Below are 72089 nucleotides of genomic sequence, written 5' to 3' on the forward strand. Positions count from 1 at the left end.
TTCTCCGAGAGCGGAAGCCTTCCCTGAGACCCTCCCCTTAAGTGCTGCTTTTGAATTTTCCCCACGGCACTTCTCCCGTGCCCCGCCGCCTCCATTTGCGCCTGCCCCACTTGCGTTTTTGCTGGCGGGAGGCAGCCAGCACACTTCCTGCCACTGCCTCACAGTGGGCTGAATGCCGGCCTCCCAGCTGCCACAGCTTTCCTCTGCGGCAGCTGGGAGGCTGGCATTCTCAAGCCCGCCTTCCTACCCAAATGGCCACCCCCCTCCTTCCAAAGCACCACTTCTCAACTGGTCTCCCGCTTCTCATCCGGTCTCCTGCTGCTCTTCCCCCCTTTTCCCTCACCAAGCGAGAGGGACAATCTTCCACTGTTGCCGTTGCTGCCCAGGCTATCAGCATGTTCAAGCCTGGATGGGAACAGCAGGAGTATTAGTGGAGGATGGCAACTGCGGCTGGGCCTTTTCTTCTTCCCGCACCTGCCCCCCTGGCCCGGAACAGGAAGTGATGTGCAGTGGGGTGCGCTAGAAGAAGAACGAGCCATGCTGCATGGAAAATAGTGGCAGCAGCGGCAGCCCCGAGCAGTAGCGTGGACCCAAAGCGAAATCAGAAACAGCCAGAAATCGGCACAGGAGACAGCAGAATTAGCCTTCCGTGGCCGATGGGATTCTTCTTTCTTGGCATGCGGGGACTAGAGGAAGAGGCTGCTGCAGCTACCATTTGTGCTCGGGGGGGGGGGGGGGGGCGGCAGGAAATGAGAGAAAGACATCCAGCCAGTAAGTGAGAGAATGTATGTGTATGTATGTATGATTGAGAGTGTGCATGTGTAACTGTGAGTGAGAGCCTGTGTGTAAGTGAGAGCATTTGATTGAGATCATCTATGTAAGTGTGTGAGAGAGAGCATGCGTGTGATTGAGAGAAACTGGTCAGAGAGGTGATGTGTGTGTGTGTGTGTGTGTGTGTGTGTGGAAGTGACTGGTCAGGGAGATGACTGGAGTGTGTGTGTGCGTGACAAAGTGATTGTGGGAATGAGAAGCCTGTGGCATGTGGCAAGCTAGCATAGGAGTAAGAAACCTGGGTGTATGTGAGACAGCATGGGAGTGAGAAGCCTGTATATGTAAGATAGAACATGGAAGTGGGAAGCCTGTGTGTGTGTGTGCATGAGAGAGAGAGAGACTGTTTGGGAAGGTGACTGGGTGTGTATGTAAGAGAAAGACTGGTCGGGAGATGATTGGGTGTGAAAGACAGAAACTGGTCATGGGGGTGTAACTGGTATGTGTGTGTGTGTGAGAGAGACAGAAAGACTGGTCATGGGCCCTAAGGAAGAGGACCGCGAGTACAGAGCTTCAGCCACTACTGTTTCTGGTGTGTGCTACTGGTCTGCATGGAAGAGGAGTAGGAGAGCTGCTGGAGGGGGTAAGTAAAGGTGGCTTTTTAAGTTTATTTTTCTTGATTGACTGCCATTTTAATTACTGAATATTATGTGATGTGTCTGCTGTTTTGAAATATTTTATTGGTGTTTGGAGAATTTTAAATAATTTTTATGAGTTTTTAATTGTTGGATGTTATTCTGGTCATAGTTGTTGTGAAACATTTATTCTGCTTATTAGTATAGTTATACAATTATTTCTGTGTTGGGATCTATAGCTGCTTGGCTAGTTCTGTTTTCCTAATAGGAGTTGTATTGGTGTTTAGGGCCTGATTTAATATTTGTAGTGTTGCATTTTCATAGGTAGGGTTGTTACTGTTTGAGTGCATTCCATAATACAAATGTAACTGTGTGCGGATTAGTTTATGTGCATTACTGCAGATCCTGGGAGTATGTTAGGTCGGTTCTGTGTATGTGACCGAGGTGAGGTATTTTACTGTATCAGTCTTATTTTTTGTATTTTCCCAAGAGGACATGCAATAGTGATAAACTGCTGTCTTTTCATAAGCAGGGCTATTGAGCCTGGTAGTTGGAGTTTGTGTTGCTATTACTGAGATGACACTAGAACCAGAATATATTTTTTGTAAAGTGAATGTCATACGGGGAATGTCATAATTCTGCTTTTACATCCATAATTGTGGGTCAGGAGGGTTTCTGTGGATGCAAACTGTTCTTTTACATTTAGCCCTATGATAGTCATGTGTTCAGTGTGTCACGCATGTAAGCCATCTGTCAGGTGTGTCCTGACAGAAAAAAGGTTGAGAACCACTGTGCTAGAGAACAACTAATTCAAGACCATCTCAAGGTGACTGGAATTAAAAGTTCCCAGGTATGGAGAACTGGGGATTTTTTCCTATCCTTATTAGTTTTAATTATTGATTATTATTTGATGTCTGCTGTTTTTGAAATATTATTTTATTGGTGGTAGGGAAATTTTCAAAAATGTGTATATAAGTTAAATTACTGGAGGTTCTATTCATCAGCAGTTTTAAAATATATATTTTTAGTATGATTTTCCTATTGTGATTGATGTTTTATAGTTCTTGATTTTATTGTTTGATGTTTTATGAGGAATGATGGTATTTTCTGTTTTCCATTGCTGCATTACATACAGTCTAACTTGTTGTGATTTCCAGTTTAGTTTGTCTGTGCGTTTCTGTGTATATTTTATAGAGATGTGAATCGTGTCCTCGATCGTCTTAACGATCGATTTCGGCTGGGAGGGGGAGGGAATCGTATTGTTGCCGTTTGGGGGGTAAAATATCATGAAAAATCGTGAAAAATCGTGAAAAATCGAAAAAACGTAAAATCGCAAAACCGGCACATTAAAACCCCCTAAAACCCACCCCCGACCCTTTAAATTAAATCCCCCCCCCCCAAATGACTTAAATAACCTTCGGGTCCAGTGGCGGTCCGGAACGGCAGCGGTCCGGAACGGGCTCCTGCTACTGAATCTTGTTGTCTTCAGCCGGCGCCATTTTCCAAAATGGCGCCGAAAAATGGCGGCGGCCATAGACGAACACGATTGGACGGCAGGAGGTCCTTCCGGACCCCCGCTGGACTTTTGGCAAGTCTTGTGGGGGTCAGGAGGCCCCCCCCAAGCTGGCCAAAAGTTCCTGGAGGTCCAGCGGGGGTCAGGGAGCGATTTCCCGCCGCGAATCGTTTTCGTACGGAAAATGGCGCCGGCAGGAGATCGACTGCAGGAGGTCGTTCAGCGAGGGTTCCGGCGCCTCACTGAACGACCTCCTGCAGTCGATCTCCTGCCGGCGCCATTTTCCATACGGAAAATGGCGCCGGCCATACGCGTATGGCCGGCGCCATTTTCCGTACGAAAACGATTCGCGGCGGGAAATCGCTCCCTGACCCCCGCTGGACCTCCAGGAACTTTTGGTCAGCTTGGGGGGGGCCTCCTGACCCCCACAAGACTTGCCAAAAGTCCAGCGGGGGTCCGGAAGGACCTCCTGCCGTCCAATCGTGTTCGTCTATGGCCGCCGCCATTTGTCGGCGACATTTTGGAAAATGGCGCCGGCTGAAGACAACAAGATTCAGTAGCAGGAGCCCGTTCCGGACCGCTGCCGTTCCGGACCGCCGCTGGACCCGCAGGTTATTTAAGTCATTTGGGGGGGGGTTCGGGAGGGTGGGGGATTTAATTTAAAGGGTCGGGGGTGGGTTTTAGGGGGTTTTAGTGTGCCGGCTCACGATTCTAACGATTTATAACGATTTATAACGATTTATAACGATAAATCGTTAGAATCTCTATTGTATTGTGTTCCATAACGGTTTAAGACGATATTAAAATTATCGGACGATAATTTTAATCGTCCTAAAACGATTCACATCCCTAATATTTTATGGTCCCTTTAATCTATATTTGGTGACTCACCAAATTGTATGTGTAATTGGGTACCCATGGGCCAGTATGGAGAAAAATCCCCCGGGCCACTATTTTCCCACAACTCACCCCTGAGCAGAGCAGATGTCCCACCCACCATGCCCAAAAAAATGTGATTGACAGGAAAAAATGCACAATTAGAAGCAACCGCACGCACAAGCGGATACACATGGCCTTGGCCAGCATTCAGGTTGTAACTCAAGACTTTGGTTATAACTCACAACTAAAATTTTGGTTGTAACCAAGTTGTTTGTAAATCAAGCCGGTTGAAACTCGAGGATCCACTGTATTTTATCCATTAAATTAAAATGAATGAGCATCCCTATTAGCAATTATCAAACCAGAAAGGAACCTAGGAATAATCATCTCAGGTGACCTGAGTATTGCCAGTCATTGTGATAAAGGAGAAGGTAAAGGTAACTGCATATACAAATGCATCAGAATAAACAAAAGGAGAAGAAATAAAATATTGCCTTTGGGTAAATCAATGATGAGAGTCCTTTCTATAGTACTATATTCAGTTCTAGAGTTTATCCCTTTGGAAGGACATTGAGAAGGTAAGCTACCAAAATTCTGCCAGGCCTGTAATACAAACTTTATACAAAGAAACATAAGGAACAAAAGTGTAATCTCTAATAAATGAAGAGAAAGGAAGAATGTGATACAAATATTCAAGGTATAGAAAAGTGGCATCCTCTACAGAAAAATAATCTGAAATTGAAAGGAAAGTGCCTCATTTGAGATGTGAGGAAGTATTTTTTCAGTTGAGAAAGTAATGGTTGCCTGGAGTGATCTACCAACCACGGTGCTAGCAATCAAGCTAGTGACAGAGTTCTAGCATGCTTAAGGACATAAGAACATAAGAACATGCCATACTGGGTCAGACCAAGGGTCCATCAAGCCCAACATCCTGTTTCCAACAGTGGAAGTGAGAGAAATGAATGGAGATTTGAGTAGGGCCTGCAGTGATAAAGTAGGAAGAGGGCAATTGGGCAGACTGGGCGGGTCAAGATACACCTATCTGCTAACAACACCTTTGCTACTATTTAGGAATTATTGCGTGTGCATTTATGCAGAAAATTAAGAGACTAATTATTTATTTTTAGCATTTTCAGGCGAACTGGTGAGCTCTGACTGCAGCTCTGTGGTGGAATATTTCTACCATAATCCACAAAGAGCTAAAATTATGTGGTGAGTTCTGATAATTGCTTTCAGGAGGACTTTTTGGCATGTGCACAAAGTTCTTCAATTCAACCATGTTAGTAATACAAGCTGTCACTGCATATAGATTAGCCTAGCCGCTGAAAAGCCACAGAACAGCATATTCGCACTCAAAAGGCTAGAAAGTCACTTTCAGTCAAAATTCTGCCTCAGTTTATCCTGCATCAATTAGCATTTTCCCTGACCCACCTCATTCCTTTCCTATGAAGCAGTGTAAATACTCGGCAAGGGCCCTCCTTGTTGGCAATGACCGAGGAAAAAATAGCTACCACCATTAACTGTGAGTTCTCTAGACTCCAGTTTTACTGTGTTAAAGCATAAAAATATTTTTTATGAAAAATTAAGTGATGAATATAAAAATAAAACCATGCAAGAATAAATATAGAATTGGCCAAAGAAATAGGGTAGGCTGTAATGTCTTCTAGATGATTGGGTGCCCTGCTTCTAGCTGGTGGGGTGCGTCACTTTTCTGTGGAATGTGGAAGACAGTGCTAAAGCAGTTGGACTGGAACAGTAATGCTGATAGTGATGCTTCCAGAGCTGCTGCCAGAGCAATGCTGGAAGAGCACAGAATTGCAGCATACTGAGGGTCCAGCACTGGAAACAGGATCCCCGGGGTTCTGGCAAATACTGGGTGGATGGGAAGATTAGCATTGAGATGGAGGGATGGAGGGTAGGATGCTTTATTTTTAATTCAATTTACTGGGGATCAGAAAGGGCCGGTGCCAAGAGTGTCACTTTAATGTTTGCATTTTTCATCGGAGAGGTTGGGGGACAGGCTCTGAGGCAGATCTAAAGTTATCTGTCTAACTTAGCCAGTTATTGTTGAAAATTAGCAAGATAATTTTGCGCTGCCCCAGAACTGTTCCTTTTTATCCAACTAAATTTAGTCCGATAATGACTTAACCATCTAAAATTTAGCCAGATAAGTCACTCAATATTCAAAAAATCGCCTTTGAATATTGACTCTACTGAGACTTGTTCCTGAGATTTTCTTTGCTCTTCAACCCCTGCTCAATTCTTAACTATACTCTTTAACTTTTTTTTTTTATAATTTTGTATTTATTCAATTTCCAAAAATTTCAAGAAAAACATCTTGAATGAGAAAAGAGAGAGAAGAAAAAAGAAATACATCTTTGTATATCACAAAAAAAAAAAAAGGAAATAAAATTTAAATTCTTCAATCCCACCAGTCCACAATATGGGATCCAAGGGCTTCAGAAAAGCATAAACCACAATCATTAAGGAATTAAACTGCATATTATAAAGCAGATCTATCAACAGGCTATACATCTATATAGGGCACTCAACTATTCGGAGGAGGAACAGATTGAACATGCACCGCCATTCTCTGAATGTAATAACGGTTTACTGCATAAGAATGTTGTTAGTTGTGATGGAACAAGAAAAACATAGGAAGAACCTTTATATTTTACACAATATTTGCACGGAAATTTTAAGGAAGCCCCAATTTGCAGGACCCTGTGTCCTAATAACAAGAATTTCTGTCTTCTTTTTTGTGTAGGTCTCTACACATCTGGGTGTACTCAGAACCCAGTCTCGGTCTATGTCAAATGCAAAAGAGACTAATAAAGTAGCTGGTTGTGCTAAGTCACTGTCTGGTGACTCCAATATTTGAGAAACATTTATTGGGGAGATAATAACCATCCCCTCAAATTGGACCTGATTTTCATTCCTCCTATAAGGGTCATATAATACACTTTAGCGACAGGTGGTATAGCTGTCTCAGATTTTCATGAAGTATTTCTTTAACATTTCTTTCGCAGACATATGTTGTATTTTAAGAAAATTTATAAGACATAAGTTCTTCGCTCGAAGAATATTTTCCAGATTTTCCATTTTACTGTGTAACAAATGATTTTCTTTGATTAATAAATCCTGCATCGGTTTATGGACTGAGATCGCTTGTTTCATTAATTTAAATTCTTGACGTGTTTCTTTAGATTCGTACAAGACTAGGACTCTGGACTCAATATTATTAGCCTTCTTAATTATAGGGTTTAGATGAGTAGAAAAAGAAGACCTCAAGTTAGATATAGTGTCCTATAAAGAATCTAGTATAATTAATTTTGGCCTCACCGGTATTGATACAGAGATCTTACAGAGAGGATAAGCTGGTACTCTGAAAGCAGTTACAGGCTATTCCAAGTCCTCCTTAGATGAGTCTGGTTCTCCCCGGATGGGGCCTGATTCAGCCAATTCTTCAGTGTCCACTGCTAGGCCTGTCCCTTCATGGAGTAAAAGTCCTCAGCATTTCTGGTAGACGACTCCTCCGATGGAACCTCCCGATCCCTGGAGGTGGCTAGATTCTCTGGTGGAGCCCTACTGATCAGGGACAAAGTGACCGACAAATCTAGTGGGGAGACCGAGAGTTCCATTCCAGCCCCCTCTGTCACTAGCTCTGCCGATATAGGCCCGCGAGAAACATGAGCATGCATAGGTCCTGTAGCAGCTGAATCAAGGGGAACCGCGGGAGGGATTTTCTTCCTTGCTCTCCGCTTCCGAGCAGTGTGTGGCATTTTGAAGAAAAATATTCCCACAAAAGCAGTGAGGAAAACCGGTCGCCGATGCTACCTCTGCCTTCTTGCTGTGGCCATCTTGGATATACTCTTTATCTTTTACACATCAATTTATTTCTACTATTTTCAGGTTTGTACTACAGCTCTCTTTAGTTATAATGTGGGTCTATGTCTTTCTTCCTTTCATGGCCCATTTCTCCTCAATAACTCTTCTGCTTATATCTGAGCATGAATAAAATCCAGCCTCCTGTATCATCTTCACGACTCGGTCTCTTCTGACTGATACAGGTGCATCTTTGAGTTCCTAATAAGGAGGCTATCTGCTGGCTCTTCGTTCTCAGCCTGCAAAATACTGTTCCCAGTACTATGAACTGGCACCCTCCCAAACTAGGGCCTACATTTCTGTAATGAGGACCCACTGGTGTTACGTGTGCCATCCATGGCAGACCCATGGCACGGCCCTCTCACCTTTCCACAAGGATTCCAGCCTCTGTTTCCTCCTCGCTGGTGGCAGTGGGCTGCCAGCTCTGACATCGGGCCTCCCCCGGTGCCTCCAGCCCTGCTACGGTCTCCAGCCTTCTCGGTCCTGATGCCACTACTCATCGGGCCTCTCTGCGTGGCCTGCGGAGAGAAGCCACCATTCGCGCCACACACCTCCCTAGGCACGTGCGCATCGCTGATTCTTATGTAGGGACCGCGGCGGGAACCTAGCCACGGCCCCGGATAATGATGTCAAACTATTCATAGTATTTAAGCTCAGGCTCCGCTCCATAGCTTTGCCTTTGCAATAGGTCTCCTCGCTGGTCGAGTACTTATTGCTGCTAAGAGATTTGTCTCTTCCTTACGTTCCTGTTCCTTGTTGTTCCTGGTTCCTGTTTCCTTGTTTCTGTTCTGCTTATGCTTCGGATTGACTACACGGACTTTAACTTTGCTTCACCTGACCATGCTACAGCCTATCTCCAGACCCAAACCTCTGCTTCGCCTGACTACGATACAGCCTACCTCCAGCCCAGACCTTTGCTTCGTCCAACTATGCTATTGACTATCTCCATGATCACACCTCAGCTTTGCTTGACTATGCTATTGATTATCTCCGTGATCAGAACTCAGCCTTGCTTGCCATTGCCTCTGGATTGCAGCCAGTCCTGACTCAAGACTCCCATTGGATGCCACTTCTGCCTACTTCCTGGACGTGGATTCATCAGGTTTTGGCCTACCTTTCCTTGAGCGCCCTCTGTCTGCCTTCGTTCCATTGGCGCCCGAGTTTCCAGAACATTATCCAGTCCAAAGTAGAACTGTACCATCCTTCGCCTGCTGTCTCTGGGCTGAACCCACTTCTCCTGCAACTATGCACAGAGGCCCACCTAACTCCTGCCGGCCCTGGCACCCAAAGGCTCAAGTTGCGGGGAATGAGGGCTGGTATAAGTGAAGCTCAAGTGGCCTCTGCCTTTCAGCTCACTCCATCTGCCGATGGTGGGGACCAGTAGGTGCTCACCTACGGGTTGCGTCAACCCCACCTCGGCCCAAGGGTCCACCTCCGATGCAACAGGTTGCAAAGGCCATGGACTCAGTGGAGCCGCGTGCACTGCAGGCCATCCCAGGCCTGGCATCCAAGGTACAAGAACAGCAGCAGCAGTTTCTTGAGGCACTGGCCTCTTCCATGGATCATCTTCACGCCCGGCTTGACCGGAAGTGAAGGCAGGAAGGAGGCCCTTGCCTTCTCCCAAGGATGCATCGGGAGCCCTTTGGACACTAGCCGAAGAGCCCATGGAATTGGGCCGTGGGAGAATTTCTCCACAAAAGCGCCGGCGGTGAATTAAGGAAGGACTTTGTTTCTATTGTGGCGCAGCGGGCCATCGAATAGCTGCATGCCCGGCGCAGCCAGAAAACTCCTGGACCTAGGACCTGAAGGAGGTCTCTTCCTGGGCCTAACCTCAGCTGCACCTCCACTAACACTACCAATGGCGCTAACGTCTGCGAACAGTGAGTTCTACACGTTAGTTCTGGTAGACTCCGGCGCCGGCGGCAATTTCATTATGAAGAGCCTGGTGGAACATCTGAAGATTCCACAGACCCGTGTTCCAGCTCCTTTGGTCATCTCATCAATCCAAGGTAAACCCCTTCCAGAACGTGTGACACACATCACGGTTCCCGTCCAGTTGAGGGTTGGACTCCTTCACCAAGAGCAGATGCCATTCCATATCTTGGAGTATTCCATACATCCTGTTGTCCTGGGCCTCCCCTGGCTCCAGGAACACGATCCCCAGTTTGACTGGAAATCCTTGCAACTATCTCGCTGGGGGCTGAATTGTCACGACAATTGCCTCCAATCGGTGACTCCAGTCTCATGCTCCACTGCCCTCACCAGTCTTCAAGGCCTGCCGGCCTCCTATGCCTCGTACGCGGATGTCTTCTCCAAACAAAAGGCTGAGATCCTTCCGCCTCATCGGTCATTCGATTGTGCCATCAACCTCCTTCCTGGCACTGAGCCTCCTCGAGGGCACACCTATCCCCTTTCGCCTGCGGAGACGCAATCCATGAAGCAGTACATCCAAGAAAATCTGGAGAGGGGCTTCATTTGTAAGCCAATGTCCCCAGTGGGGGCTGGGTTCTACTTCTTTGGGAAGAAGGACGGAACCCTTTGTCCTTGCATCGACTACCGGGGCCTGAATGCGATAACGGTCAAGGATCGGTACCCCTTGCTCCTCATCTCCGAGCTCTTCGACCGCCTGCAAGGTGCGAAGGTCTTCACCAAGTTGGATCTCAGAGGGGCCTATAATCTGATTCGCATCAAGGAGGGTGACGAATGGAAAACGGCCTTCAACACCCGAGATGGCCACTATGAGTATTTGGTGATGCCGTTTGGGCTCTGTAATGCTCCAGCGGTGTTCCAGAACACCATGAATGAGATTCTCTGCGATCTCCTGTATCAGAGTGTGGTCATGTATCTGGATGATATTCTGATATTCTTGAACTCTCTGACCACTTACCGCCAGCACGTCGTCCAAGTATTGCAATGCCTGAGGGAAAGCAGACTATATGTGAAACTTGAAAAGTGCCTTTTTGAGCATGAGTCCCTTCCCTTCCTGGGGTATATCGTCTCCAGTGAGGGATTCTGTATGGACCCCCAGAAGCTAGAAGCCATTCGGGAATGGCCGCAACCGTCCAGATTGAAGGCACTCCAACAGTTTCTAGGTTTCGCCAATTATTACCGGACCTTTATTACCCACTATGGATCCATCATTGCCCCAATGACAGCCTTGACTCGGAAGGGTGTGGACCCCAAGAACTGGCCTCCGGGAGCAGAGGCCGCCTTCCTTCGACTCAAAGAGGCTTTTTGCAGCAGCCGTGCCTACGCCATCCGGACCCCCAACAGCCGTTCATCATCGAAGTGGACGCATCCTCAGAAGGCTTAGGCGCCGTTCTGAGCCAGACTTCAAAGAACCACAAGCTACGCCCATGTGCCTTCCTCTCTCATCAGTTCTTTCTGGCAGAATGGAACTACACCATTGGTGACAAGGAGCTCCTAGCCATCAAAGTGGCTCTAGAAGAATGGCATCCTTGGCTAAAGGGGGCACAGCACCAGTTTACGGTCTACACGGACCATAAAAACATTGAGTACCTGCATCGGGCACAGCGACTCAACCCTCGACAGGCACGTTGGGCGTTATTCTTCACCCGCTTCAACTTTGTCCTACGTTATAGACCAGCTGGGAAGAATTTCAAGACCGACACCTTGTCACGTATCTTCGAGACTACAGAGAATTCAGATGACCCTCAGTTCATCATTGAGCCATCACGTGTTCTACTGTCCGCCACCACGACCATCCCTCCCGGGAAAACTCTGGTTCCACAGCACCTGCAGAAACAAGTCCTGGCGTGGGCTCATGACTCCCATTGCTCCGGTCATCCGGGACAATATCGGACCTTACAGACCCTTCGCCGATACTATTGGTGGCCTAAGGTCAATAAAGATGTCCGGGCATATGTAGAGTCCTGTCAGTCATGTGCTCGTCATAAGAGGATCCCAGGTGCGACCCCAGGCTTGCTTGAAAAGTTGGATGAAAGATGAAATTACTGAATTTTAAGCATCCCTCTTCTGGAAAATAAAATTTAACAAAGTGGAGTGGGTAGAGACAAATACTAAAGAAAAAAAATTAAAGTATTTAAAATGTTCATCTCAGCAAAATCACAAATTTAAGATACTGATGCCAGGTGGGGTTTGGGTTTTTGGTTTTTTTTTAAGCATAATTTAAGCATGAAGACTAGAATAGAATCTGAAATGGTTTTGTTTTTTAAGCCTTTAGAAAATGTATATTTTTAAATGACTAAGACTGGAATCTTCCCATTTAAAAGGGAAGCCGACTAAGGATGCCTTTCTGTTCCATATCTCCCATATGAATAATCATACGACTGATAGTTTGAAGAAAGACACTTGCTTTATTGCCCGAGAGCATAAAACAAGAGAAGCTGTACGATGTGGGTGGCTGTCCCTTGGGAGGACAGAACCTGAAGGAAGGGTGTCATTTTGCCTTTTGATAGGTTGGGAGTAAAAGTGAAAAATGCTGCAAGTCTGAAAGCAAGGTGCTTCTGTGAGAGTATAATGTGTATGTGAGACAGGGAGGGTGCTTCGTGTATGTGAGACAGGGAGGGTGCTTCATCTATGTGAGACAGGGAGGGTGCTTCTGTATGTGTGTGGTGTATATGTGAGTCAGGGAGGGTGCTTCTGTGCGTCAATGTGTGTGTGCGAGAGAGATGGAGTATGTTTTTGGCTGGCTTGTGGCTGTGAGAGAGGGCATGTGTGTGATTGAGCCTGTTTGTAAGTGAGATAGAACATGTGTGTGATTGAGAGCTTGTGTGTAAGTGAAGTAGAGCATGTGTGTGATTGAAAGCCTGTGTGTAAGTAAGAGAGAGCGAGAGCATTGTGTGATTGAGAGTGACTGGCCAGAGAGGTGAAGTGTGTATGTGTGAGAAAGACTGATCAGGAAGATGACTGGTGTGTGTATGTGACTGGTGTGTGTGTGTGTGTGTGTGAGAGAGAGAGAGAAGAGACTGGTTGTGGTCCCTAAGGAAGAGGACAATGAGGACAGCTTCAGCAGCTACTGCTGCTTCTGGTATGGCCTGCAAGGGAAAGGAGTAGGAGAACTGCTGGAGAAGGTAAGTAAAGATGGCTTTTTAAGTTCATTTTTCTTGATTGACTACCATTTTAATTATTGGGTAGTATGTGATGTGTCTGCTGTTTGAAATATTTTATTGGTGTTTGGTAAAGCTTTCAAAATTTGCATGAGTCTTTAGATATTCTGTTCATCAGCTGTTGAAATTATTTTATTTGTATGATTTTATAATTATGATTAATGATTTATATATCTTTATTTTATTGATTTGTTTCACAAGTAATAGTGGAATTTTTGTTTTTCCATTGTTACACTGTATAAAGTCTGGCATGATGCGTTTTACAGTTCAGTTTTTGTCTGCACATTTCTATTTATACTTTATGTGGCTTTATTCTGTATTTGGTGAGGGTTTGTATTCTGCATGCAAAGACTGAGATGAAGCATTCTTTTAGCATGTGGTTTCTCTGTAGGGATCTGTAGTAGCTTGGTCTGTTTTGTTTTCCTGATAGGAGGTGTATTGATATTTTAGATTCTGGTGTAATATTTTTGGTATTCTTTTTCATAGGTAGGGTTGTTATTCTTTGAGTGTTGGCAGAAAGTACTGTGTTGATACGGGAGGACCATGCCAAAATATATCATAGGTATGATGCCATATGAATTCCAAGATGCAGAGTTTTCTTGTTGGCATCACAACAGTGCATGAAATTATCACAACAACTTGTTTATTAATTTTACCGCAGAATGTCATTTTTCATGTAAAATATGTTATAAATGCATAATTTAAAATTGTGTATGGGGAGGGGGCACCAGACTGTAAGGTTTGCCTAGGGTGCCTAATACCCTTGCACCGGCCCTGGGTAACTTGGAGTTCTTTCCCCCCCTCTGATAACTTCTTCCCATAAGCTCATGAGAAGTGATGTGAAAACCAAAATTCTGGTGCCCAAAATATACTGCAATGCTTCCTCCATTGACTTTAATGGCAAATAAATGAATTAATAACACAAATAATGTATTTTTGTTTTGAAACTTAAAGAAACAAACTGAGGTACCCATGAAACAAATGGGGGAACCATAATAAATTGTTTTCTTCTCCAATTCCTACAGGGTTTTATGCTGCATTACAAAGCACCGGGTACTAGAAGGGGTTTGTGTTCCTGTTACTGAAGTTATGCCAAAATATGAATATTCTTTGTATGGTGAGTTGAAGGGAATCCTTCTAGTTCTGGCTGTGCACCCATTCTTGGAAAAGGGTATGTTTACTTAACTCAAGATGCAATGTTTATACTGAAATTCTGTCTCATATTGTATAGACCCCAGATTTCCATACTATTGTCTGACCTGTCAGTGGGGGAAGGGGGAAAGGTTCAAGGCACAGCAGTGTCTAGGGGTGGCAAAAGCTTAAACTTGTCACCAGGAGGAGGAAGGATTAAGGGGAAAGTCAGGTAATGATGTGGGACAGATGAGTAGGAAAGATCCCTGAAGAGGCACAATTTAGCTCTGGAATTTGATGCCAGAGGATGTGGTTAGTGCAGTTAGTCTAGCTGGGTTTAAAAAAGGGTTGGATAAGTTCTTGGAGGTGAAGTCCATTAACTGCTATTAATCAAGTTGACTTAGGGAATAGCCACTGCTATTACAGGCATTAGAGGAATGGAATCTAATTAATGTTTTGGGTACTTGCCAGGTACTTGTAACCTGGATTGGTCACTGTTGGAAACAGGATGCTGGGCTTCATGGACCCTTGGTCTGACCGACTATGGCAACTTCTCATGTTCTTAGGAGGCTATTGGGGGGAGGGGATGAGTGAAGTTGGTATTTTTCATGAAGGGACACCAATTTCCATTTGCACAAGTCTGGTTAATCTAGAGTTGGCTCTGCATGGATTCGTCTGCAAAGAAATGTGTTTTATGTTAAATCATTATCATTGAAGATGTTGAACTGTATTTTGTTTGAACATTAATCTCTGGAGCAGACTGTGTCTTATTGGAGTCCAGGTGTGATTGATTATCATATTCTTAAGTGTTCTGAAGCTTTGCTTACCCCCTGTTTGGAACAGATTCTGGGACTGAGGTAAGTTGGTTTGGTCTTAGTCATAAGCATAGCTTCCTCTCTGTGGTAAGGACACAGGAGTGGGGCTGCACTTCTGGAGAACCTGGCTACTGCTCCTGTACTACTCCCCACTCCAGACTGACAGAGCTTACCTCCACCACAATTGACACAACTAGTTTCTCAGCATTTCTGGCCCTTTTTCTTCCAGACTCTGCACATGGACTTGCCCATATAACCTAAGTCTGGCTCCACTAGCAGGAGCCAACAACAACACTGCTGTTTTGGTACTCCTGAAGCTGGAACTCAGATATCTAGCAGAAATCCCCAATTTTTCTTCCATGTCTCAGACTGGATCCCATATAGCTGCACCTCCAGGCCAGGACTCTCCTTTTCCCAGACCACCCCAAATAAAGAGAGAGGGTTTAGCATGACAGCATCTCCTTTTATAGAGATGAGGGAGCAAGTGCCTGCACAGCCTACCTTCTGTGGCCATTGATTGGCAGGATCCACAGGAGCTCATCTGCCTTTTGCTTATCATTCCAAGCCAGCCTTCTATCTCTGCTTCTAACAGGGGCAAATAATAAATCTTGTAAGGCTCATTATAATATATCTAACTACATTTACAATCTTTGTACAGTTATTTTTCTTCATTACTGGCAAATCTTAAATATATGGAAAAATGATTTCAATGCAATGTACAAAGGGTATAACTGCATGGCGCTTTATAGGGCCACACACATACATTCAACACACATACTAATGGGAGAAATTTAATCTATTTTATTTATATATTAATGATTCTCAAGTCTGTACTAATAACTTCACAGCTAGTCAGGTTTTCAGGATACCCAGAATTAATATTTTATTTATTTATTTATAGCTTTTTTTATACTGACGTTTGTTAGCACATCACATTGGTTTACAATGCCACAGATAGATAATCGTAGTGTTATAGGAATAAGAAGTTACATTTCAAACATTCAAGGAAGAAATCACAAAGCTTTAGGGCAGTTAAGTTACAGGGAGTCAGAAGAGGTTTAGGGTGAGCAGAGAGAGAGCAAACAGTTAAACAGGATAATATTGGTGCAACAAAAGGAAAAACGATACAAGGACTTTTATATGGGGATACTTGAGTTTAGGGGCTTGACTGTTGAAGTGGGATGGAGTTATGAAAAGGCCTGCTTGAACAGTCAAGTTTTCAATTTTTTTTTTTAATTTTGTATTTGGGGTCTAGTCTTAATTCAAGTGGCATTGAGTTCCAGATGGAAGGGCCGGCAAGTGATAGTGCTCGTTCGCTGGTGAAGATGAGGTGTATTAGTTTGGGTGAGTTTATGGGCATAGTTCTGTTGTTGTTGGATCTGGTGGCTCTTTTTGGGGTTTGAAAGCATAGGGAGTCATATAGCCAGTGTACGTTTTGATTATGTAGGGTCTTGTGTATTATTGTTAGACTCTTAAAGAGAATTCTGAAATGGATCGGGAGCCAGTGGAGGTCTTTTAGAATGGGTGTGATGTGTTCATTTCTTTGTGTGTTTGTGAGGACTCTGGCAGTGGCATTTTGTAACCTTTGGAGGGGTTTGAGAGTTGTAGTTGGGAGTCCTAATAGTAGGGAATTGCAGTAATCAATCTTAGAGAAAATTATTGCCTGAAGGATGGTTCTGAAATCATTTTGATGTAGGAGGGGTCTTACTTTTTTTAGTACGTGAAGTTTGTAGTAGCAGTCTTTCATTGTTGTGTTTATGAATTTTTTTTAATTTAATTGGCTGTCTAAGATTACGCCTAGATCTCTAACATCTTGTGCGTTAGGGTATTTAGGATGATAGGGGGTGATGTCAGTAAGGATCTTTTCTTTTAGATTGTGACATATTATTAGCAGTTTGGTTTTGAAGGTATTCAGGGTGAGGCTCAATTGGGTGAGTAGTTGGTTGATCGAAGTGAGATAAGATTCCCACAGTTGGAGAGATTTGGGAATCGTTTCTGTGATGGGAATTAGAATTTGGACGTCATCTGCATAGATGAAGTATGTAAGTCCTAGTTCGGATAAAAGTTTGCATATGAGCAGCATATAGATATTGAAGAGCGTGGAAGATAGTGAGGAGCCTTGGGGGATGATTCATGTTAGTTTGATTGGTTCAAACTCGCTATTGCCTATTTTGATTTTATAATGTCAGTTTTCTAGATAGGATTCGAACCAACGCAGGGCAGTGCCTGTTATGCCAATTTCAATTAGTCTGTCTATGAGAATTTTGTGATTGATGATGTCAAATGCTGCTGAGATATCTAGCATTGCTAGGATATAGGATTGGCCATTATCTATTCCTTTGAGGACTGTGTTGGTGAGGGAGAGTAATAGTGTTTCTGTGCTAAAGAACTTGCGAAAACCGAATTGCGAAGGATATAGAATGTTGTGTTTCTCTAAGTGTTCAGTAAATTGGAGGTTTACTACTTTTTCCAGGAGTTTAACTAAGAAGGGGAGAATGGATATTGGTCTGAAGTTAGCTGGTTCTGTGGGGTTTAGGTGGGGTTTCTTTAAAATAGGTTTGACCATGGCTTGTTTAATTGCTACTGGGACATTTCCGTGTGTTAGTGATATATTGATGATTTCAGATAGGGGTTTGGCCAGTATGTTTGGAATGGATTTTAGGGATTTTATTGGTATTGTATTGGCTGGGTTTGTTGCAGGGTTTATTTTTCTTATGATTGTTTCAATTTCTGTGGAGGAAGTGGTCTTGAATGCATCCAGGATAGCATCTGGGTTAGTTGGAGGGATGATTTTAATTGAGTTGGTCGATGGAAAATTGGCCATTAGATTTGTGATTTTATCATTGAAGAAGAGGGGAAGTTTGTTAATTTGGTTTTGGAATCCGAATCAGATATTGTTGGGGGAGATGTCTTTGTTAGGTCGGTTACATATGAGAAGAGGGCTTTGGCTTTGAATTGGAATATGCATGAGGTAAAGCAAGTTTGCTTACCATAAACAGTGTTTTCCACAGATAGCAGGGTAAATTTGCTTTTACATGTGGGTGACTTCATCCGGTGGCACTGAACATTGCTCTTGCTCTTAGCTAGTGGAGCTTTTGTACTACTGAGCATGAATAGGAATTCCCACTAGCACATTACCTCATGAGCCTCCTTGGTCAATTCTAGAGCTAATTCTAGCTAAGTAGTCAACTCTCCAGGGAGGTGAATGGATATTTAGTACAGCTATTTCATCCTGCTATCTACAGAAAACACCATTTATGGTAAGCAAACTTGCTTTTTCCATCAATAAGCAAGGCTGAATTAGTCATTACATGTGGGGAGTCCCAAGCTGAGGTTTGAAGCGAAACATTTACTGAAAAAATGACAATCCAGACCCCACAATGGGGAGGAGACTACTTGGTGAACAAGGTACACAAAACTTCTTGTCCAAATTACTGTCAAGACTGTCAAGATAGTATAGTAATGGGACACAAATGTGTGTACTGATAACCAAGTTGCAACTTTGCCAAAGTCCTATGAAGCACGGCTCACAAATGAGCCACTGATGCTTCCAGTAATTTGATGGTATCTGTAATTTGTAAACCTTCTAGAGTATAGTAGTGCACAATGCAGTCACCTAGTCAAATGGGCAATCTGCATTTGCCCACTACTATGCTCAGTCTGTTATCATCATAAGAGAAAAATAGTCAAGAAGCCTAATGATAAGGTTGAGTTCTCTTGTAGTAAGCCAAGGCCCTTTTACAGTCTAAGGTATGAAGGGCCTTTTTGCCTTAATATACACGTGACCTCAAGAAAAACGTAAGCAACATGATAGCTTGATTAATATGAAAAGCAGATATTATTCTTGGTAGAAACTTTGGGTGGCAGTGTATACTGCCAGTGTTTGCTGTTCAGCTGTAGGTGCCTGTCCCATTATGGCAAGGCATGGCACATAAAACTGAAGTGTAAGGTCTCTTGGGTGGGCACCTATACCTGAATAGCATGCACTTTCATTGTGGTACAATGGCCTTGCTTGAAAGATTGCATCCTGATTTGGGCACATTCTTGCAAGGCCATTTGGGCAAGGCATGCCAAGTAAAATAAAAGGGTAAATTATCTAGAGCAGGCAACTACAGCTATATAGTTTGCACTCTTTTGTGCTCTAGTTGGATGCACAGCACCATAAATTCATACTGTTCAGCTGTGGGTGCCCTCTCCAGAGAGCTTACCCTTTCATTGCACTTGGCATGCCTTGCCCAAATGACCTCGCACACGAGATTGTACTCAAGTTGGGATGCCCAGCACCAATCTTGCATGAAAGACCATTTGGTCAAACGCCTTCCAGTTTTAGGTACCTTCCCTCTTACTCCTGTTTTTAAAGCACTTTTCTGCATTAGTGTGAATTTTCAAATCAACTCACATTTTTAGGGTGGGTTTTTTATTGTTAATTGTGTTACGATCCTGCCCGTGCTCCTCGCGGGCAGGCTCTTACCCCCACGCGGCCAGCTGGGCCGCTGACGCCGCCGCCGCCGCGGCGGTCCCTCAATGGTATCCGGGCTCCTCCCCGGCTGCCTTCTGCTTCATGAGTGGGGCCGACCCCCCCCGCGAGCTCTCCCTCGCGGTCAGGACCCCCGCTGCTGCTCCTGTGTTCCCCAGCGTGTTGCCGACGATCCCGGGGTCCTCAGCCGGCAGGGAGGGCGTCCTGCAGCTCCTTGCAGCCAGCCTTACCTTTCCTGCTCCCCTACTTCAGTCGTCATGGCCGGGAGCCGTTCCAGCAGCCTGCCATCTCTCCAGCTTCAGGGCAGGGCTGCCCCGATGTTTGTCTGCTTCTCCTTGGGCTTCCACGTGGCTGGGAACGCCACCTACGACCCAGCTCTCTCTTCTCTCCAGTCTCCTAGGGCGCGAGCGCGCGCCTCTCTGCTCCTCTTCAAGGGTCAGCCAGGTGTGGCCCCCTGCTGACCCCTCCCTGGGTGTTGTCCACCTCAGCACTACTAAAGGGCTCAGCATTCAGTCTGTCTTTGCCTTCGCAAGGAGTTGGTTACTCCTGAGATCCTCGTTTCAGGAGCTGCCTTGTGTTCCAGCCTTCTGCAAGGTCCAGTGTTCCATGTTTTCCGTCGGAGCTTCTTGTCCAGTTGTTCCAGTCCTGATGTTTCCAGTTGTTCCAGTCCTGATGTTTGCTTGTTCCTGTTCCTGCCTTGAGGTCTGATTTCTAATCCCGTATCCATGGTCCAGCTCAGATAATACAAGCCTTGTACCTTGATCCTGAAACTCGCCTGAAAGCTAAGTACCTTGCTCTTGAATCTCCTGAAAGCTAGCACCTTGATCCTGTGTCTTCCAATGTTCTGGTACCTCGCGGCAAGCCACGCCGTGGTCCGTGACCAGCCCTCGGGGCGGGCTGATTAAGGCCCTCCGTGATGCGAGCCATGTACCTCGTTTCTAAGTCTCTGAGAAGTCCTTGTTCCTGACCCTGTTACCTGCCTTGGCTGCCGGTGTGCAGCAATCCTACCTTGGCTGCCGGTGTGCAGCAATCCTGCTTTGGCTGCCGGTGTGCAGCAACCCGCTTCTTCCCTGTTGCCTTGATGTCGGTGCCTGATCCAGTTCCTAATCCAGTCCCAGATGTTCTGCCCTTTGTCTTCGTCTGGCTCCTGAGCCTTCTGGCATGTTGGGCCCTGGAGTGGCCAACAGATGGGATTCGTCCCTGGGCTTTGGAGCTTCCCTTCCTGCCAGCCGACGGAGCTTCGGATGTCAGTATCCCAGCATCGGAGTTCTCTTCGCCTGGATCTCTCCTACATTCTCCTGTTCTCAGCGTGGTCCGTGACCTGCCCTCCAAGGCAGTGTTGGGGACGCGTGGGACAGGGTGGCCCTTGACTCAGTCCCAGGAGTGGTCTGAGTGGGGTGCCCTGAGGGACAGTGCCCATATCTTCCTTCAGCCCTTGTTCCTGAGTCTACCTCTGCACCTTCAGTACCTCGCTTCTGAACCTACCTCTGCATCTTCAGTACCTCGCTTCTGAGTTTACCTCTGCACTCCCAGTACCTTGCTTCTGAGTCTACGTTAGCATGCCCAGTATCTTGTCTCTGAGTCTTCGTCTGCACTTCCAGTACCTAGCTTCTGAGTCTACGTCTGCACTCCCAGTACCCTGCTTCTGCGTCTACGTCTGCACTTCCAGTACCCTGCTTCTGAGTCTCGTCTGAATCTATGTTCCAGTCTTCGCTGTCCTGGCCTCCATCCGGCCTGCCGCTTCATGCCGTACCCTGCGGCAGGTCCGAAAGGGCTGGGAACAGTCGGAGGACTGTTCACAAGACCAACATTGCGTTGTTGGGTCTTCCGAAGCGTGCAGGTCCGGAGGAGGGCCTGTCGCCTGGTCATCACTCCAGTCTTGCTTCCGTCCTACCCATGCTCGGGCATGCCACGCCTCCCGCGGCCCTCTTCGGAATCCTCTGGGGTCGAGTCGCGGCCCAAGGACACACCTCTCTCAGGAAGTGGGATCGCTCTCTGAGCGCTCCGCAACAAATTGCACTTTTTTGCATCCCATTACTGCATTCCTTGGTAGTGCTGATTTCTACTGCATGGATTAATCATAACCTGCACTAAAATTTAACTCCTGTTTTAGTGTGGTTTTATTACATTGGTCCCATAGAGAATTAAAATAATTGTTTCCTTTTTTCTTTGTACAATTTGCATGGATTGATGCTCTGAGGCACCAGCCAAGCCTGACTTCTCTGAAGTGAACTGTATTCATATTCCAGTTCACTCTTAACCACAAGTTCATTAACATCTTCAAAAATATCCAGTAGATTGGGAAGCCTTGCCGTCCTAATCTACTGGATTTTTTTAATGGTATTAATAAACATGTGAAGAAGGGTGAGCCAGTCAGTATAATGAATCTGGATTTTCAGAAGGTTTTTCACAAAGTCCATCATGAGACATGCCTGAGGAAATTAAATAAATAAAGGATAGGTAGTAATGTTCTGTTGTGAATTGGTAACTGTTTAAAAGACAGGAAACACAGAGTAGGACTAAATCAGGAGGCTCCAGACCTGTTCTTGAGGGCCGCAAATCTGTCGGGTGTTCATTATTGCCACACTAAATATGTATAAGATCTATTTGCATCCACCCATGGTATGCACCTAAACCTCAAGTGGGTTGTGGCCCTCAAGGAATGATTTTGGGGATCACTAGATTAAATGGTCTGCTTTCCCAATGGAGGAAGGGAAATAGTGGAGTGCCTCATGGATCTGTATTAAGTCAGTACTGTTTTAACAAATGATCTGGAAAAGGGAACAATGAGTGAGGTGATCACATTTGTGTTTAAGACTTTATAAGACATAGCTCCAGAATATCTGAAAATCAAGCTAGATAAATGCGTGCAATCTTGCTGTCTTCTTTCTGAACATGAAGGAATTTTGTGTATCCCTTCTATCAGGCTCCTTGAATTTAAGAGTCAGTTAAAGACGGACTTGTTTTAATCATTTTTTATTCAGCTGATTTTATTTGTAATTGTGTTTGATCTATACCAATATTATGGTTTGTTCATTTTAAGGAATAGATTATCACTAGGTCTGGTGTGTTTTTAATTATTTGTTATATGTTTTTGATTGTTTTAATTACAATATATGATGAATATCTGATTTAATTCATTGTTTGCTATTTGTATTTTTTGTATTCAGATGCAATTTATTATAGCTGTACTTTATTGTGAATCTTTTTGAAAATGATGGAATATAAAAATGAGTAAATAAATTTTCAGTTGATACAAAATTATTTGCATTTGTTAAAATATGAGTGGATTGTATGGAACTGCAAAAGGACCTTGCGAGATTAGGAGATGGGGAGGATGAAATTTAATGTGCAAAGTGTGAATATAAGCAAATTGATGAACATAGAGAAAAATAATCCTAACTACAGCTACACAATGCTGGGTTCCATATTAGGAGTCATTTTCCAGGAAAAGGATCTTAGAGTCATTGTAGACAGTATATTGAAATCCTCAACTCAGTGTGCAACAGCAGTCAAAAAAAACAAATAGAATGTTAAAACTTATTCAGAAAAGAATGGAGAATATTATATTGCCTCTGTATTGATCCATGGAGTGACCACACTTTGAGTGTTATATGCAGTTTAAGTAACCCCACCTCAAAAAAGATAAAGCTGAAAAAGAAAGGTACAGAGAAGGAGAACAAAAATGATAAAGGGGTTGGAATGGATCCCTTGTGAAAAAAAGTTAAAATAGGTTAGGGATCTTGGAGAAGAGGCAACTGAGGGGATATCATAGACATTTATAAAATCATGAGTGGGTGCAATAGGTACTGTAAATGAACAATTATTATTTACTCTCTCAAAGAGTATTAAGATTAGGGGACACTCTATGAAACAGGTAGCAGATTTAAAACAAATCAAAGAAAGTATTTTTTCACTCAACACACAATCAAGATATGAAAGTTGTTGCTGGAGGATGTGGTCAAGGCATCTAGCATAGCTGGATTTAAAAGGGATTTGGACAAGTTCCTGGAGGAAAAATCCTTGAACCATTATTAGCCAGGTAGATTTGGGAAATCTACCATTTATCTCTGGGAGTAAGGAAAAAGAAATGGATCTAGTTATTTTAGGATCTGCTGGATGCTTGTGACCAGGATTGGTCACTACTGGAGGCAAGCTGGTGGCTTGATGGAACTTTCATCTGACAGGAAGAATCACACAGCAAAGCTAATTTTTCCTGGTATATTTCATTTATTGACTGGGTTGTATGAAAGGATAAAAAATGGAAAAAAAAAAACCTGTTGCAATTTCAATAATTTGTTAGTGAGGTATTCTTGCAAAAATAAGAGGATTTCTGGATTGGTCTGGTGACTCAGAAGAAGTAACCAAACAAAGAGCAAAAGAATCGCGACCCTGTCGAAACTAACAGAAAACACAAAAGGTATCGCCACGAATATTCACTAATCACACCGTCTATGTCAGGATTAAATCAGAACAATCATTTAAAGTGATAATTTGATAGAAACAGGACTGCAAAAGCAAGCCTTTGTCAACGTGCACAATATACTTATTGAGCCGTCCGGTCTTCTCGATCATTTGCAGCCTGTTTTTTCAGAATGTTTTAAAGCCCACAGTGATTTCTTCTCATCGGGGCAGTGCAGAATTCAGAGCCAAAATATTCAGAAGCCCACGGTGAATATCTCTCATTGGGGCAGTGCCGAATTCAAAAACAATGTCTCTAGCAACAAATTTTCAATGCGCTGAGGTTGAGTTATTTTTGTAGGATGACATAACACATTCAAATCTCAGACACTCGATTAAATCCCATTCATTCACAAAACATCATACCGATGCATTCTTATAGAAAGGTGTCTGGGATGCCGACTCAACAGCGGCCGTGTTTCGCAGCCTACTGGCTGCTTCTTCAGGAGTCTGATTTCTAAACAAACAATAGATACCGTAACAAAAAATCAGCATATGTCACTTCGTGAAATCTAGTACTTAACTGACAACGGTGCGGTCACCTCTTAGAAGCAGGACCGAAGTCTCAAGTCATCCTCTCCAACAAACGCCGAGCTAGAGACCGCTTCCAACTAGTCTGACTAATTAAATAGCCCGCTCTTTTGCGGACATCATGACGTCATCAAGGACGTGTTCGATCGTCAGAACTAAGGTGTAGTAGCGAGAACTCATCATAAAAAGACATTCAACTCCAATGCATTATTAAGACCCTGGGGGTCATTATATATGAGCATGGCCAATGTAGAGACCTTAAAGACTTTGAGTTTCTCTGAAACTGAGTTACAAGAACTGTTAGCGAGACCATCGAATTTTTACATCTACTGAGTCTTCTTCTGATCCTGATCAATGGACATCATTATCTAAATTGTTGAGACGTTCCTCCTGGCGAGGCGGAGATTTTGACAAGAAGCTGCTTCAAGCTGAACAAAAATGGATTCACCGATTAAATACTGTCCACCCCCAGGGTCTTAATAATGCATTGGAGTTGAATGTCTTTTTATGATGAGTTCTCGCTACTACACCTTAGTTCTGACGATCGAACACGTCCTTGATGACGTCATGACGTCCGCAAAAGAGCGGGCTATTTAATTAGTCAGACTAGTTGGAAGCGGTCTCTAGCTCGGCGTTTGTTGGAGAGGATGACTTGAGACTTCGGTCCTGCTTCTAAGAGGTGACCGCACCGTTGTCAGTTAAGTACTAGCTTTCACGAAGTGACATATGCTGATTTTTTGTTACGGTATCTATTGTTTGTTTAGAAATCAGACTCCTGAAGAAGCAGCCAGTAGGCTGCGAAACACGGCCGCTGTTGAGTCGGCATCCCAGACACCTTTCTATAAGAATGCATCGGTATGATGTTTTGTGAATGAATGGGATTTAATCGAGTGTCTGAGATTTGAATGTGTTATGTCATCCTACAAAAATACCTCAACCTCAGCGCATTGAAAATTTGTTGCTAGAGACATTGTTTTTGAATTCGGCACTGCCCCAATGAGAGATATTCACCGTGGGCTTCTGAATATTTTGGCTCTGAATTCTGCACTGCCCCGATGAGAAGAAATCACTGTGGGCTTTAAAACATTCTGAAAAAACAGGCTGCAAATGATCGAGAAGACCGGACGGCTCAATAAGTATATTGTGCACGTTGACAAAGGCTTGCTGATGCAGTCCTGTTTCTATCAAATTATCACTTTAAATGATTGTTCTGATTTAATCCTGACATAGACGGTGTGATTAGTGAATATTCGTGGTGATACCTTTTGTGTTTTCTGTGACTCAGAAGCAGTACCATGCAGAGGCTCCTGGTTTAATCCCCAATTTGATTCTTCTGCAGCTCAGGTTGTCTGGTACTGGGGATGCCATAGAGGCAGTGTCAATAACTGGGTGGGGAAGGGAATCATGATCATCTTTAAGGGTGACACCTGGTAGCCAGATTTAGAGCCCATGACAGAGGGCTCCAGGTGGATTCCTGGTGCATGTTCCCAGCTTCAAAACTGTTGCTGGAATGACCAGACTAGGACCAGCAGGAGAGTGGGGTCTAATACAATGGGGTAATAATCCCTGGGCAGTTGTGAATGAAGGATCATGGCTCTAGGATCCCAGCACTGGTTCCGATTAATCTGGAAGAAAAAAAAAAGAAAGGAAGAACTACTGGGCCAAAAAATAAGTAGAATGTGGTAAAGGCATCTGATTAACATCCTATCATAAGGATATAAACAAAACCATACAAGAAAGGTTGATATCATATTTTAAGATTTTAGCTCACGAAATGGTATTTTAAACCTCATAGGAGATATTTTGTTTATTCTGAAAATAATTTATATAGAGAGAAATAATTTATCTTCAGAGATTCTGTTTCATCTTCCATGGAACTACAGTAAGTGTATTTCTAGCCAGGAATTCTTTGTGCCAAAACGTTCTATGGAAAACCAGAAAGGCAAGAATCTCTACACACAAGCAAGGTAAGCAAAAGTGAAGACAGGCGAAGCAGAGACTTCTGAAGTGCAATATTTTATGCTCCATTTATTTTAAAACAATGTTTTATCCAAAGAAACCTAATCTCAGTATCCAAGATTTATTGGCAGATGCTCTGTGGGGTGTTAGAGATCAGAAAAAAAAAAACAAAACATAGGGATTTATTTATGGAGCATCACATCCATATGGAAAAGTTCATTTTGCCTTCTACTCCTAGCTGACATTGAAGAAGCTGTTATTGATTTAGCAGTCTGCTGGAATGAAAGCCAAGAACTCCAGAACAGGAGAAAAGCTAATTATGGTAAAACGAATCACGCATGCATAATTCCTTAAAAATTAAGAGTCACTTCCCTTCCTACATCATGATGTGTGTTTTGTTTTACAACTGCATGTACTCTTTTCATTAGCAGATAATTAACTTTGGGGTGATCCAGACTACACAAATGCACTGTTTACATTTGCTGCTGAAAAATAAATGTATGTTTCATTTTGTATTCCAACAATAATTGCTTTTTTTTTTTTTTTAGTTTGGATTTAATCCTCCTGCTTTGGCAATGGCCGTAATATAATCATGTTTCCAATGGAATCAGTGGCAGGGTGTTAACCCACCATATTGTACAAGTTCTCAGACTCAGCCAAGAGGCCAAGGAGGGAATATGCTCAAATCATAGTTCAGATCCTATATTTGCATCTTTGCCAAAAGACATATCGAGGTAGTTTAACTGTATTACATTTAATGGGTTGCTATGCATGCAAGTAAAACTTGTATTTAGTAGTGACTTACAATACTTTGATTCATCAGGATTTGAATGTCTTAAAATCTACTGATGAAATAATACTGGCTAGATGCCCATATTCTGCAGATTCTAGGCTTGTAAATATAAACAGCTTTAGTTCTCAAATAATGGTAACAAAAAGTAACCTGAATATTTTTGTGCAACTAAATATATTTCTTTGCTAATATTCCTATATGTTAACACATATTTTTCTGGTAGCTATCAGGAAAAATACAAATTGAAATTATATATATATATATATAAAAGTAGTGATTCTACCTGCAGTCACCACTTTGGGGCCAGTAATTTGGTCGATATTTAACAATCAGACTTGGATTCCAAGTGCTCAAATAAAACATAAGTTGTGAAAAACACTTATGCCCAAATACAATTTTTATTTTAGACTAACATATTTCACTTTTAATTATTATTTTTTTAGCAAAATGCTGTGCTTATGTATTATCCAATGTAAAACCAAAATGGCCAAAAAATGCTTTTCAAAAGAAGCACTGTATGCACACAGTACTCAATTCAATGAAATTTAGGGTTGTGCAAAAGATTGTTCAGAGATGCAAATCTTAATTGGTTAATTCAGTCAAAGTCTTTTTGCTCAGAGAACTGAAAACAGTGGAAAATTCTTGACTAGTAACTGTTGTAAAAGAACACATTTGGGAAGCATTTGTCAGGGGCCAAAATAAGGTATTTTGAATACACAGAAGGAAGACTCCCTATACACTGCATTAATACTACAAATATCAATTCGTCCAAATACATATCTACCCTTTTTTTGCCTCCTGGAACCCTCCAAGCTAAATATAGGAACTCGTGCTTGAAAATGGCATCAGGCCTCACTGGAATGCTGCCTCAGTTGTGCAGCTCTTATTGCTTCCTAAGGAAGCAATTTTGACATTTTAAAAGCATTACTTTGGATAAAATAGGAAATCTAAAGTATCTGAATCAAACCCTCTCCTTGTTTATTCAATTGCATAAAACCCTATTAAAAATATTACAAATTTTCCTTATTTTGTAGTACACTAAAGTTTTCCAAAGTTAAAATTATCCAGGGGATACTTTTGATTTGGGGTACACCATGTGGAATCCACAATACAGTCTGTACAGTAGAAGTCAGTAGAGGTACTCACAGTAGATGGTTCCTGGAGAGAGATAGAGACCTGAGAAGCAGGTCTAGTAGCAGTCAGGCAGGTAGGCCCTCCGAGGAGCAGATAGCCGGGTACTCAGCGCATCTGGATGCCAAGACCAAGTCAGGAACAGGAAGTCCTTGAATGGGGAGAATTCAGCAAGATGGAACTCCTTGCTAACTCGAGGAAGGCAAGGGCTGGTCAGATTAAATACACTAGCGGGTTGATGTCATGAGACAGGAATGCCCCCAATGTTCCCCCATGACGTGTTCAAATGAAGCTCATACGTGCACGTGTCTAGGTTACTCCAGGTCCAAGATGGCGGTCAGCAGCGTCCACGCTGTCCCAGGAATGCCGGAGAGGTTAGCGGGGACTGGCAGAGACCGCCATTCTTCCCAGACTTGATGGAACAGGGAAAAAAGAGGTAAGCATGAGAGGTCGCAGCTGTCTGCGACCAACAGGTGTAACAGTACCCTCCTTCTTATGGCCCCTCCCTGGGGGTTTCAGCTTCCTAGGATGTATCCTGTGGAACTGTTGGATCAACTCCTTGTTGAGGATGTTACATGCAGGCTCCCAACTATTTTCCTCAGGACCAAATCCTTCCCAGGAAATAAGATATTCCCATCGTCTGCCATGTTTTCTTATATCAAGGATGTCTTCCACTTGATGTGTGATATCTTCTTTGGCAGAGAGATGCTGGGGTTCCGGTGTTTTTCTAGAGAACATCGACAGGATGAGTGGCTTCAGAATCGAGATATGGAATGCATCATGTATTCTGAGTGCCGGTGATAGCTTCAAACTGTACATGACTGGACCCAGGCGGCGGATAACTGAAAAGGGTCCAATGTACCTTGGCGCAAATCGAACCGATGGCAATTTAAGGCAGATGAAGCGGATACTAAGCCATACCTTGTTGCCGGGTTGTGACTGTAGTGCGACTCTGTGATGGGCATCATAAAACTTCTTGGCCTGTTGTCCAGTCTTCTGGAGAAGTTCTTTTGTGTGTTCCCACAACTGATGTAATTCTTGCGCTGATGCCTCGGCTGCAGGAGAGGCTACGGATAATGGCATTGGTAGTGGAGGTAACGGCTGATGTCCGTAAACTAGTTGAAAAGGAGATGACCCAGTTGAAGTGGACTGATGCGAGTTCAGAGCGAATTCAGTCCAGGGGAGAAATTCAGATCAGTCGCTTTCTCTGGAGTTGACATAAGCACAGAGGAATTGTTTTAGTGTGCGGTTCGTTCTCTCCATCTGTCCGTTGGCTTGCGGGTGGTAAGCTGATGTAAGATCCAATTAGATGTCAAATTACTTGCACAGGGAGCTCCAGAACATAGTTGTAAACTGAACCCCTCTGTCCGAGAGGATATGCTTTGGCATATAGTTGATTGTCCCTGAGCCTTTGGAGGATGTTGGCAATGTCTACTTGATGGTTCTGTAGATTTTGGGAGAAGACCAGTATGTCGTTGAGATATACTACTACACAACTGTACAACATGTCCCTGAAAATTTCATTCATCATGTTTTGAAATACAGCTGGGGCATTGCAAAGGCCGAAGGGCATGACTAAATATTCAAAATGGCCATCGTGGGTATTAAAAGCTGTTTTCCACTCATCACACTGGCATATGCGGACCAAGTTGTATGCCCCTCTGAGGTCCAGCTTTGCAAATATTTTGGCCCCTTGGAGCCGATCAAAGAGTTCAGAGATCAGTGGCAATAGGTAGCAATCCTTCATGGTGATCTCATTTAGTCCATGGTAGTCTATACATAGGCAAAGGGATCCATCCTCTTACCCACAAAAAAAACTGGCCCTGGCTGGAGATTTAGAAGGCCTAATGAAGCCCTTCACCAAGTTCTCTTGAATATAGGCTGACATAGCCTGAGTCTCTGACAGAGAAAGTGGATACACCCTTCCTCTGGGAGGTTTGGAATTAGGTACCAAATTAATGGCGCAGTCAAAGGAACAGTGAGGGAGCAGAGTATCTGCTGCATTCTTAGAGAATATGTCCTGGTAGGATGAATATTGCTGAGGTAGGCCCGGAAGGGAGGTGGTAGTGGTTAGGCATGGCATGGGGGTGACTTCTTATAGACATCTCCCATGCCAGTCTCTTCCCCATTGGGATAGTTCCAAAGTGTTCCAGTCAAACTTGGGTGAATGCATCCGTAACCAAGTTATTCCAAGTATGACCAGGTGTATAGCTTTATCCAATAGAGATGTGAATCGTGTGATCGATCGTCTTAACGATCGATTTCGGCTGGGAGGGGGAGGGAATCGGATCGTCGCAGTTTGGGTTTTTTAAATATCGTGCAAATAGTGTAAATCGTGTAAATCGAAAACCGGCACACTAAAACATCCCTAAAACCCACCCCGACCCTTTAAAATAAATCCCCCACCCTCCCGAACCCCCCAAAATGCCTTAAATTACCTGGGGTCCAGTGGGGGGGTAGGGGGGGAAAACCGGCACACTAAAACAACCCTAAAACCCACCCCGACCCTTTAAAATAAATCCCCCACCCTCCCGAACCCCCCCAAAATGCCTTAAATTACCTGGGGTCCAGAGGAAGGGTCCCAGTGTGATCTTTTAATCTCGGACCTCCGTGCATTGTAGAAATGGCGCCAGCACTACGTTTGACCTGTCATATGACAGGGCAAAGGTAGCGCTGATGCCATTTTGTTTTTTTGTCCCCCGATGGCAGGAGCGTAGGAGATCGCTCCCGGACCCCCGCTGGACCCCCAGGGACTTTTGGCCAGCTTGGGGGGGCCTCCTGACCCCCACAAGACTTGCCAAAAGTCCAGGGGGGGTCCGGGAACGACTTCCTGCATGCGAATCGTTTTTCCGATTCCGTACGGAAAAACGATTCGCAGCAGGAGCGTAGGAGATCGCTCCCGGACCCCCGCTGGACCTCCAGGGACTTTTGGCCAGCTTGGGGGGGCCTCCTGACCCCCACAAGACTTGCCAAAAGTCCAGCAGGGGTCCGGAACGACCTCCTGCAGTCGAATCGTGTTGCCGTACGGCCGGCGCCATTTTGCGCAAAATGCAGAGGCCTAATCTTTTACAATAACGCCTCTCCTTGGCTGTTAAATGGCTGCAGCCTAATTGCATGGGTTCTTCCTCCTCAGTACTGGGTATGGAAGTGGTCTGTGTAACTGGTGCAGGACGAGGGCGTGGAACCTCCGGTGTCATCTCCTTAGGTCCCTTTATTTCTTGTGAGCGCTCATGCAGACGACGATCAATTCATCCTGCAAGATCAATGAGGGAGTCCAAGGTATCAGGGAGCTCACGGGCTTCTAATTTGTCTTTGATGTGGTAGTTGAGACCTTCCAGAAAAATAGTCCGCAGACAACCCAGTCCCAAAGCAACTCAGAAGACAAGGTTTTAAATTCAATAACATAGTCAGTCAGAGGTTTGGTACCTTGTTGAAGGTGTAGGAGTGCAGATCCAGCGACGGTTTTACGAGCAGGGTTGTCAAACACTGAACGAAATAGGGTAAGAAAATCCAACAAATCACTGAGGATAGGATCATTACGCTCCCAGAGAGGTGAAACCCAGGCCAGGGCTTTCCTGTCTAAAAGAGACAGGATGTACATAGTTTTGGAAGCTACATCTGGGAAGTAAGTAGGCTGTAAGGAGAAGTGCATACAGCACTGGTTCAGGAAGCCTCTGCATAATAGGGGATAACCTGTAAAACAAGTGTTTGCAGGCAAGGGCACAGAAAGTCTTACAGATCCAGTAGGTGAAGAGGCGGTAGCCTTGACAGGCAAAGATGTAGCTTTCAGTCGAGAACTGAGCAGGCTGAAGGCTTTAGCCAGTCTCCAATGTCCTTTGCTGTTCAGCCAGACACTGGGCCAGACCAGGGATGACATGAAGGGCTAAGAGCTAAGCTGGGTCCATGGAGTTAGCAATCTGTTATATTTAAGTAAGAATGTGAATCCTGGGCTGAGATGAGAGGTATCTCCGCCCACAAGGAGGAGCCCTGTGAGCCTCACTGTCAGCAGGCACAGTCTCAGTGGCGTGGGACACAGCTGGAAGTGGAGGCTTTATTATGAAGTAAGGAAAAAGTAATGTCCACAGAATTGGAGATATAGCAGTACAGTCCTGGGCAATGGGAATTACCCAGAGTGTGACCACAGCTGAGAAGATATGTTAGTGGCCCACAAGTGTAGGCACCTCAGGAATATAGATCCGGTAGTGGCCCGCAGAGCGGGGTATGCCGAGGATGTCTGTACAGTAGATGTTGAAGAACTGGTAGTGATGCCAGAACTCGGAAGTGACTCCTGTAGATGGTGTGTAGGTATTCTGTAGAGCAGGAAAGCTGAATGGCTTCTACTGAAGAAAGGCAGTTTGTATAGTAGAAGTAAGTAGAGGTACTCACAGTAGATGGTTCCTGGAGAGAGATAGAGACCTGAGAAGCAGGTCTAGTAGCAGTCAGGCAGGTAGGCCCTTCAAGGAGCAGATAGCCGGGAATGCAGGGGAGCCCCCAAGGAGTGGGTACTCAGAGCGTCCGGATGCCAAGACCAAGTCAGGAACAGGAAGTCCTTGAATGTGGAGAATTCAGCAAGACGGAACTCCTTGCTTACTCGAGGAAGGCAAGGGCTGGTCAGATTAAATACACTAGTGGGTTGACATCATCGGGCGGGGACGTCCCCGATGTTATTGCCATGATGTGTTCAAATGAGGCCCTTACGCGTGCGCGTCTAGGTAACTCCAGGACCAAGATGGCGGTCGGCAGCACCCACACTGTCCCAGGAATGCCAGAGAGGTCAGCGGGGACTGGCAGAGACTGCCATTCTTCCCAGACTTGATGGAGTGGGGAAAAAATAGGTGAGCATGAGAGGTCGCAGCCGTCTGTGACCGATAGGCATTCTGTGGCCGACAGGCATTCTGTGACCGATAGGCATTCTGTGGCAGACTTGCCTGAGAAACAGGGGACTATATATTTCTCCTGTAAATAAAAACATACCAGTTGGACTCACAAGAGGGTATTACCTGAAATTCTTCCAGTCTATATTAAAAAAGAAGAGTCAAACCATTCAGAGAGAGATCTGGTCAGTTTTCTCCAGTAGGTAATTCATCCCTGATCCACTATATTTGATGAACCACTGACTATAAAACCTGTATCAGGACTATACTCTGAACAAGTGTTATATACTCTGAACAAGTGTTATACAAAATTATTGTGCAAGCTCTGTCTTCCTTTCCTGTATATATTATTTCATCTAATTGCAGTAAACAATGTTCTGGTCAGTCTTGTTCTGGTAATAAAAACCTGGAAATAAATAAATATAACTTGTGGTAGGATTCAATACTCTCCACAGAAAAAGAGGGATGAAGCTGTTTGCTTTGAAAAATTCTAAGACTAACTCTCATTCATCCTTGTGAAATCAGTGATCAAACAATGTGTTTTAGCCACATATTACATTTATTAAAACTAGACAAAATGGCACAACTTTCTCACACATACTATTGTTACCCATAATGCCTTTGGAATTGAAGCATGCATCATGCATTGTAGTAAATTATGAATGCATTTGCTGCAGTTGCAATGGAATTATGGGTTAAAAAATTTGCAAAAGAAACATATGTAGTCCATGTGCTGTCTGGTTTCAATAATGTAGAGCCTGGTGCCTTATTGTTTTCTCACAATTTGAGTATGTGGAAAGTAAGAGAGCAGGTGCTGATAGCAAGCAATCAGCTGTTAGATTTGACCTCTTTCATCCCTCCATCTATCACATGCCAAATAGTGCCAAAACAATTAGTTTCCCAGCTCCATGTTATATAAATCACAGGAAGAGGTCTATTTTTGTTTGTGTCTGCTGATTACCAATGTGTACATACTGCTTTTCCTATGATTTTTCCCTCTAATGTTTATCAGCAGTGCTTACCTACAAATCTTGTTTTCTCTGGAGGATCGTCCTTATCTATCTGATTGTATCCACCTCTTATGTTCCTCTTCTTCACCTCTCTCTTTTTTCTTTGTTTCATTCTTTTTTTGTGTTTCATTTCACAATTTTTCCAGTTTTAGTTTACTTTCCAAGAAAAAAAAGGCTTATGCGATTGGTGTGTGTGTGTGACCTAAAAACATTTTTCTTTTATTTCCTATCCATGGAAAATTTTCAGGATGATTCAAGATAGACAAGTGGGATCTGACAGGGTAGGAGTCTTTCAGATCCCCACAAATGCACCAACCATGGACATGTGCATATACATGTCCCGAAATGAAAAGCCCTTTAGTTCACAGTGTAACTTTTTGATTCATCCTACCTCCCCTTTTGTTTACCATAATCTTCATTTTTGTAACTATTTTCTGATCACTTTTCCCCTCCCTTCTCCCCCACAACAGCTTCTTTCTTTGTCAGCCTACCATCTCCTAAATATCCCAGGCCTGCCCCTTCCTCAATACCTACCCTACCCTTTCTTCAGTCTCATCTTTCTTGTTCCTCTCAATCCCCTCTGACTTCCTCCCCTTTTAACTTCCTTTCTTTATATTCTCTGCTACCTTTTCTAAACTACTTCAACTCTTTGCTCAACCCAATCCCTCTCCCTGCATCTCAACCCTCTCTCCCCTTCTAAATCCAGCCAGCACCAAGGAATGGTAATTTTACTTTGATCTCTACTCAGATTGAGATTTGAAACCCTACCTGCATCCCTCTGGCAGGATGCAACTTTGGGCTTGGAGTACAACTGGGCCACGGAAGGTGGCAGCAGCAGAGGCTAATAGCAATGGGCAACAAAAGATTGAGATATACTCCACATGCCAAAATGCATTTTGTGTGTGGCCTGAAATGCAGCTTTTGTCATTAGACAATTAAGAAGTCAATACATCTATTTTACACTTTATTAAAGTCATTTATGGTGTTTCATTGATTATGGAAGGCAATAGCAGCATGCAGTCAAGCTAAAAAAATACATAAAGCCCACTAGGCTTCACCATAGACTAAAATGTGTAAAGGTCTAGTATTGGGAGGTGCCAAAGGTGTGTAGTGATTTTTTAATTGAAAGAATCCATCCCCTACAGTGGGTCTGGGCCCAGATTCCATAAAGTGACTCCATGGGAAATCACTAGGGGGAGAAATTGTCCAGAGGAGCTAGGGAAAGGCAGCAAGGGCTGTGGCTCTCCAGGCTCCTAGCAGAGTAAAGGGCAGTTTGCTTTCCTTTTCCTTTGGAAGCACAAGTTGTTTTCTCTCTCTCCCTCTTTGAAGTGGGTTCCAGAAAGGATCCAGCTTGCAGTCAGTGACCAATCTAGAAAAGTTTCTATCTCAGTCATTAGATATAGGGGACTTCTCCAGGATTCTGCTGTACCAGTCAGGTATTTCTGCTTATTCAAGTTGGATAGCAGGACTTCACTGTTTCTAAAAGATTTTTTAAGTGAGTGAGAAACACATTTGGAGCAAGAGGAGATCCTAGTTTTCCTGCTATTTTACTCAAGGTCATGAAAAGTGTAATTCTGCAAACTGCTTCGTGTATCTTGGATACATCCTGTACTGGTTTTTCCTGCTTTTTGCTTTCAGAATACTTTTATTTTTGCTTTGGAATTATAACTATTATGTGGACTTTATTGAGAAACTGTGTTGTGATCCCCTTGTGTCTTATAACTTTAGTCATACCCTACTGGAGAATCCTGATTCTAGAGCTGTACCAAGTCGGTCAATGCCTTTTAGCTTCTGAAGATGGCCCATGCCTTCTACAAAGATTGCCCTAAGATACAGGATTGCAAATACTTTGTAGTTTTTAAGATTTTATATAAGGCTTTCATGTATAGTCTAATTAACATGAAGGGAGTCATTTTGTTTTAGTTGTCATAGATTGCATATGTTATGCTTGGCTTCTGTATAAACCCATTTAAAGAGTATTTTACTTCTTATTCTTGCTACTACTTCCTCTTTTGACTCAGTTAAGTTGCAGACCTGCTCATCAATCAAATATATATATAGCCAGTTCCCCATGTTGGTGCTTTATCCTTGACTAGGGGTGCTACGGGTCCGCGTTCAGGTCTGGACCAGGAGGAAGATTTCTCTTCCAGGGCCTTTGGCACTATCCATCACGATTTCTGTGACCACAATCTATATTAATGATTTCCAGAAAGTGCCAGATAATGAAAAATAAAAGCAGGAAAGTCAAAATTATCACCACAGGGAGAAACCAGGAATCACAAAAGAGTCCCTCCATCCCAGTAAGTCCACCTTTGGGTCAAACTCAATGAAAACACTGGATTGTGTAGTTGGTGTTCAAATAAAAAATGGTCTTTACTGTAATTGAAAGAAGAGGTCAAGATAACAAAAATAAGAATCAGCATATATCCAATAATAACAAACAGCAAATGGTTTCTCTGTCCATCCTTACTCTGCTCATTTCCTTTCTGGCCCTTGAACCTTCATCCTGATTGGAAATATCTTCACCAGTGAGAATGGGATAAGAACATAAGAACATGCCATACTGGGTCAGACCAAGGGTCCATCAAGCCCAGCATCCTGTTTCCAACAGTGGCCAATCCAGGCCATAAGAACCTGGCAAGTACCCAAAAACTAAGTCTATTCCATGTTACCATTGCTAGTAATAGCGGTGGTTATTATCTAAGTCAACTTAATTAATAGCAGGTAATGGACTTCTCGTCCAAAAACTTATCCAATCCTTTTTTAAACACAGCTATACTAACTGCACTAACCACATCCTCTAGCAACAAATTCCAGAGTTTAATTGTGCGTTGAGTGAAAAATAACTTTCTCCGATTAGTTTTAAATGTGCCACATGCTAACTTCATTGAGTGCCACCTAGTCTTTCTATTATCCGAAAGAGTAAAAAAAAACGATTCACATCTACCCGATCTAGACCTCTCATGATTTTAAACATAACTATAGGCATGAATTGATTTGGAAATTCCCCAAACAAAATATCCAAAAGAGGGTTCCAAAAAGTCAAAATCTTCAACTGTAAGTCAACTATCCAAAATGCAAGTCTCTTGAGTTAGTGGCTCAGAAGTTTACATCTTTCTCTTCACTCAATCTATTAACTGGTTGAATGGGTCAAAGGATCTCTGATTCCAGTCTTTTGGGATACCAGGGGAATGCCCTTCCTTCAGATACTGGTCAGTCAAAATCCAAAAATCTTCTCACAGACTTCTTCCTCAAAACCTCGTTACAAAAATGCTTGGATTGCCATCTGAGAGATCCAGAGGGAATCTACAGTTCTCCAGTTCTCCAACCACCCTGCTTTGAGATCCCTGGGAAATCTCTAATCTTCAGTCCTCTCTCTATTCAAACAGTGGGAAAGGTTTCAGCTCCTTATTCTTCCTCTATCTCCATTCCCACTCTCCCTCGGAAGCACTGGGCATGCTCCAATGGTCTCTATACCCCAAAAAGCCTATCCCGCAAAAAGGTGAGGCTATAGCAATGGGAGGAATAAAAAATATCAAAACCCCTCTTACTGCTCCTAGATAGAAAAATCACCGAAGTATAATGTTAGTGACTGATGTAGCCCCGTTACACACACACACACACATATATATATATATATATTTATATATATGTATGTATATAGACACGCACATATATGTGTGTCTATATATATATATATACACAGTTTATATAATGAAATGGTAGACAATATATCTATACAAATGAAGTCGCTTCCTATATTCAAACCACAAAAACAGCTCCACATAAAGCACTAATGTCATTACTGAAATATTTAAAACAATTTTATTCCAAAATATAAATTATTTAAACAAATCAATGAAATAACAATGTTACAAAAAGTGGAATCACAATGTGCACATGTAAATGCTTGTTTTTAAATAAAGGACATAAGGAGTTAGAAAGAGTCCATAAGTGAATCAATACTTATAGTTCTCTTGAATTTGTCAGAATCACACAACTTGCTAACCAATAATGCAATCGTTTTTCCTTCGATTAGGTTAGTCTATTGATGCTTCCCCAACACAGGCCTCTGTTTCACCAAAACTGGCTTCTTCAGGAGGAAAAACACTGCAGGTCTATCAGAAGAGCCTTCCATATAAATGCCATCACATTGTGTAGATAGATGTATTCATAATCAAAGATAAAACAGCTCCCTTAGGTACATAATTTTTCTTCATATATTCAGTTACATAGATGAATAAACTCAGCCTTCTCCTTCATGATAAAACTGAGCAGGAACAAAAATGAGGCTTACACCTCAGCCATATGGCCTGGATCCGAAACCTAGACCTTACCCTAGTCACATAACTGGATCAGGTCAGGTTGCGCCATTTTGAAAAATGGCGCTGACTGGGCTGGGTGCATGAGTGTACCTGGCCTGACACATGATCCATTTATCCATTTTTAGGTATTAGGTTGTAGGATGGTGGGTAGGGGAGTGGTGGGGTGGGGTGGGGTGGGGTGGGATCAGGACATTTTTTTTTTTTACCATGGGAGGCTGTCCCTATCATTTGGGAGGTGAGGGATAGAGTTCAGGATGTCACTTGGGGGGTGGGGTAATCAGGATTGGAGGCCAGGGTCACATTTGATTTTTGTGCTTTGGGGAGGAGGGAAAGGGGGCCAGGGCATGGGTGTATTTTAACATTTTGGTGAAGTCAGAGCTGCCTTGACTGGCAGCCCCAGGTTGAGACAGAGCTCAGTACTGACCCCCGCTCAATCTCCCCATTTGCCATGATTTTTTTTTCCTGCTGCTTTAAATGTGAGGCAGGAGCCTCTGGACCCGAGGATCCAGAGCCTTCTGACTCACATCTAGCGCATTTCAAATAGGTGTTCTATCTTGGCTGACCTTCTTGGTCTTCTGCAATAAAATATTTACATCAAATTGAGTAGTAATGACCTTCTTTGCATGCATTTGCATGCAAAGAAAGTCATTGTAGAAGGGGAGTGTATCTGAGTGAGGAGATGCAAAATATTGCATATATTGTGCAATATACGATAAATAACGCACATTAGAGCACTAATACGGCTTGATTCATCTCCTAGATAGTTTGTTACAGATTTCTAGAAGCTTTAAAAGTTCAACACTGTGCTATTGCCATCTGCAACTCATATCAATGCAGGCTAAAGTGACACCAATTCTTCTTTATTAGCTTAAAAGAATTCCTATAACTCATATTTTACAGAATCTCTCTCCCCAAAAAATATTTTCATAGGCACACATTGGAAAAAACCTTTGAAAAACAGTGCCCCTAGGCAACCAGCAATAGATTATATTGCATTGGTTATGGAATCACGAGTGATTGGTTTCATCCATTAACTTCCAATTGTTGGCAGGTTTTAAGCACAATGTCTCTCTGAATACACAGTTTGTGATAGGATAAATCTGTAACTAAAGGGGCCCATTTATATTTATTTTAGCTGATATATAAACACTGGACCTATGCACTGGAATTCACTCCCAACCCACGTCAGACTTGAACCTTGCATCACCAAATTCAGAGCCCAGCTCAAAACCTGGCTATTCAAACAAGCCTTTCCCCAACACCCTTGATGAATATTGAATTGTGATGGATCATGACCTGAATTTGACTATGACCTTGTTCTTATGACATTATAGTTCACTTGTTGTTTGTTCCTATGCTTCTCTGCTCTCCTTATGGTTTTTTGTACCCCTTACCCTTCCCCTGTTACTTGTAATTTCCGTTGCTTTTGTTCCATGTAAACCGAGGTGATGTTTACTAACATCGGTATAGAAGACTTTTAAATAAATAAAGAAAGAAATAAATAAATTAGTTTTGGGTATAGTTTGAGTAATGGTATCTGCTAAAAACATGGAGGTCAATTTTCTTTTTTTTTTTTTCTTTCTGAATTTTCAATACAAATAAAGTATTCATTTATAACAGAATAGAAACTTGATTAGTCATTAAAGGTAACATTCTTACAAAGCATAGAAACCATATGGAGGTCAATTTTCAAAGGGATTTAGCTGGTTATGTAAGGAAAATTTGAAAAGTTGCTGGTCTGAATATCTACATTTAGCTTCACTAAATGGTTAAATTTAGCTGCTTCTAATCTGGGTGGGCCCGCGGGCAGGATTAGGACAAGGAAAGAAAGAAAGTTAACTAATGCTGATTTTCAGTGCTAGCTACCTAACTTGACCAACCAAACTTGGGTGCTTCAATAGCAGGCCGAAATTTGGCCAACCCAATACCCCTTTCTACCATCAGTATTAAAAAGTTTGTATAGTGGGCCCAACGGCTCCCCAGTTGATCCCTTCTCCTTCCTGGCCAAAGGAACAAATTATGCAGGAGCTCAAAAGCCCCCTGCAAGAGAACCTCTCCCTGCTACTGATTTTATAATGTTTTGTGGGGAGCTGCAGCCCTCTCTGCCTCACAATTTAAAAAGTTTTGTGAGGTTCTGACGGTCCCCCACCCCACAGGATTCCCCTCCTTGTTGCCGAATTTAAAATGTTTGTAAGGTGGCACATCAGCTTTCTCCCTCCCAGCCAAAAGTAAAGCACAAATGTGTACTGCGAAATCCCTTCCCATTCAATTCTCCAATTTATTTAAACAATAAAAAGCATTCTGCCACAGTCTCCCCCTAACAATCCCACCCCTCGTCACATTTTTCATGGCTACATGCTGGTTATTTAGATAGAACTAGGCTCCTTCTCAGAAAGACTCAACCACAGAAGCTTAACAGGAACAGTGAACATCTTCATTATTTCCCAGCATTCCCTTGGGGGCGCTATAACCTTTTCTGACAACTTTATTAACACAGCCTCTGGCTTAACATTATACATATTGAATTATGGAACATTATACTACACATCTTCTGCCCTTTTCACATACTAGACAACAAATGTGCATTTCAGAACTACCCTGGGGTCAATGAATAGACAGCCATATTCTCCCTGATGTGGACAGGTATTATTCAGCACCAGCAGTCTCAAGACTATAAATTCGATCTAACAATCCAGTGAGATAAGTAGTCAATGACCACTAGGTAGTTTTTACCTTTAACTTCACAGAGGGACATAGGTCAACCGCCACCTTCTTCCAAGTAAGGTCAGGCAGCTTTGACATGAGGAGAGGCTCCATGCATTGATTAGGCCTATGGATGAGGCAGTGTTGTCAAGAGAAAACATCCTATTTTTTTCCCCCTTTCTTCTTTGAAGGTGTATTTTGAAATCTGGCTTTTTCTTGAAACAAGTTTTGTCTTATGAATATCTTGAAATGTCATAAATATAAAGTTAAAAAAAGAGAGAGAGAGCATCCTCTTTTATCTGGCAATCAGTGCCTGACCACCTAAACGTTTGTTTGTTTAGCCCCTGCTACTATTTTTGCCCTGGTTTTTCTAGCATCTTAGGGTTTTTGCACTTTGGGGGGTTTTAACATTGCCTTTACCCCAGCTTTTTGTGTCTCAGGGATATAACTTTTCCCCTGAGCAAAGGGTCTTTTCTTCTTTGCATTTATAGAGGTCTGATCAGGGTCTTCTGCTCCACTGGTGAACTGACCCAGGAGTGTTGGGAAAATTGAAGAGTTTTAGGAGTAAAGAGAAAAGAAGAATTTTGTGAGGATTTTTGAGAAGTGAAGAGTTTTATTATTGCTAGTGTGGACCAGTTCCAGATAGAAAGGCAAACCCCCATCTCTGGAAGGATTGAGTTTTTGGAGGTTCTTCTCTCTTTGTGGTCATTGAATAGCAAAGCAGAAGACCTGGGGATCTGTGACTGTAAAAAAGTTTTGTTTTGGTTTTTTTTTTTCAAAACAGCTATTTTTGAACCAACACAAGTTTTTTGTGGGTTATGCCCAGTTTTGTGATTGATAATGAGGACAATCATCCCTCCCTCTGGGGTAGATTTTAAAAAAGTACTCCCGTGCATACTTTTGTTCGCGCGACCGGCGCAAACAAGAGTATGCCGGATTTTAATAGATACGTGCGCAGCCGTGCGTATCTTTTAAAATCCGGGTTCGGTGTGCACAAGGCTGCGCAAAAATCGGCAGCCTGCACGTGCCGAGCCGCGCAGCCTGCCTCCGTTCCCTCCGAGGCCGCTCCGAAATCGGAACGGCCTCAGAGGGAACTTTCCTTCCACCCCCCTGCACCTTCCCCTCCCTAACCCACCCCCCCAGCCCTATCTAACCCCCCCCCCCCCCACCTTTGTTTGAAAAGTTACGCCTGCCCAAGGCAGGCGTAACTCGCGCGCGCTGGCCAGCCGCCGGCGCGCGATTCCCTGGCCCGGGAGCAGTTTCTGTTACGAGCGCACGCGGGCACGGTCGTTGTAAGCGGGTGGTGAGCCCTTGGGCCACGGCGAAAGCCAGGGAGGAGCCCCAGCCACACCGTGGGAGGTGAGCTGAGCAGGCATGGTGAGCCAGGCAGGCAGGAACAGAAGCAGGGAGTCTGACCCTCAGCCGGACCTGCATGCCCATGGTAGCCAACACGGGGAAGTTGACTAATGAACGGTCCTCCGACTGTTCCCGGCCCTTTCGGACCCGCCGCAGGGAACGGCAATGGGCAGCAGGCCGGACAGAGGCGAGGGCAGACAGAGTCCTTATACAGAAGACGTCAGACGGGGGCTGAAGCAGACATCCAAGACAGGCTGAAGCAAGACACTGAAGACATCAGGGCAAGGGCTGAAGCAAGAAGGAAAGGTCCAGGCGAGCGGGAACTCCGATGCTGGGATACTCACATCCGAAGCCCCTTCTGCTGGCAGGAGCTCAAGAGCCCGTGGGACGAATCCCTCCTGTTGGCCACTCCAGGGCCCAACAGGACAGAAGGCTCAGGAACCAGACGAGGACGTAGGTCAAGGCAGAGACAGGAAGACATCCGGGCAAGGGCTGAAACAAGACACTGTAGACAAGGCTGGACAGAAACATTGCACTGTCCATCAGGGCGCCCTACTCAGCCCACCCGTGGGACTGAGTCGCGGACCACCCTGTCCCAGATGCGCCCTACACAGCCCAGGAAGGCTGGTCGCGGACCACGCTGAGAAGGAGGGTGCGGGGAAGACCCAGGCGAACAGGAACTCCGATGCTGGGATACTGACATCCGAAGCCCTACGGCTGGCAGGAACAGGAGCATACATCTAGGCAGGGACACAGGACAGGAACCCATCAAGGCATAGGCGAAACCGGGGGACCTGGATCGGCAAGGATACAGATGACTGTAGAGCCCGATCCGAAGGCCAGTTGCAAGTGAACAGAAAGTCCTTAAATACTGGAGGTAGAAGGCAACTCCCTGGGAGGAGCTTGCCAGGACCGCCCACCGCTGGTCCTATAAGTCAGGTGGAGAGCTGCGGGCCAGCCCCTAGGAGAAGGGCGTCGCCAAACAGGAAGTCCAAACGCTGGCATGCAAGCCACAGGCACAGCTAGGCCTCTCAGGCCCTGGAGCAAGTCCCGGATGGAACACAGGCGAGGCCCAGGCTTCAGAGCAGCCTCCGGAGGAAGGTAAGAGACCTCCTGTAGCGCAGCAACAGGGGGGATCGCAACAGTTTCGGAGGCCTCAGCCATGCCTCCGAAATGCCCCCGGGCCGGAACCATGCCCACAGCCCCGCCCCCGGATGACGCGCCGCCGCAACATGCCCCCCCCCCCCCCCCCAGGAAAGCCCCGGGACTTACGCACGTCCCGGGGCTTGCGCGCGCCACCGAGCCTATTCAACATAGTCTCGGTGCGCGCAGAGGGAGATTGGGGCAAGTTTTCGGGGGTACATGTGTATCTTATGCATGTACCCCTTTGAAAATCTGCCCCTCTATGAGGAAGATAAAGTGGAGACTGTGGAGATTGCGTCAGCTGGAGGAAGGAGAGTGGCTAAAAGATGCATCATAGATGAGGAAATCACTGATTTTCTTGTGTTGAATTTTATTTTATTTATGATTTTTGCATTACTATCCTGGCTCATTCTGTTTGAATTACAGTAAAACTTTTTTCATTTGAACACCATTATTGCTGTGACCCAGATTTGCCTGTCACTAATAGAGTCCCCAGTTTTTCCATCATGGGGAGTGGGAGGGGTTTTTCATCTTTTCAAACTCCTCACTTGGATTTAACCCCACATTTTTGTGGGAGGTTGCTGGGGAATATAAGCACTCCATGGAGCATGCTCAGAGTTGAGTGGGAAGGTGACTAGAGAGTGGAGAGGAGTATGAGCTTTGCTTATGGTCATAGCCTCCTCATTCCTGGAGGTCAGCGATTGGAAGGAAGAGAGAAGAATTTATTACAGAGAGTTTTTGTGAATTTTTACTAGTCTGGAAGGAAGGGAATATCCCCCTGGTATTGAGAAGAACTCACTCATTGATCTCTTTGCCCAAGCTGTTGGCAAAGAACAAGGTTAAGAAGAAGGACTGATTCTTTCTGTCTAGTTGGAGATGCTGGAACTGGTTGAAGTCTGAAGATCTATTTGGATTTTGAGAACTGTGTTTAATCTTGAGAACTGTATTTGTGAACTTGTGGATTTTTCCATCATTTTGCCCAGTGGATGCTGGAGTTGCATTCCAGCTACCCTACCCTTCAAGGTCATGGGTTCTTAAGTATGGATGGTGGTGCAGAAGGAAGATGGAGGAACAAAATGGAAAAAGAAACTATAATTTTTTTGACTCATTTTTTATGCTGTTTCTGATTTTCATAATACTTGCTTGAATTCTTATTTTTAAACTGATGTAAATATTTTTCTTTTGAACACCAGCTGGTTATTTTATTTTTCCTCCTGCTTTTCAGTAGTGAGTGGTCAGTGATTGGAGTGACTGCTTTTAGCCAGTGTTTATTTTCTTTTTTTGGGTTTCTTTGTGGTTCCTCCTACACCTTTGGAGAATATGCACCACCATCTAGAGCAGTGGTCCCCAAACCTGTCCTGGAGGGCCACCAGCCAGTCGGGTTTTTGGGATATCCTCAATGAATATGCATGAGAGAAAATTTGCATGCACTGCCTCCATACCATGCACATTTTCTCTCATGCATATTCATTGTGGATATCCCAAAAACCCGACTGGCTGGTGGCCCTCCAGGACAGTTTGGGGACCACTGATCTAGAGATAGTGAGATCTGGACTTACTGACCACATCAGTAGCCCAGGAACTTAATCTCCCCCCATCCCTCCCCATCTGGACTTGAACTCCCAGACCTATAGCACCCCTGGATGAAGCCATACAGCCCAATCGGCAAACCACTATATTGGTTTCCATCCTTTATTTCAAGAGTGCATCCTCTTTCAATGCAGATCAGCCACTGTAAGTACCCACTGACCAGCACATTTGAGCACTGGATCGAATGTATTGTCTCACTTCTGCACCAGAAGCCCAGGAGATGTAGACCTCCTCTCTGCTGGAGGAACCTTGGCATCCCAGCAGCTATGTAATTTCCTTGGAGATAGAAAGGTTAGCTCTGGGAAGTAACACCCAGATTCAGTCCACCAGTGAACCAGGGGGACTACTACATTTGTGTTTATCTCTGTATTAGAGATGTGAATCGGAACCGGAATCGGTTTGGTTCCGGTTCTGATTCAAATCGTGCATTTTTTTTTATCCAGCCCGATTGCTTTTTTTTTTATCGGCTGTGCCCAATCCAATAAACAAAAAACCCACCCCGACCCTTTAAAACCACTCCCTTAGCCTCCACTACTCTCCCGACCCCCCCAAAAACATTTTAAAATTACCTGGTGGTCCAGCGGGGGTCCTGGGAGTGTTCTCTCACGCTCGGGCTGTCGGCCGATAAACAAAACACCCACCCTGACCCTTTAAAACCACTCCCTTAGCCTCCACCCCCCTCCCGACCCCCCCAAAAACGTTTTAAAATTACCTGGTGGTCCAGTGGGCCCCGGGAGCGATCTCCCGCTCTCGGGCCGTCGGCTGCCACTAATAAAAATGGTGCCGATGGCCCTTTGCCCTTACCATGTGAAAGGGTAACCGTGCCATTGGCCGGCCCCTGTCACATGGTAGGAGCACTGGACGGCCGGCGCCATTTTTAAAGGGACAAAGGGAGAAGGGAGCCCCTAAAACTAGGAGGGTTAGGAAGTACTATTCCTACACTGGGTGAACTGGGAATGAACTGGGAAAAGGGTAAGTAGTCTCAGCATGCACCCCTTATACATTTCCCCCCACTTACGTGGTAGATGCGGAATTTGCACGCACATGTGGGTGTCTATATAAAACTGAGTGCACATATATGCACATACAGACAATTTTATAACATATGTGCATATATGCGCATATATTATAAAATGGCCACGTCCATTGGTGCGAGCCGATATAGGTGTGCGGGTCTTAAAATTCACCTCTAGACACAAAGTGGGAGAAAAGCCTTAATGAAACTGGCTCCAAGTTAGCTGGATAAGTAGCTCCTCCCCGAAATGCCCTCTCCCGCACATCACATAGCCAGCTAAGTACTCATTCGGAAAAGGGGTGACTGCTAAACACGGTCAGATATTCATGTACTGCCACTTAGCTGGATGTCATTACTTATCTGGCAAAATGCTGCTGAATATTGATGTCAAAGTCTACGAGGCCCAATTAAATATTTTAGGGGGTCAATAAGTATTTACGTCATAAGATGCTGCTTGTGGCCAGCCTCAAAAACCTGGGGAATCATTCAAAACAGCCTGGCTAAGTAGTACTTCAGCAAAAAGCTTCTTTATTTTCCTCTTTACCATCTGATCTTTCACAGATCACAATACCATGCCATGCCCCTAAAGCACCAGATTCAATTCAGGTATATACAGCTATCATTTAAGTATAGGTTGGCATAAACTTCATGCCTCAATGAAATGTTTCTCTTGGTTGTCGTTTTCATGTGGTTAATTAAGTTACAGGGATATTTTCTACTTAGAATGGCAGTTTGCAGCCCATCACAGTCTTCTGATCAGACTTTGCTTCTCTGGATGCTTTCTGCCTCCCTGGCAACCTGCTGATACAAGAGAGACTCTGCTCTATGCTTTTCTCCTGATTAAGAGTGCTTGGAACTACAACTTCCAGTGGCTTCCTGATCTCTGTTCCTCGAGACTGCAACCCTAACAGCCCCCTGTTCTCTTCCTTTTGAGCCTACAACTGACTGAAGACTCCAGTTCTCTGTTTCTCTATTCCTCTCTTTCACAGCCCATTACTTCTCGAGTCTTTTGGTGCTCTTTGGGTCCCTGGCTATTTTCTTCCCATCTCTAGCCTGCTCCTGAAAGTATGAGATATCTTGTCACAAAATGCATGTTGGGTTTTTATTGCCCAATCTGATTGGTTAATACAGTTTTTTTTTCAGTAATTAACCACCTACTGTACATTTTCAAATCAGTATCACAAAAGGAAGAATAGTGAAGGTAACAAACCATAGCAACTTGCTAGCATAAGGAAAGCTAGCAAGGGGAAGAGGAAAAGGAAATGACTATAGTTCCTTAAAAGTTAGAGAATATAACAACAAAAAGGTTTGCATTCAGAAAAAAAGCAGGACAGGCAAAGTTATCGGGAAATACAAATAGAGCTGGGAAAGGCAGTTAGACAAGCAAAGGCCAAAACAGAGGACAATACTGCCCAATCACTGAAAGGAGGAAATAGGTGGACCCAAGTTGTTAGAGAGGTTGTGATAGACTCAGGTCAAATTTACTTACGGGCCGATACAGTAAAAGTCGCGGGAGAGCGGGCGAACAGGCCAGTGTTCAGCGCCTCTTTTTGGACAGGAGCGGCGGCTGTCAGCGGGTTTGACAGCCGACGCTCAATTTTGCCGGTGTCGGTTCTCAAACCCGCTGACAGCCACAGGATTGGAAACCGGATGCCGGCAAAATTGAGCGTCCGGTTTTCAACCCACAAGCCGCGGGCCAATTTCAAATTTTTTTTTTTAACTTTTTTTAACTTTCGGGACCTCCGACTTAATATCGCCATGATATTAAGTCGGAGGGTGCGCAGAAAAGCAGTTTTTACTGCTTTTCTGTGCACTTTCCCGGTGCCCGGAGAAATTAATGCCTACCTTGGGTAGCCGCTAATTTCTGAAAGTAAAATGTGCGGCTTGACTGCACATTTTGCTTTCTAAATTGTGCGGGAATACCTAAAAGGGCCATCAACATGCATTTGCATGTTGTGGGCGCTATTAGGTTCGGGGAGGTTGGAATAAGGGGTAAAGCTAGCGCGTTGAAAACGCGCGTCCAATCGCGGGTTAACAGTGTGCTCTGCCAGAGCGCACTGTACTGTATCGGCCTGTTAGGTAGTTGGACTGTTAAGTGATAAATCAATTTTGGGATAAAGTTTTCACTGAAATTTCTGATTTTGCTGATCACCCCATCCAACCTGCTCCCCTTCTTTTTCTCCTAGGCAGATGGGGATACTCAGGAATCCCTTGCATGGATCATTGGCATAGGCTATCACACAAAATCCCTTTTAGGGTCAGCCCCCCCCCACACACACACACACACATCCCTGGCACTCCTGCCAGTCTGTGCCCAGTTCCAAAATGGTGCCAGCTGACCTCAGGAGCTCCTTAGAGACCACCTCCATTCTGTTGTTTGGCCTTGTGTCTACACAATGATTATTCACAAAATGTTTCATAGTGGTTGTGGCACACCTATGCGTACAGGTGGTGCATGTGCTTCTCTGTCTGGATAACTGGACATCAAGAGCACCTCTCAGGAAGGTGCAAACATATCAATGCGTAAAACCATTCTGGTGCTGGAATTCCAATGGTTTGTTATAAAATATTCCAAATCATGCCTAAGCCTGTTACTTTAATTAGAGTTCATTAGAGCTATGCTTAACATAGGCAAATGCATTTCTTTCTTAAAAAAAAAAAAAAAGGGCGATCACCCCGATGTTTCTCAATAGGAGCTCAGCAGCTCATGTGGTTGCAAGCAAGTAGTTGTTGAGAGGATGTACATGGACATCTTGCAGATGTGCCCTGTGCAGAGAATAATTTATTTGGCGACAAAGTGTAAGAGACAGTGGCACTGATTAAAGAGCATCAATCTACCTTGAAATCACTGTCAGCTGTGGCAGGGAACCTACTATTTTCCCTTCAGTATTTCTCCTATAAATGTCCATTCTTCCAGAAGCATCCATTCTGCTCATTATAGCATCATCGAGCTCCTCCTGCTCTTCAAGAGTAATAGCTGCCCATCAGAGATCAGGAACCAGTTTTTTATGACTTTAAGATCTTTCTCCCCACCTATTCTGGTAGGAGGATAGTTTCAATCCCAAAATGCCTCCATCACCAAGGAATGGTGAGTCCTGAGAATTATGGAAAATGGCTATTACTTACATTTACCACACCCTCCTCTGACTTATCGGTGTTAAGTATTCTATTCTGACCCTTCTCATTATGGCCCATCTGCAGTTGAAAGTGGAGTCATGCCTTCAGCAGAGGGTGATTGAGCCTGTCCCTCCTCAAGATTTCTATTTCAGATTCCCAGAAAATTGGAGAGATTAAGATCTATTCTGGACTTGTGGAGACTGAATATATGTCATGATCCGGGCTGCTAGGCAGCCTCCCCACCAGCTGAGGTCCTTACGGAGCCACTCTCTCTCCTGTGCTAGCCACCTCTTTGATGTTCCCATTATGCAAGAGGGCCTGCCTCTCCCAGAACTCCGTGCTTCTTCATCATGTCATCTTGGTTCTTTGCATTGGCACATTTTCTGCATGGCTACTGTGGCCTTCTTGTTGATCTTTGTCCTGTGGATTCCTTGGCCTTCCTGCCTTGTTCAATGGCATCTTTAGCCTTCCTGCATTGTCCAGTGGCCTCCTCAGCCTTCCTGCATTATTCTGTGGCCTCCTTAGCCTCCCTGCCTTGTCCTGCAGCCTCCTTGACCTTTTTGCCTAACCCTGTGGCCTTTGGGTCTACCAGTTATGTTATGCCTTGCTTTGCAGCCTGCATAGGCCTCCTTGTCTGTTTTTCCCTTGTTTTGATTTATATGTGCCTTGCTTTGTGTTAGTTTCCTGCTAGCCTGCATGATACTTCCCTTGCCCTATTCTCATGTTCCTGTCCAATCCTAGTTTTGTCCTGTCCTGTCCAGTCTTTATCTTGTTCTGCTCTTGTCTTGACCTGCCCTGTCCTCCCTGTGGCCCCTACTTCCTTTTGGGCCTTTGGTTCCAGCCTTTGTTTCCCTTGTCTGCCTTGATTCCTGTTCCAGTTCCTGTTTCCAATCCTAGGCCTTGCCTTCAGTCCCAACCTTTGTCTCCTGTGCCTGACCCAAGCTCCCACCTGATTCCCTTGTGCTGTCTCACCTTGTCTTCCCTGTTAGCATTCCTAGGATTGATCTCATTGCTGACTTGGACTGTCTCTGGCCTTGACTTTGTTTGCTGCTTGACGTGACCTCCTGCATGGATCCAGACTACATTTAAACTCTGCCTGCGCAGACCCCTGCCTGTTATGTACTAGTCCTGGAAAGTCTTGCCAGCCACCAGAATCTGCAGGCTCAACCCAAGGAGGAGGTGGCTGGTCAGACCCTTTCTAGCTTTGCCCTAGAGTCTGGCCCTGCTTCTGCTGGGGAAATCCCCCATCCTGCTGATTCCCCACTCCATGACAACAAGTTGTCACTTAGAGGCACTAAGAAGCCCACCAACAGTGGATTCAAAGATTGTGTGTGTGATAGGAAGATGTCCTCTATAGATGAACATGACATTTGTTACTGGTACCTAGGAATGAATCACAACCAGTCTGCTACCTCTGTGGCCAGATGTCTCCAAGTTCTAAAAGTCAAGAGCCAGGAAGATAGAGGAACTACATAAGTCTCTGAAGAGCCACAGTCATTCCTTCTCCCAGAGCGAAGCCTCTTCTAGCTCCCCAGGTGCTGAATTGAGCCTGGGGACCCTCCACCTCATTGAAGTTGAGTAAACAACAAAAGCACTATTCTCAAGTGTCAGCAAATCCTTCATGAACATCATGAGGCTCAGGGCTGAGTAAAAAGAAGAAGCACCACCATTCCTAAAAGCCAGAAGGACTATCAGTGTCAAAGAAGCAACAAGTTTCGTTGCCAATGATGTTACACATGGAACATTACTGCCATTGACACATCGAGCCCCAGACCACTCCATGCATTGAGTTTCAACACCAGTACTGCTTCCTCGAAGGAATGAGGATCCATATTATTAAAGGACCGGGCCTCAGTACTACTGATGCAGCTATTCCTTAAATTGACATTCCCTTCAACCCACTCAGGGAGGATGGGAGAAGCAGAGGAAGATAAGCTCCATTTACCTTTTTGTATTTCAAGGATGATTTCCACATTGAGGCTGGATACATCTTCATCTGCTCCATTATGCCCTTAATTTCTAACTGGCCCTCAGGACAATTATTGCAAAGTCTAGAGGGTTTACAAGAAGACTCCATCTTGGATTCTGACAGAAATGTTCCACGCCCAATGTTGGACCAAACAGCATGGCAGCCCTTAGACCAAGTGGCAAAGTTGGTGAAAACTTTCTTTGCATCCCTGGTGACTAAGGACAAAGAGGACACTCTTCAACTGCTCCTCTTCAGAATATTGAATTAGCTTCTTGAAGAAGGAATCCCTTTTACTCCTGACACAAGGGGTATTTTGGTATTTTATCAGACCCCTGTGAAGTACTTTGAGGTTTTGTACTCTATTGCAGTGGAGAACAGCCAATTGGAGAACGTTCCAATTATTATTTTATTATTTATTGTATTTAATATTATGCTTTCCAGCACTTCAAAATGGATTATTTTCAGGTACTGTAGGTATTTCCCTATCCCAAAAGAGCTTACACTCTAAGGGCCTGAATCACTAAGGCTTTTCTGTGTCTATGGGAAAATGCTTAGTGAATCAGGTTCTAAGTGTTGCGCTTGGAGGTGGACCCTTGTCCTGGAGCAGTGTGGAATGGCTCCCTGGTAGGGAGGCCTGGAGGAGATCGCGACTGCCACTGGGGAGGCCGACCTGTGACCTGCAGAGGAGTTAGCGAGGTAAGCAGGCCCGAGCGTGTGCCGGGCGCAGACGGGGCACACAACACTAAGTTTGCACCTCAGCAACAGGTCTCCTGGTGCCCTTGTGTTCCAGCATGTATTGCTTGCCTTGTGCCTTGTTCTGCATTCCTTGTCTTGATTTCTTGTGTTGTCCTACCTCCTCCTCTAAGCTCTGTTCCTTGTCTGGTTTCTTTCCCTGTCTGCCCTTGTTCCTGGCCCTGCTTGTTTCCTTCCTTGCTTGTCTTGGTGGCCTGCTCTGATTTGTCTGTCCTGTTTGTCTTGGACTGACTACTTGGATCCTGACCCTGGCCTGGCCCCTGACCTTCAGCTGTCTGCTGCCTGTCTTGACCTGTGGCCTGTTACCCATTTTGCTGTCTGCTACCTGCCCTGACCCTGATTCTAGCTTGTTGCCTGGAACTGACCCCTTGCTTGAACCTGACCATCCTTACTAGCTGCCTACTCTGACCCTCACATGTCTTGGACTCTAGTCTTTTTCTCTGTTGTATGGCCCCACCTATTATCTGTTGTATGGCCCCATCTATTATCATAAAGCCCGCAGATAAGGGGGGTGGCATTGTTGTCTTAGACTGTGATATGTACATTAATGAGGTGAAACGTCAATTATCTGACACAGAATTCTATTTACCACTTATTTGTGACCCTACTGTAGAATTACAGGAGATAATCAAGAATGCAGTAGAGGAAGCCTTCTTATCCCATCAAATTACACAACGTGAAGCTTCATTTTTACAGACCGAATTTCCCATCATTCCTACATTTTATATACTACCTAAAATTCATAAATCATTACAGAACCCACCAGGCCGCCCGATTGTTTCGGGCATCGGCTCAGTTTTGGAACCGTTATCACAATTCATTGACATTTTTCTCAAACCTTTGGTATGTAAGGCACGTTCATTTGTTAAGGACACCAATCACTTTATTCAGATTTTGGAAAGTTTAAGAGTTCCTTTGAACTCGGGTTGTTTTCTGGTATCTTTAGATATCATTTCACTATACTCAAATATTCCTCAACAGGAAGCTTTGAATTTGATTGAGGAGATTTTGAATCAACGCCCGGAACCAGTACGTATTTCTACTTCCTTTCTCCTCACACTTACACGGCTAGCTTTAACTCGAAATTATTTCCAATTTCAAACTACCATGTTCCAACAAATCAAGGGGACAGCTATGGGAGCCACCATGGCTCCCAGCCTAGCTTGCCTCTATGTAAGTAAATTTGAGGAGGATTTCATCTATACATCATCATGGGCTCCTTTTATAGTCACATGGTTAAGGTACATAGATGACGTATTCTTAATATGGACAGGCTCTGACATTCAATTCTATATGTTTTATGACTGGCTAAACTCATGTAACAAACACTTGCAATTTAACTTTATGATTGACCCCAGATCTATTGCCTTTCTAGATGTCACTGTTTCAGTTTATAACGACAGCTTCAATACATCCATTTTTCGAAAAACTACAGACAGGAACACATTGTTAAGATTTGACAGCCATCATCCCACCCCTTTAAGGTCAAATATTCCAACAGGCCAATTACTTAGGTTAAGACGGATCTGCTCTACTCGTGATGAGTTTATTACTGAAGCTAAGCAGATGATAGCAAGGTTTCAGGAACGTGGATACCCACGTCAAATTCTGCATAGAGCTTTTAAAAGAGCTTTGTATGCTAATCGTGAATATCTATTCTTACCACAAACTAGATCATCTGACGATTGCTTTAACTGTGTTCTTCCATTTTCCACTCATATATATCGTGTTACTAACATCATTAAACAGTATTGGCCAATGTTGTCAATTCATAAGATATTTGATGTTCCAATCCGGTTCTCATTTCGTCGGGGTCGCAATCTCAAGGATGTTTTGGTACATTCTCAATTGTTGGAGCCTACTGTAACTGAAGCAACACAAAACTTAGGTCATGGTCCATGCGGACACTGCTCAGTGTGTTCCTTGACGTCCAATTTAACTGTTTTTGAACATCCTGGTTCACACGCCAGATATAGTTTGAATTTTACTTCAACATGCCAAACCAAAGGTGTGATCTACACTATTATATGTCCGTGTGCAAAATTATATGTGGGCAAGACGTCCCGCCCAATTCGAACTTGCATTATCGAACATTGTTCGAATATAAAAAATAGCAGAGAAACAGCTCCATTAGTTACACATTGGACGTCTATGGGACACACTGAATCCGATATTAAATTCTATGTTCTTGATGTAGTTTTGCCACCATCACGAGGAGGTTGTTTTTCTGATATACTAGCACGTAGGGAACAAAAATGGATTTTTAAATTAAATAGTCTCACTCCTGCGGGACTCAACAATGAAATCGAGTGGCAATATTTTCTTTGACAGATTGCTGCCGTTCCCCTGGGCGTGCTCTGACTGGCTGGGCGTTACCTTGGTAACCCGTTCCGGATTGGTTAGTTTTTTGGCGCCAATTCTGACACTTTAAATATTGAGCAATGCCAGCGTTCTGGGCTCTCCTTGCTGAAAACGCCGTCTAAGACTGAAATTTAAAGGTAACCTGTTTTTGTTTTTGTTTTTGACATACGATTAGAATTTCTTATATTTGGACTATAAATCTGAAAGGTCCACATTGAAAATAGATATAATTCGATTTATTTATCTTATTGCTCTGTATGAAGTTTATTTGAGTTGTTATAAGTTTAATAGACTTTTGATGCGTTTTGTAATCTGCTGCTATTTTCAGGATAGTCAACCACAGATTTTAAGTTTTGACCTTTGTGTCCGTTTGGTGCCTCTTAATCTGACGATTCATAAAAATCTGCTTGAATTTTCCAATACTCTGCATAAGCACTGTTTGTTTTTCCTGTGGGTATAAATTAAAAGTTTTCACCAATGTGGTATTATATTTATTGTTTTGACAATATAGGATCCACTGTTGTTATCAGTCTCCAATTTAAATACTGTAATAGTTTTATTTTTTAATTTTAGTTTGAATGCCATAAAGAATTCACTGTTCCCCCCCGACGCAGCCGCGTTTGGCGAAACACGGGTCCGTGTCGGGGGACCCAGTGTTTAAGTAAATTCTGCACTTTTGAGCAATGGAGTTGCCGACTTGAAAAACATTTGCATATTTAAAAATTTGGATGCCTTGAGACTGACTTAATTTCTCCTGCATCTCCGTGGTGATTTAAATATTGATTGTGGAGAGCAGCACTCGCTCCTTTTGATGTTTATGGACCCCACCTAAGTCCTGCCAGCCGCCAGAACCTGAGGGCTCAGTTCAAGAAGAAGCTCCATTCTAGCCTGCTACCAAGTCCATTCACCAGCTGCTGGCGTAGGCCTTGTGAGTTCACCCACAAGGCTGCGTCAATTACCTCATAGCACCAAGGGCTATCGCCACTCCTTACAGATTCCTGAGGACATGAGTTCAGTGAATTTGGCTCAGGCCACTGCCATAGCCGGGATAACCCATTAGTTACAGCATCAGCAATTTAACTAGATAAGATCACCAACTTCCTGCAAGGTATGGCTGCTCCTTCACTTCCTGTGATTCGAGCTCCAAAGCCACTCCCATGCTCCACCTGCCTCCGCCTCCGAGGTTTGAGGGTATTCCTACCAAGTATAAAGGCTTTTTAAACCAGTGTTGGATGCAATTTTAATTTCAGGCATCCCTATTCCCTTCAGACTGTGCCAAGATTACCTATGTCTTGTCCTTACCTGGGGGCAGGGGCTACCCTGGCCTGGGTCTATCCCCTCTGGGAAACAGAGAATCCGCCCCTAGAAGACTGGAATAGATTCATGCTTGAATTCCACTTAGTATTTGATGAGCCAGGCAGCTCCACTTCATGGCTATGGAACTTTTTAAATCCAGTAAGGATCCTGCTCTGTCAGAGAATATGCTGTGTATTTCATACATTTAGCATCTGAACTACAGTGGGGCAAAGATGGTATGGTAGCCATCTTCAGACAAGGACTTTCAGACCATTTCAAGGATAAACTGGTTAGCAGGGATCTACCTGACACCTTAGACAAGCTAATCAGTTTAGCTATATGATTGGATCTCCGATTCTTAGAAAGGTCTCGAGAGAAGGGCTCAGCTTGCTGAAATACTTGCCTGGTACTTGACTTCCAGTACCTCGTGGGATCCATGAAGGCTCCAGAACTTGCTAGCATTCAAGAAGAACCTATGCAGGTAGACTGCATCAAGTTATCAGTAGAAGTAAAGCAGAGGTGTCTTTATCTCCAATTGTGTTTGTATTGTGGGGCATCTGGGCATTTCACTGACCATTGTCCAGTCAAGCTGAGAAAACTCGTGAACCTTGGTGTGGTGTGAGGGGCCACTCTAGTCCACCCCTGAACATCTCACCAATTTATTGCAATAGGTCATCTCTTGTTCAGAGACACCCACATTGACGTTCAAGCCTTTCTTGACACTGGAGCTGGAGGGAATTTTATTCATGAGTCTCTAGTACAGTATTTTGGGATTCCAACAGTTCCTCTAGATCCAGCAATCACAATTTCATCTGTCCATGGAGAACCTTTGCCTGGACATATTGTGGAGTCTACAGTTCCTTTGTCCATGCAGACCGGAATCCAGCACATATTTCTCTGTATGTGCTGTCTAAAGCAATTAATAATATCATCCTGGCAATACCTTAGCTCTGTCAACATCAGCCTGCAGGTTGATTGGCAAACTCTCCGAGTTTCTGGTTGAGGCCCCCACTGCCAAGAACAATATTTACCCAAAGCTCAGCCTGCAGTCTCCTTGGCAAGAACCATGGTCCATAACTCACTTGCTTCACCCACTGCCCCTGCTGATGCTGCTAGTTAACTACACACAAATGCTCCTACAGCACTTACAGGAGAAGGTGGGTCAGTATCCCTAGCAAGCCTTGACACAGTGAACTCAGACCTTCCAGCCACTGGTGGCAGGCATCCACAGTCAGTTCCCTGTGTATGGGCCTCTGTCCTCTTCATCTTGGGACTTGTGGGCACCTTTATCCATCGTTTGCCCAAAGCACTTTGGCACCATGATCCAACCAAATATGTAACTCTGGGAAGCTAACACCAACTCTACAGGCTCCTCAATTGGGCTGTGGAGACCACAGGAGATTCCCTAGAAAGCCCAAGTCCAGAAAATGGGGGAAGGAATTTTTGGAGGGGGTAATTAACTCCTCACCTCTGATCTGAAGCAACACTAGCATATCTCCAGCAGCATGGTGTTCCCAGGACCCAGAATAGAACTTCCTGTAACTCTGTACTTCCTTTTATATGTCCCCTAGCTGATGCTTCCTGTGACACTGGATGATAACATCATGTCCCCAATCAGTATATAAGAAATTCCTTTGCAACTAGCCAGTGCTCAGCAACAAGTCTCCTGGTGCCCTTGCATTCCTGTGTGGTTTGCTTTCCTTGTCTCATTCTTGTCGTGTGCATTGTTCTGCGTTCCGTGTCTTGATTCCTTGTGTTGCCCTACATCCTTTGTATTCTGTTCCTTGTCTGGTTCCTTTCCCTGTCTACCCTTGTTCATGGTCCTGTTTCACCATTCCTCGTGAAACAAATCAATAAAATAAAGATATATAAATCATCAATCATAATTATAAAATCATACAAATAAAATAATTTCAAAACAGCTGATGAATAGAATATCCAATAATTATAGACTCATGCAAATTTTGAAAGCTTTACAAAACACCAATAAAATATTTCAAACAGCAGACACATCACATACTACCCAATAATTAAAATGATAGTCAATCAAGAAAAATGAACTTAAAAAGCCACCTTTACTTACCCTCTCCAGCAGTTCTCCTACTCCTTTCCCTTGCAGGCCATACCAGAAACAGCAGTAGCTGCTGAAGCTGTCCTCACAGACCTGTTCCTTAGGGACCACAACCAGTCTGTTCTCTCTCTCACACACATACCAGTCACATCCTCAGGACCAGTTTCTGTCTCTCACACACCAATCTCTCACCAACCAGTCTCTCTCTCTCTCTCACACACACACACATACACACACACCAGTCATCTCCCTGATCAGCTGTTCTCACACATACACACGTCACCTCTCTGGCCAGTCCCTCTCAATCACACATGCTCTCGCTCTCTCTTACTTACACACAGGCTTTCAATCACACACATGCTCTATTTCACTTACACACAAGCTCTCAAACACACACATGTTCTATCTCACTTACAAACAGGCTCAATCACACACATGCCCTCTCACAGCCACAAGCCAGCCAAAAACATGCTCCATCTCTCTTGCGTACACACATTGACACACACAAGCACCCTCCCTGCCTCACATATACACCACACACATACAGAAGCACCCTCCCTGTCTCACATACATATTACACTCTCACAGAAGCACCTTGCTTTCAGACTGGCGCTGGCCATCCAGTGCTCCTACCATGTGACAGGGACCGGCCAATGGCACAGATACCCTGTCACATGGTAAGGGCAAAGGGCCATCGGCGCCATCTTTATGAGTGGCAGCCGATGGCCCGAGAGAGGGAGATTGCTCCCTGCGCCCCCCCCCCCCCGGACCACCAGGTAATTTTAAAAGGTTTTGGGGGGGGAGGCTAAGGGGTTCAGTTTAAAGGGTCAGGTGGGGTTTTTTTTTATTGGGCCATCGGCTTTTATATTAGTGGCAGCCAAAATGGCGCCGATGGCCCAGGAGCGGGAGATCGCGCCGGGACACACACACACCCCCCCCCCCCCCACTGGACCACCAAGTAATTTAACATTTTGGGGGGGTTCGGGAGGGTGGGGGAGGGTAAGGGATTGGACTTAAAGGGTCGGGGTGGGTTTAGGGGTTGTTTTGGTGTGCCGGTTTTCCCACCCTCCCCCCAAATAATTCCCGTGCCCGATTTAACGATTTTTCACGATAAATCGGGGGAATTTCTATTGTATCGCGACTCTAACGGTTTTTGACGATTTAAAAAATATCTGACGATTTTTTTAAATCGTCAAAAAACGATTCAAATCCCTAATGCTAAATGCCCATCCAGCTCCCTGGAGAGTTGGCTACCTAGCTAGACTGAGGGACTTATGAGGCAACGCTCGTGGGAACTCTCAAACCTGCTCAGTAGAGCAATCACTCTATGAGCTAAGAGAGAAGGGTCTATTTAGCACCGTTTGGCTAATTCATCCTGCTATCTATGGAGAACACCGTTTACAGTAAGCAAATTTGCTTTTTCTCTCAACTAAGAATCTTCTGTGCTTATCCCAGGTTTTCATGAATGCTGTTAATATTTTTGCCTCCATCACCTTGACTGGGAGACTGTTTCATGCATCCAACACTCCTTTAAGAATCCATGTGTGTGTGTCTAAGGAGGGTTCGGGAGGATGTCAAAGCAGGATGGCGTCAGATCTGCGAATGGAGCAGGACCTTGCCGGTGTATGCAGTCTGTCATGGAAGGAAGCCATCGGCATCTGGGGTGAGTTAGGCAGTTCATGGGGACATGCCTTGGACCGCCAAACATAACAGTTATGTAACCTGTTATGCCCTACTAACCTGCAGTATATTGAAACATAGAACATGATTACAAATAAAGACCATATGGCCAATAAGCATATAAATCACACATATATTCAAGTAGAAGATGCTTGCCTAAGACTTTATTTTAAAAAGAAAGATGGAAGCAAGAAAGCCCTGAATATTACTCTCACTGACCATAGCCAGATGAAAACGGAGGAGAGGAGATTATCACAGCACACATCAGAGACGGAGACTCTACAGGAGGGAGATGTTACTAGGCAACCAGAAATCAGTGCCTGGAAGATCAGCAATTCAGTTAGGAAAAAAAATGGGCAAACAGGAACAAAAGCTACAGAAAGATATCGGAGCTGAGCATGCAGTGCCATAGAAACTATCTAGTACGGTCCTGCAAGAAAAACAGAAACATACACTACAATCCTTTCCAGAAGTTAAGTGTGCAACTCTTTCATAAACAAATTTATGTAGAAAAAAGGTCAACAAACAAATGATGTGATACCTTTTTATTGGATCAACGCAATACATTTGTGACTAACTTTCAAGAGCTCCTTTCATCAGCTCCTAAAAGCTCATTACAGATGTGTTGAGTTAGTCCAACAAAAAAGTATCACCTACAGCTTGTTTGAATTTTATTCAAAAGCATGAATGTTTCAGGTCTACATCAGATTCTCCCCAGATATGTTGAGGGAAAATCTGTTGTTCCTAACAAGTTCATCTCAGAGGCCTTTCCAGCACTGGCAGTGTGTCTGGCTGCGGCTCTTTTGGCCATGATGCCTGTTCCTCCCCATCCCACGCAGTTCAGCTGTTTGAGCTGTGCAAGGATTTCCTTGGTATGGAGCACATGCAGTTCATGTGTCTGGGGGTGTGGGACATGTGGGAGAGGGAGGAGTATCATTGGCAGTTAGAGGAGCTGCAATTGAATATAATAACTGCTGGTGCCTGGATGCCAAATGGGGAGGTGAGGGAGAAGTGGGGACAATGGGGATTTAGATATTGTGTGAGAAGTGAGGACCTGGTTTTGGGGTATGGAGACTCAAGGAGAGAATGGGAACTTGAAGACTATGTGGGTCATTGTGATGACTTAGGTAACTGGATGTGATTGGTGAGGGTAGTGGTGACTTCTATTGGGTGAGGTGTGGGGGAAACAGAGTAGAAATTCAGAGATTGAGTCAGAAATTGGGTAGGGATTGGTGGGAGAATGGGGATTGAATGAGGACTTGGATGAGAAAATGGTGGACTTGAAGATAGAAAAAGATTGAGGGGGAGAGTGAGGACTTGGATTGGGTGGTGTTTGGGGAAATGCAGGGACTTGAGGATAGGTGGTGTGTTACTGACTGTTCATAGATTGGATAGGAATTGAAGGAAGAGCATAGATTGAGGGAGAGAGGTAAGGAAGTAGGGTAAAGAAGATAGGTTAGGGAGACTGTGGGCACTTGGCATTTGGGTGGGATGTATGAGTGGGGATACCTAAGTGAGATAGGTATAAGAAGGGGGGCTTAAGAATGGGTGTGAGAAGCAGTGGAAAGGAATGGGGAAAGCTCATCTGCATATTCTACCCAGTAGCCCCCAGGACAGGACGTCAGAGATCACAGCGAGCAATTCAGGCTTTGAACTACACAGCCCCAACTTCCAGAGGTCCCGCATCCCTTGCAGCAGAAAAGGACCAGAAGCCTCATCTGCATATTCTACCAGGCAGCCACCAAGAGAGCAGAGATCACAGCGAGTGATCCAGGCTTTGAACTCCACAGCCCTAGCTTCCAGAGGCCCTGCACTCTTTATAGCAGAATTGGACTAGAATGCTCATCTGCATATTCTACCCAGCAGCCCCTGGGAGAGGACTCCACCTCAAATTTCCTTACTATACTCTATTCATTTACATTGCTATACCTTATCTGTTTACTAGATCTTATCTATTTTTATTTGATTCTATATGTTTTGATTTTACATGGTAATTGTGTTGGATAGGAGAAATCTGTTGCAGATCTTATACATAAGGAATCTAATTCAAAACAAGAGTCAATAAGTTGGTAGCTAGGAAGATATAGGTAGATTAAATGTAGTGTGTTAGGGGTCATTGCCAGACACATAAAATAAATCTATAGACAAAGTATTTTATGTTAGCTTTATATCCTTACTCCCTTAGAAATGTTAAATCGATAACAAAACAAAATTGTGATGCAGGAAGTAGTCTAGCAGGGAGAGGGAGGCTTTCCAGTCTTTTGCACTCAGTGCCACATGTATGATATTCTCCCAGCTGGCAAGAGGTCATATGTGTGCGGACCCACAATTGAAGCGGCCAGTATTGCGTCCAAGGCTTTGTAACACTTATCCCAATGTGTGTGCAGGATGGATATACTTGACAAAATTCTGTTCAATATACGCTCGTTGTGGGAAGTGCCCGCCCAACACTTCCAGTATTTCAACCACATGCGTCTGCTTCAGGGGCTAGAGAGAGCTGAAAATATTTTTTCCTCCAAAACTGTGAGACAGTAGACATCAAGAGAGTTTATTCACTTCATATAAAAGAGGCTGAATAGTTATTTCCTTTGGAAGTGTGGATATCAGGAGTCATGATTAATCCCTATAATGGTCTAAAATGTAACACATGTATCATTTTGTTACCAAGAAAAAAGTTTTTCCTCCATTTTGATTAAAAAATAAATAAAAAGAGACTGAATACAGTTTAATGGTGTATTTTTTAGTTGCATGTATACAAAAATTTGAAAAATTAATAAACATGAAGTGTTCTATTGTAGATTAATATCTGGTTAAAATACTGGGAACAGGAAAGGACTAAATGGTCAGTTTTCCAAATGGAGAAAGGTTGTTAGTGGAGTACCCCAGGGATCAGTACAGGAACCTGTGCTGTTTAACACATAAATGATCTGGAAAAGGGAATGACAAGTGAGGTGATCAGATTTGCAGATGACACAAAATTATTCAGATTTGTTAAAATAGCAGTGGACTATGAGGAACTGCAGAAGGACCTTGTGAGACTAGAAAACTGGGCAACTGAATAGCGATGAAATTTAATGTGGAAAAATGCAAAGCAATGCACGTAGAAGAAAATAATCCCAACAATTACACAATGCTGGATTCTGTATTGGGAGTCGCTTTCTAGAAAAGAACCTTGGAGTCCTTGCAAACAATACATTGAAATCCTCAGCTCAGTGAACAGTAGTGGTCAAAAAAGCAAATAGAATTTAAGGAATGATCCAAAAAGGAATGAAGAATAAAAAGGAAAATATCATATTGCCTCTGTTTCAAGCCATGATAGGACTGCACCTTGAGTATTGTGAGTGGTTCTGGTTGCCCCATCTCAAGAAAAACAAAGCAGAACTAGAAAACTTATAGAAGAGAACAATAATAATGATAAAGGGAATGGAACATCTTCTCCTCAGTAGAAGAAGACTGGAAGGCTCATCTGCATATCCTACCCAGCAGCCCCTGTGAGAGGACACCAGAGGTCACAATGAGTGGTCCAGGCTTTGAACTCGACAGTTCCAACTTTCAGAGGCCCCTGTACCACTGCAGCAGAAGAGGACTGGAAGGCTCATCTGCATATCCTACCAAGCAGTCCCCAGGAGAAGTCACAGCAAGTGATCCAGGCTTCAAAATCCACAACCACTGCTTCCAGAAGCCCCTACATTCCTTGCAGCAGAAGAGGACCAGAAGCACACACCATTAGGCATGTAAAACTCAAACCTCTCCATCCACTGGGAACATTGAAAGGAGATCATCTTGTTGATGGCTGAAGAGGATCAGTAAGTAACATGTTGGGAAATCTTAAGGCATAAAAAGTTTGGGAAGAGGTGAAATAGTGGGGTATATTCTTTAGATTTTGTGTGTCTTTGAGAAAATAAGCAAACAAGAGGGATTTCATTCTAGTGTCTGTCTTTCCCTCCCTCCCACCTACCCCTAGCATGTCCTTTGATTTATAGGCAAGAGACACTTTCTTATTGAAAATCAATCAGGCTCTTATCTAAATAACACAAGTGCAGCAGCCCTCATTGAGAGTTTAATCATCCCCTTGTAGGGCACTACCAGCTAAACAGTGAATGCACAAATAAATTTAAAGGACTCTAATTGTACGCATTCCTACTCCCATAGCAATCTAAAATTAACTAGGATCTCATCAAAATTAAAATGAACGCAGCAGTCCAGCAGCAAGAGGGGATCCTTCGAAGTTTCACATGTATGATTTTTTAACCACCGGTGAGAGGTTGTATTTGTGTGCCCGGTGCAAAGAGCTCATGGCTCTCAGAAAATGAGTCCAATATCTGGAGGCTACAATGGCAAATCTGGAAGAACTGAGGCAGACAGAGAGGTTTATAGTTGAGACCATCAGGGACATTGTAGCCAAGAGTCCCAACTCCAGTCTGAAAACCCTGGTGCTGCCTTGGAGGAGGAAGGTTTCCTGGTCAGAAAGCATCATTTTGGTATATCAGGAAGTGATCCTGTAGCAAGGATCTGCTCTCCAGGTGATGCACTGTCCTCTCACATCAAGGACAAGTCTCCAAGGGCGACTGCCCAGGAGGGAAGGGTTAGGTCGGCTATCATAACTGGTGATTCAGTTATTAGAAATGTACATAGATGGGTAGCTGGTAGACGTGAGGACCACCTGGTAACTTGCCTGCCTGGTGCAAAGGTGGCAGAACTCACATGTCACCTAGATAGGATTTTAGAGAGTGCTGGGAAGGAGCCAGCTGTCATGTTACATGTGGGCACCAACAACATAGGAAAATGTGGGAAGGAGGTTCTGGAAGCCAAATTTAGGCTTTTAGATAGAAAGCTGAAATCTAGAACATCTATGATAGCATTTTCCGAAATGCTTCCTTTTCTACATGCAGGTCCTCAGAGGCAGGCAGAGCTCCAGAGTCTCAATCTGTGGTTGAGATGATGGTGCAGGAAAGAGGGATTCCGTTTTGTAAGGAACTGGGCAATCTTTGGGGAAAAGGGAAGTATTTTCTGAAAGAATGGATTCAGCATTAACCAGAATGGAACCAGGCTGCTAGTTCTCACTTTTAAAAAGGATACAGAGCAGCTTTAAAACTAGAATGAGGGAAAAAGCTGACAGTCACTCAGCAGTGCATGGTTCAGAAGGAGATATCCTTGAAAGATACTAATGAAACAGAAGAGTTAGGGTATTCCCAACAGAGAGGTTCCAATAAAAACAAAAGTAATCCATGTGCCTTTAAGTAAACATTCACCTGAGCTAAAGGATACAAATTATCCTTATCAACTGAAAAGCAGGTTGTTAAAGCAAAACAAAAAAAAACTCACACTTTGAAATGTCTGTATACCAATGCCAGAAGTCTAAGAAGTAAGATGGGACAGTTAAAGTGTATAGCAGTGAATGATAAGATAGTAGGGATGTGCAGGCAAAAAGTGTTCGTTGAAACGTTGATACGTTGAAGGTGAGGGTCGATTCCGTTCAATATGGAAGTATGGAGAAATCCATAAGTTGTGGATCTGTCCATACGTTTCCCGGTTCCCTAAATAAAAATTTAAACCCCCCACCCTCCTTAATCCCCCCCCCCAAGATTTACCAAAACTCCCTGGTGGTCCAGCGGGGAGTCAGGAAGCCATCCCTGCACTCCTTTGCGATTTCCTCACGGCGCCGATAGTCTGTGTCACAGGGGCTGCCCGTGCCATTGGTCAGCCCCTGTCACATGGTCATGGCGCCATCTTGTGCTTCTACCACGTGACAGGTAGGTCATGTGGCAGGAGGTCGCTCCGGGACCCCCGCCTGACTGAACCGGAACTTTTGGCCAGCTTGGGGGGGCCTCCTGACCCCCCCCTAAGCTGGCCAAAAGTTCCGGTTGGGTCCAACGGGGGTCCGGGAGCGGAGGCGCGGAGGAGCACGTGACGTCGGCGTGACGTCGGCGTCACGTGCTCCTCCGCGCCTCCGCTCCCAGACCCCCGTTGGACCCAACCGGAACTTTTGGCCAGCTTGGGGGGTTCAGGAGGCCCCCCCAAGCTGGCCAAAAGTTCCGGTTCGGTCCAGCGGGGGTCCCGGAGCGACCTCCTGCCACATGACCTACCTGTCACGTGGTAGAAGCACAAGATGGTGCCGTGACCATGTGACAGGGGCTGACCAATGGCACGGGCAGCTCCTGTGACACAGGCTATCGGCGCCGTGAGGAAATCACAAAGGAATGCAGGGATGGCTTCCTGACTCCCCGCTGGACCACCAGGGAGTTTTGGTAAGTCTTGGGGGGGTCAGGAGGGTGGGGGGTTTAAGTGTTTATTTAGGTTCAACGTATTCAACATAGCTATGTTGAATAAGTTGGAAGTCGCGATGCGTTGCGCATCAAACCTTTTTTTTCTCTTTTAAAAATATAAGTTGCGTTTTACATATGCGTTCAAAACGAATGGACACCCCTATAAGATAGACATAATTGGTATCTCAGAAACCTGGTGGAAGGAGGATAGCCAATAGGATAGTACTATACTAGGGTACAAATTATATCACAATGATAGGGAGGATCAACTTGCTGGGTGGGAGGGCTTTATAAATGGGAGGGCATAGAGTCCAACAGGATAAAGATCATACAAGAAACTAAATGCACAGTAGAATCTTTATGGGTAGAAATCCCATGTGTATTGGGTAAGAGTATAGCGATAGGGTTATACTACCATCCAACTGGCTGAAATGATGAGACGGACGATGAAATGCAAAGAGAAATCAGGGAAGCTAATCAATTTAGCAGTGTAGTAATAACGGGACATTTCAATTATACCAATATTGACTGGGTAAATGTAACATCAGGACATGCTAGAGAAGTAAAGTTTCTACATGGAATAAATGACTGCTTCATGGAGCAATTGGTTCAGGAACCAATGAAAGAGGGAGCTATTTTAGAATAATTCTTAGTGGAATGCAGGATTTTGTGAGAGAGGTAACAATGATGGGGCCACTTGGCAATAGTGATCATAATGTGATCAAATTTGAACTAATGATGGAAGAGGGACAATCTACAGCTCTAACACTAAACTTTCTAAAGGGAAAGTTTGATAAAATGAGGAAAATAGTTAGAAAAAACAAAAGTGCAGCACAAAGGTTAAAAGTGTACAACAGGCATGGGCATTGTTTAAAAACACCTTCTTAGAAGCACAGTCCAGATGTATTCCATGCATTAAGAAAAGTGGAAGTAAGGCCTAACGATTACTGGCATGGTTAAAAAGTGAGGTGAAAGAAGCTATTTTAGCAAAAAAACAAGTCCTTCAAAAATTGGAAGAAAATTAATCTGAAGAAAGAAGGAAAAAGCTTAAGCATTGTCAAGTTAAATATAAAACATTGAGAAAACAGGCTAAGAGAGAATTTGAAATGAAGTTGGCCATAGAGGCAAAAATTCATAATAAAAACACGATACCTGCAAGGAAGTTGGTAGGACCATTAGATGATTGAAAGGTTAGGGAAGATAAGGCCATCGTGGAAAGACCAAATTAATTCTTTTGCTTCAGTGTTTACTAAGGAGGATGTTGGGGCGATACCAGTTCTGGGTGATGATTCAAATGAACTGAACCAAATCACAGTGAACCTGGAAGATGTAATAGGCCAGACTGACAAACTAAAAAATAGTAAATTACCTGTTGCATTTCCTGCCGCTGTGCAGATCTTTTTAATCTTTTTAATGTTTGGGTACTTGCCAGGTACTTGTAGCCTGGACTGGTTACTGTTGGAAACAGGATGCTGGGCTTGATGGACCCTCAGTTTGACCCAGTATAGCAACTTCTTATGTTCTTATGAAAGGCTATGTAGGCTAGGTCTCTTCACCTTGAAAACAGTTGGCTGTAAAGAGACATGATAGAAGTTTTTAGAATCATGAGTAGGATGGAAAATAAAAATTGGTTATTTACCCTTTCAAATCATTTATTTATTTAGAAAGATTTATATACCGCTTTTAAAAGTGCCGGTCAAAATGGTTTACAATCATACTAATCTAAGGTGACATTCCATGCAACTATAACCTTCAGATTCAAAACAAATCATAGAAAGTACTTTTTCCACTCAATGTGTTGTGCTGGGAGGTAGACCCTTGGCCTAGTGCAAGATTGGTAGGCTCCCTGGTCAGACCCAGAGAGCGCCTGCCACCAGGAGGTAGAGCTCAGGAGGAGACAGAGGCTAGCTGGAGCTTCACCACTAGCAACCCGGGGTACCCTTGGGTTGAGCCCTTGGTTACCCAGGTCGCCTGGTCTTAGGTGGGCCTCACAGAATCTCCTTGAAAGAAAGCTCAGGAGTGTGCCCACCACGATCAAGGGTGCGCGGTCGATGCTCAGGCTTGGAGTCCAGGGTACTAGAGCAGGCCAGGAAAGAGTCTCTGAATGTATGGCAAGGATCAAGGCCAGAGTCAAGGTAGTGTAGTCAGCTAAAGCAGGGGTCAAGTTCCAATGGTCAGTCCGTGGGTAGTCAGCCAAAGCAGAGGTCAAGTTTCAATGGTCAGTCAGCCAAAGCAGAGTTCAGATTCCAGATAGCGGTCAGACGTGGTCAGTGGTCAGGCAAAGGTCGGTTCCAGGCAGCGTGCAGACGTAGTCAGTGTTCAGGCAGAGGTTGGTTCCAGGCAGCAGGCAGATGTGATCGAGGAAACAGGCAAAGGTCAAATCCAGGCAGCGATCAAACAAAGTCAAGAACAGGCAGATGTTGGTATCGAAAAGAGAGTCCGAGACGTAGGATCAGAAGGACGTTGGAACAGAAGGATGCTGGAACAGGACTGGAACAAGACTGGAACAAGGCTGGAACAAGGCTGGAAGAAAGACTGGAAACACAGAGGCAAACTTGATATCACAACGTGATCGACCCGATTGCCAAGGCAAGGAAGTGCAGGCAAGCACTTCCTTTTGAGGAACGTTCAATCAGGGCGCGCCGCGGAGTTGGGATCCGCCCCTGGCCCTTTAAGGGACCAGGCGGATCTTGCGTGCGCGCCAAGGGGCGGGGCAGACACCAAGGAGGACACCAAACCCCGCTGTGAGGCATGGCCAGAGGTGGAAGGCCCAGCGACCGCCGTGGGATGCCGAGGCCTGGCTGCACTCGCCGCTGCTGCAGGAGAGGACGATCCGGGAGCCGTGGAGGAGTTAGTGAGGTGAGCAGGCCCGGGCGCAGGCCGAGCGCAGATGGGACACACAACACTATGTACTATCAAACTGTGGAATCTGTTGCCAGAGGACATAGTCAAGGCTATCAGAATAGCAGGGTTTAAAAGAGGTTTGAACAATTTCCTGGAGGAAATGTTCATAACAAATTATTAACCAGGTAAACTAAAAGAAGCTTTTGCTTTCTCTGAGAGTGAGTAAGTGGAATTATCTCTACATTATGGGATCCTCCCGATATCTGCAACCTGGATTGGTCATTTTCAGAGAAAGGATGCTAGGCTCGATGAACTTTATTCCGACACAGCATGCCAATGTTTACGTTCTTATGTTCTTAGTGTGCATGGAGATACAAACTGTAGATACAATAGTAATTCAGCTTCCTGCTACTTCTTTTCCTAGGTGGGCTATCCTTTTGGGACTATTATAAACATCTCCTGCTGTTACTATTCTGGCATCTCTGTCTCTTTTTCAAGTGCTTCAAGGAAGAGGGTAAAGAAAATAGATGCCAATGTTTGATACACTGGGTGGAGGAGGGTAACATTAATATTCCAAAGGAGTTGAGGGGAGAGCTACCATCAAACTTTTAATGAAATTTCTAATTGCACAGTAATTTTTTATAGATTTTTCATCGGCAATATAACTTCTAATGAATGCATTCAACAACTTGATTGTAGAACCAAGTCATGGCCATATTAAGGGGCCTCCATACTAAGGATTGTGTCTATGCTTAATACAGAGGAGCCTAAGTAATTTGATCCTACTTCTATTTTTCTGAGCTCAGTTTTTTTATCAAATGGCAGATAAGGGAAATCTAAAAAAAAATGAAACCAAGAACAACATTCCAGCACAGCTCATGCTGTAACATTCCTTGGGATTAATTACGTTAAGGGGTTTCTTTTGTTTTTGTTTCTATGGGAAAATATTTAATACATCCAACCTTTGCAACGTATCAAAAATATACTAACATAACAATCAGTCCTATGAGATTCACATGATATTGTGTGATTTTTTTTTTATGAATATTTAGTTCATGTAAAGACATAAATGTCATGTTTTAGCAGAAGCATTAAGGTTACAGTAACTATAACTCTGAAAATGTTTACATAACTCAGTCTCTCTCTAAATAATGTCTTATCCCCACTAGGATCCCTACTAAGGTGTGGCCTTGTAGAAAGGCCTTGTAGAAAGGCTATGCATATAGAGAGAAAAGCAAACTATTTATGCCACAGCACCCTCATGTTTCCTGTGCCTAGATCAGACATAGATCCCTTAGAAGATGGGAGGGATAGGAGTGTTTTTTTTATATTCCTGTTTGCCCTTGAAACTCCTATCTCCCAGTCGTTGGGGACAAGGGATGTTGAAGTTGTAAAACACCAAGATATATTGCCATTTTGATAAGAGAGAAGATTGTTACCCTTTTTGGACTTTTTTTTAGAAAGGAAGATTTGTTTCCCCATCCTTCCTTTCCCCTCTGTTTGGAACCTTGTGCTTTTTTTCCTTTCATGTGGTTCTTTCATTCTGGAGATGAATAAACGACTGTGCAGATGGGGTTGATGAGAGTGTTTTGACTTCCTGGACCAAGGGTTGATGTTTCAAGGACTGCTGAGCAGAGATGGCATCCACCTGTTGAAGATGGGGCAAAGGGTCTTCCAACACAGACTAGCAAACCTACTGAGGAGGATTGTTCAGGATGGATGAACAAAATCCTAAGGTATGTAAAACATTAAATGCTTGTATAAAAAAAGGGGAAAAAAGGGCAACATCTTGAAAGCTATGTACACTAAACTTATAATATAGGAAATAAAGTCCCAAATCAAGAGGGAGTCAAGGAAGAAGCTGTCTTGGATGTGGTGGCAATCACAGGAAGATGGTACATGAAAAACCATGACTGGGATATAGTTATACTGAACTACAATTTATTCAGGAAGAACCGGGCAGGAGGGAAAAGAAGAGGTATGGCACTATATATAAAAAAAATAATATTAAAGCAATGGAATTGCAGGAATTATGAAGTAAGGAGGAGGCACTGTGGGTTAATCTAAAAAGAGGGAATGAAGTATCTATTTATATTGGTGTAATATAAATAGACATCACAGACAGAATAAATGGATAGAAAGTTAATAGAAAATATTCACAAAATTGCTAAGAAAATGGAGGTGCTATTCCTAGGAGATTTTAATCTCCCAGATGTTCATTGTAACTTTGTTGCTTTGGTGTCTTCTAGAAGCATAGAAATCTGTTCCATCAACTGGTAATGGAACCCACGCGGGAGGTGACGATACTGTACCTAGTACTTACCAACAGAGACAGCGTTTCTGATGCTGTAGTGGATGATCATTTGGGATCCAGTACTCACCAGATAGTGTGGTTCAGTATTAAAGTTCAGGAGATGAAAGTTCATTTAAAGGCTAGGATCTTAGGCTTCAAGAAAACCAACTTTGTTAAAAAAATAGGAGTACCTTAAGGAGTTGTTAGATGGATGGGAAAATCTAGAGGAAGTAGAAGAGCAGTAGGCAAAACTAAAAAGAGATATTATAAGGGCGACTAACCTTGTTATTAGAAAAGTAAATAAAGGAAAAAGGAAAAAGAGGCAGCTATGGTTTTTTAAAGAGTAGCTGAAAAGATAAGAGGAAAAAAAAAGTAACATTCATAAACTCCAAGAAATCGCAGAAAAAGGAAGACAGGGGACAATATCTGGAAAAGCTAAGAGAAGCTGGGAAAATAGGAATGCAAAGACTCAAATGAAAGAAAAAGTAGCAAATACTGTAAAATGGGGGACAACACTTTTTTCAGATATATTAGTGCAAGGAGGAAGTGCAAATGTGGCATTGTGAGTCTCGGAGGTAAAGGAGAGGAATATGTAGAGGCTAATGAGAAAAAAGTGAAATTGATTAACAAATATTTCTGTTTGGTGTTCATTGTGGAAGGGCCAGGAGCAGGACCACATAAAATGAACACAAATAAAATTGGACGTGAGGTAAACTTCAATAAATTTTCAGAAAAGTGTGTTTCTGAGGAGCTAACTAAATTAATGTAGATAAAGCAATGGGGCCGAATAAGAATCATCTAAGGGTATTAAAGGAACTTAGAGAAGTTCTGGCAGCTCCGCTGGCTGATCTTTTGAATACTTCTTTAGAGTCTGGGGTAGTTCCCGAGGACTGGAGATGGGCGGATGTGGTTCCTATTCACTAAAGTAGAAGTAAGGAGGAGACTGAGAACTATTGGCCTGTGAATCTGATCTCTATGATAAGCAAATTAATTGAATCATTGCTAAGACAGAGGATACTGCAGTTTCTGAAATACAATGGATTGCAAGATCTGAGACAGCATGGTTTTACCAGAGGTAGGTGTTGTCAGATGAATCATATCTTTTTTTTTTTTTTTTTGATTGGGTGACCAGAGAGTTGGATCGGGGACAGCATTAGATATTGTGTACTGGGATTTCAGAAAGCTTTTGACACAGTTCCACCTAGGCAACTTATAAATAAAAAGGTAAATTTTAAGAACAATGCACGGGCGTCCATGTAGGCGCGGTTCCTAGCACGTGCACACAGATGTGCCAATATTATAACATGCGCGCACCAACACACGCATGTTATAAAATCTGATACCCGCGTGCATAT

Source organism: Rhinatrema bivittatum, chromosome 5 (genome assembly GCF_901001135.1).
Source record: "Rhinatrema bivittatum chromosome 5, aRhiBiv1.1, whole genome shotgun sequence".
Classification (NCBI taxonomy): Eukaryota; Metazoa; Chordata; class Amphibia; order Gymnophiona; family Rhinatrematidae; genus Rhinatrema; species Rhinatrema bivittatum.